This window comes from Physcomitrium patens, chromosome 25 (genome assembly GCF_059467195.1).
Source record: "Physcomitrium patens ecotype Gransden chromosome 25, ASM5946719v1, whole genome shotgun sequence".
NCBI classification, from domain to species: domain Eukaryota; kingdom Viridiplantae; phylum Streptophyta; class Bryopsida; order Funariales; family Funariaceae; genus Physcomitrium; species Physcomitrium patens.
The window spans coordinates 10,062,480-10,130,908 of NC_143434.1; the positions used below are offsets into that span (position 1 = coordinate 10,062,480).

Consider the following 68,429-nt stretch of genomic DNA (forward strand, 5'->3'; position numbering starts at 1 on the left):
ACTTCACATCCTGGCTGTTCGCATTTCTGCTGCATCAGCTGTTTCCACGGCGTTCGATGGAAACATCAAGCAACACAATGAGCTTTCTCCACATGAAGCAAAACTGCCATTCCCTGGAAGCACTTGTTTGCATGATGCTCACATTGTCAAGAAATCTATATATAAAAGTGAGAGTCAAGTACCGGATTTAGAGCCAGGTTTGAAGAACTCTAATTTCCGAGGCATAGGGCAATTAAGGACATACTAGGCAACATAATTTCTAGCGGTGCAAAATTAGAAATGCATAATTTTATACATTTCATCTCAAACCCTGAGAGATCCCTTTCTTGTCCATAATATATAATAGTTTTGAAAAATGTCTTGTTAGCCTTTGTAAGTAATACTTTGACAAAACGAAGGTTGACTTGGTGTGTTGTAAATGAACACCATACATGAATGTTGTTAATTTTAAATACATTTTTATTGCTACTATATATTTATATATAAACAGAATGTGTGTAACAAAAACATTTCAAGAATTTTTAAAATTTTAAAAGACACAAGTTTGTACTTTCAAATAGTTTTGTAAAATAAGTTAACCATAATTAATCGTAGATATTTGAAACTCAAAATATCTTTATTTAAATATTACTAATTATTCTTACATCATTGTGCATCTTATTCATTAATAAAAATATAATAATAAGACCTAAATATTCTTACATTGTGAATAAAAATTGTATATTCTATTTTATAAAACAGTATAAATAGATATTATATCATTTTTAAAGATAAATCAAACTTATTTACTTTTAATATAAAACTGGTGGTTTTGATTTTAAAACATATTTCAGTACTTTTTAAAACTATCTCTTTGTATTATTTTGCATGTTTTTCTCAATAATTTTTTTTATCCAATGTATTGATTTAATCGGTCATTAAAATTTTATATTTATTATTTAGGAAGGCCCAAAATGTAAATATTGATAACATATAAAATCCTTAATTTTATTCTAGTACATTTTTATGAACAGTTTCATGTTGTGCAAAGGTCATATTTATCATGGAAAACTCATATGATATCGAGGTAATTTCCCATGATAATTATGACCCGAAGAGCAACTCACGGTGTTAATAACTGAGTTTAAATAAACTAAACATGTTCTTAGTTCACGATTATGTGAAGCTTTGTTGATGCAACATACAAGTTAACCAATCCTGTGAAGAGTATTAAACTTTAGAATACGATAAATAAACGATTGGTAAATGATTGAAAATTTACAACATAAAAAACTGATTAAACATTGTATGTAGATGTGAAAATTCAATTGCATATGAAAATACACCCAGATGAAAGAAAACAAACACATCATGAGACATCAAAAGCATGTAATTAGTGTAAACAGATTACAGATATTTCACGAATATCGGAATAATAGGTCCCTACGTGCTCATCACTAAGCTAATCTGACTGTACAACACTAATTTACAAGGTTTCTAAATTGTAACAGAAGCAGCTTGTAATTTTAGAATTGTAAAATAAGGTTGTAGCAGATACCAGTACCAAGAAAGAAGACCATTAAAAATTGATTCGATAAAAATAGTATACCACCATTGAGGCCTTGTAGTCGGTCATAACACACTGAATAAGTATGCTAAAAGAGTATACTGAACGCTAAATATGCAACAGCATCACAGTTGCCTCTACACTAATATGCAGGAAAAAAATAAGACTTGCAGGTTGCAGAAACATTCCTTTCTCATGTTGAGACCACTACAATGAGGCGGCTATATAAAACTGGGTCACACATATCGTATTAGCATACAGGGAAGTGTCAGAACTTTTCCATGATAAATATGACCTTTGCACACCAGCAATTGACATAACTGGAAGGATGCGGACAGCTGCAGCCTTTAAATATACAGATGAGCACGTATCTAAACAAAAATTGCAATCAATCTATTGTTTCTCAGACAGAAGTAGGAGCCATTCCTGCATTGCCTTGTGTTACAAACCACGTTCATAAGAAGCCGATTGCACAATACATTTTACTCAACGTCACAGATCAAGAAGAAATTCAGGTCCACGTGATGATAATATAAGACATACAATTTTAGCTAAAAGTGCACACCAACCACAATTCAGGTCACAAATACTTCTCAAAGTATGCAGAAAGCTGAGACAGAAATCAAAAGTGGGATAGACCAATGTCAAAGAACCAAAGCCAGAATCCTCTAAATGCAGTGACTGTCAAAAGCGACGGTATGACGATGAATTTTGACAATGTAATGCTAAGAGAGAAAAAAAAAAAAAAAAAAAAAAAAAAAAAAAAAAAACACTCATAGCAAGCCAAGATCGGAATACCTAGATGTGCAAAGACGTCTCTAAGGAAACTTGCGAAGAAGTGGCACTGGGTAAGCCGGAAGGAGTGGCACCAGGATCCGAGGCAGCAGCGAGTCCTTGCAACAACTTGATAACCTCGGCAATATCATCTAGATAATACTTTGCCTTGCTTGGCTTTTGACCAACAGTGCACGCAAACACCTCAGCAAGTCCTGACCGGGCTGTTGCCGTAGCAATGCTCTCAAACATGTCTTCATCAGAGCGATCATCACCAACACAGAGAACAAAGTCCGGAGCAGCGCTTTTAAGAGCCATCATCGCCAGTAATTCTTCCACAACCACCCCTTTACTCACGCCCTGCTCGGCCCCACGTACGAAATTAGATTCGGTCAAGCTATAATTACACGTCATGCTAGAAACAGTCATGTGTAGAATTTTACCTGAGGCTTCACTTCCACAATGTGTGCCCCACTCTTAACAGTCACAGGTTGATTGGCAAGCACGCTCTCCAGATGATCCTGAAGTTCTTTCGCTTGCCACGAACCAAAATCAGGGTCAGCATCACGATGATGCCAAACCATGGCGCTCTCTTTCTGCTCGATGTAAGATCCATCGGTACTTTCTGTGTACTGCTGCATCACTGGTTCCACGATCTCCTTCCACTCCATGTGGTCGTTTTCATGGTCGTCAAAATCCTCCCTTTGATACCTGCAAGTCACCCATTCTTCGTCCCGATGCCACCTGCCAATACGGAAGTATGTAAAACATTTTTTTTGATAAAAGAACAATTGTGAAGAGAAAATTTTGAAAAGTAAAATGACAACAATGATACGGCCCCAGAAAACACCGAACTATTTAGGAACATTCAATAAGAGGTAACAAGCAAGTAGCTTTCGAAAAGATATACAGTACCTGTAGAAGAAGCCATGCTCAGCTGCAAGACCGAGTTCTTCACATGACGAAAAGCATTCATTCAAAATATCGCGAGGACGACCACTAACAATGACCACAAAGTTCTTGGGATCGTTGCAAAGTGTCTTCAACATAGCCAACACCTCTGGGGTGGGCATAGGATTGTTGATGGACGCTTGTGGTATCATGGTGCCATCGTAATCCAACAGAATGGCCCGGCTCATACTCTTCTTATATGCCGACACAATAAGGTCCGTTCGAAGTCTCCGGAAGTCTGGATCGAGAGCGACAACTCTAAAGCCCAATCCAAAACCAGTACCGTAGCACCTTCGTCGAGCATGGCCTTTACATGTGCGCTCGAGATCGGTCATGAAGCTACGTGCCCAATACGCCACGTCGTGTGTATTCACATATCGAAAATGCTTCTCGTGCCGCATGTGCTGTTCAATGTCTGGCAGAGTGATGGACATGTTCATGGCTTCTGCCAAAGCCTCTATATTCCATGGATTCACACGAATTGCCCCACTCAGAGATGGAGAGCAACCTATGAACTCCGACACAATGAGCATGCTCTTCTTTAAAGGGGCAGGGCCTGGACCATGGTCCACCACCGCATCCAAATCGGGGCTGCCTTCACGACACGCAATGTACTCATACGGAATGAGGTTCATGCCATCCCGCACAGCTGTCACGACACAACACTCTGCAATCGTGTAGTACGCAATTCGCTCATAAAATGGGACACTTCTCTGAAGTAATACAACCGGGGTGTACCCCTCGGCTTCGTTACCAAACTCATCGTTGATCCTCTGAGCGATGGTGTAAGCCTCATTCTGTAGGTCCTTAATGTCTCTTCCCCGGCCTCGTGCAGGGTTCGCAATCTGCACAAGCACCACCCTGTTCCGCAATTTCGGGTGCTGTCGCAGTAGCTGTTCAAGAGCAAGGAACTTCAGACCTATGCCCTTAAAGATATCCATGTCATCTACCCCAAGAAACACCGTTCGGTTTTTGTACTGTGTCCTAAGCTCCGATATTCGCCATTCCGTATCAGCAAGCGCCAACCCTGCGTTCAGCTGCTCCATGTGTATACCTACTGGCAGAATCTTGATTCCCACTGTTCTACCGTAGTACTCTAATCCAATGTAACCCCGTTTCGATTCATACTCTAACCCTAGCATTCGACTGCAACATGACAGAAAATGGCGGGCATAGTCGAAAGTGTGAAATCCAATAAGGTCAGCGTTCAAGAGAGCCCGAAGGATCTCGTCTCGCACAGGTAGCGTTCGGTAAATCTCTGACGAAGGGAATGGGCTGTGCAGGAAAAACCCAAGCCTTACTTTGTTGAACCTCTTCCTCAAAAACGTTGGCAACACCATGAGATGGTAGTCGTGGATCCACACATAGTCATCATCTGGGCTAATGACCTCCATGACCTTGTCAGCGAACACTTTGTTAACAGACACATATGCTTGCCAGAAAGATCTGTTGAAACGCCCCTCGTGCTCGGGGCTAAGGGGTAGCATGTAGTGGAATAGGGGCCATAGCATCTGCTTGCAGAAACCATGGTAGAAACGCGTCCGCACGTCCAAAGGTAAAAACGCAGGGACGCAATTAAAATTCTCAAGCAAGGTTGCCGCTACTTCATCCTGCTCGCTGTCGTCAACCTCCACCTTCAGGCAACCAATGTAAATTACCTCCATATCCTTAGGCAGCCCCGCCTTGAGCTGCAGCGCAAGCGAGTCCTCATCCCAAGTGAACGTCCAACCTTGCTTGTCGGGACCGCGTTTTGCTGTCAACGGCAGTATGTGACCCACGATCAACATTCTGTAGTCATTGTCATCCGACGCACCAGTGAAGCTCTCCACAAAATCCCCTCGCGAGTCTCTGACTGCGGGACCCTTGCTGTGGTAATCCCGGCTCTCCCCTTCCGCCATACACCCCCCCCCCCCTCCCAAAAAAAAAAAAAAAAAAAAAAAAAAAAAGGGTACCCTGCCTCCAACGCTCGACCTTCACGCCGCCAGCACAATCACACACCACGACGAGCTCCCCCCAACTTGTCCCACCTCCAACACTTCTACATCCCTACAACCCTCTCTCTCCCACATCACATAACTGCATTAAAACTCTCCACCACCGCCCGATCGACACCAACATCTCACAAACCCATCACGATCATCACTCCGTTTTGAGCTATCACCTTCATCACCACGCCGAAAAAGAAAACAAACCAAACCTAGTGAGAGCTTCACCAAACCATGAAACAGCTGGTATCCACTACACCCACTGCTCCGAAATGAAAGAATTTCAACCAAACGCGACCAAATCTTCCGTCACAAAACCAGAAAACCGCCCGCAATCTTCATCTGCAAAGTTCTTCGTCGTCACTCCCTCTCACAAAAACACTCCAAAACGACAAGTGAAAAATTAGGTGGGTGGGTGATTTCAGCCGTTGAAAGCTTCGCAAGAGAAGTAGTAGTAGTAGACAATGGCGCACGGGAAGAATCGGCACGTCCACTGATCTAGTTCCTCACCACAAGAGCCAAATCCGCACGGAATCAGGCCATCGGCAGCGCTGTCGGAAGCCCTGATGAGCACCCCCGGCTCCGCTTCCCTTCCCGTCCCCCCGTTCGGGAACCTTTTGGGAACACGGTCAGGTTCCCAAAAGTGCGTTCTCGTGGTTCCCGACAGCGGGCAGAATCTTTGCAGGCTTTTAGGCAGGTGAACGCGGTTCCCCGGAGCTTGGAACCACTAATCAATCAACCCCCCCCCCCCAACCCTCCCACCCCCCCCCGGTTTGATCAGCGTGCGGGTTTTAAAAAGGAGTTATTGCCGTGAGGCTCGGAATCGTCACCCTGCCACGTCGGCGTCCTCGGTCCCGCGCTTTCGCCTATCGCTTTGTGCCAGGTCACCCTCCTCAGCCCAGGCAGAACCTTCCTCGAGGGTGGCGATATTTTGGTTTCGGGTTTTGTCTTTGGTGCGTCAAAAATCCGTGGTTGTTTCAACTATAAACAATATTTATATTTATAGGTATTTATATTAATATATATATATATATATATAAATAAATTTGTATATGTGTACATGGATTTATGTGTGTGTATATATATGTATTGTTTTTTTATTGTGTTGGGAATGATTAAGGGGCTTTAAAGCTCTTTTCCTACCTTGTTATTAAAGAGAAGGAGTGCAATTGATGGTATTGGTGAAGGTACCCTTAGACCAGATACCAAGGATGACGAATGTTTATTTAATTGGTGTTTGTCCAAGTTAAAAATTTGGATTCACTTAAAAATCCTTTCTTTGTGTTTTGTTCATCTTGAGAGGGGGGGGGGGGGGGCAACGGAAATAAGAGTGATGAGCCCATGTGGAAAAAATATACAATAAACACAATACAATATAACAATATTTGGAAATCAATATACAAGATAGGGTGGTATGTCCACCACTAATTTGAACCTAAAACCTTTTCATATAGTTTTAGGTTCAAAACTTTATGCAAAGGGAGGGTTGTTTTTTCACTATGCATAATGTAGTCTTTGGTATTGGTTAGACTTAAAAAAGATCTTATCCTTGGTATAGGGTTTAGGGTAATGAAGTTAAGGCTAAACTGTTTAAAAAGTTTAATGACAAGAAGTTAAGGCTATACTCTATATTTAAATATTATCCCATTATTGTTAATTTGTGGAATAGTATACATCCATGGAATTAATTTTAGGACTAGTTTTGCTAAAGTTGTGGTTGATTGATTTCATTTCATTTTTTAAATGACAATCTTTTTGTAAGCATTAGCTTTAGATTTTAAATTATGTTATATTTAAATAATGTTAATAAAATAAAAATTGTATGCATACATTTTTTACATGAATAAAGATTTTTTTAATAAAAAAATAAAGTTAAAACCCAAAAACAAAAAGCTAATTTATGTCCAATTAGATTAGGCTTGTGAACTTTTTTTAATAAAATTTGACAATTCACCTATCATAATGACAACCACATTTTAGATGCCTATTTTAATTTTCAAGAAGAAATTTATCAAAATACTTATGATGTATTTTAAATATAAATTTTATTAAAAAATATAAGCTAATAGAATTGTTAAACTAGTAAATATAAAGAATATATTATTGTAAGTTGAGAAAGTAAAAATGAGCAAATAATAGCTCATGTAAAAACAAATGGCTATTAGTTTGTTATTGCAGTCATAATCAAAAATTAAAATTAAAAGATACCATCTAAAATAAGGTTGTTTTATAAAAAATTGAATATTACAGCTTATTTTAAGTTAAATATAGAATTTGGTATTTAATAAAGCATTGTTTGAAAAGTAATTTTTTTAATATGAAGTTAATATCAATATTTAGACTAACTTTTGGTTTCAAAATATGTTTTCAATAAATTTTATACATAGAATTTTTATTTCTTGAGAATGTATAAAAAATAAAATAAAATAAAATAAAAAACTTATTACAATATACCTATTCTTAGGGCTTACAATACTTTTATTGTATCTCTTATAAGCCTAAATTTATTGATAGAAATCAAGTATTATTAACATTAGTATTTACTTTTTTTTCTCCTTTTTATTGTATGTACAAATAAAGTTTTATTTGATTATGTCATCAATTATTCTTTGTATATTCATTAAAGATACTAAAATGTCAATACTATCCATGCTATCTTAATAAATAAAATAAAATAAAGATTTATTTTAATTGCCTTCTTCATAGAATATTATGAAATTTTAGTAAATGCAAATAACATCTACAAGTGTCATTAGATACACCAAGTGGCCAGAAAAACTCTTAAAAGAAGTTTTTTGTATTTTAAAAAATCATTGTAGAAGCACCTTATAACTAAGACACTTATCTATAAGTTTTATATTATTCAATAAGTTTTTGCACAACGTCTTTGTTGGCTAATATATATAAGGATCAAATTCAAGCTATCTTTAATCTTTTTAATTTATTTTTTATATTCCAATCTTAGTTCAAGACTTCTTATTCTTTTTTTACTTGCCAATAGCTATATTAAATCATTACTATCTAATTTTTGTTTTTATTTTGATGTTTATATAATGTATTCTTCTTTATTTACATTCATGTATATTAATTTTGTCTTTAAAACTTCTTTTAAATCCATTTTCTAAAATAATACAACAAAATAAAATAATATTAGAAGATTATAAGTATTATATACTAATATGTGTTTGTGAGGGAGGGAAAGTGAAACAGATTTCTATATATCAACTCAAAATACTTTTAAGTTTGTATCCTTAATAAAAAGATTATTACATTATTCATAATTTTCTTTTGTTGTTTGTCAACAAATTGTTATAAAAGTATTTATACATCTTTTTATTTTGAAAAAATATTTTTTAATTTTAATTTTAAATAACAAACTATATGATTTAATTTCATATGTATAAAATTACATTGTATGTTATGTAAACAATATATTTATTTTATATAGAAATAATAAATAAGTAATATTATTTTGAATATGTAATAGTACTTTGAATATGTAATAGTATTTTTAATAAGTGAAATTATTATATAGAAAGAAAACATGGGTAATAAGATCCCAAATCTTCAAATTTATTTTGTAATTAAAATTATTTATACATGAAACTTATAATTATATTTTGTATTGTATAGTGTTACAAAAGTTCAAAAAACAAAGATTATAATGGTATATTTTATTTGTTTTTAAATTATATTTTATCAAATAAATTATAAAGGTGTTCCTCTATTATTTTGACTGTAATAAGTATAAAAATGATAACAACATTACAGATGCTAGTAAGTCAATATCTACCATTTGATATATGATATTAAGATTGTCATAATCACAACAGTTGAAGGATGTATCGAGGATGTTGTTTTCCTATTTAAGCTAGTTATTTTTCTGACAAATCCACAATATAAAAAATTATCAATTCGTGGTTGTCTATTAGACATTACAAAATATTCATAAAAACTTAATTAAGATTCATAATGTTAAGAACATCTTAACAATGTAATATGGCTATATATATATATATATATATATATTTTATTTATTGTTCACTCAAATTTTATTTCAACATAGAATCTTTTATAATCTGTATATTGTTACAATTAATTATTTTGAGTAGAATGCTTTCTATAATATTATTTTGGATTAATTTGTTTAATTGAATTTTTTTAAATATACAATATCATAACTTGGAAATAAAAGACTGTGATTGATGCAATCAAGCACTATCACATATTACAATTTTTCCTATAGAATCACTTTTTGTTAGATTGTACAAGTAATGAAAATAATAATAATTTTAAAAAATAACTAAATTACTAAAACGTAGTTAAAAGTTGTACTGCTGTAGTTATAATAATTCTCTTTCCATTCCATAATTATATTTGCTCCTCCACAAGGCAACCTTGTTCACTAAACCCTCTGCAAAAACTATGGGTTTTGAGAAGATTCAGCAGCTTGTTGATCTCGCTTTTATTTTTTCTCTTTGCCGTTCAAATAGTTTGATTTTTTATTTATTTTTTCCTAAGTTTCCTTGTTTTTCTCCTTCCTTTGTTGCATTGTCTGTTTAGATTTATCTTCTCCTCTAATCACCCATTTTGCTTATGAACCCACCTCTGGTTTTTTCTTGTTTCTAATTTCTTTTGAGCAATAAATTCCAAATTTCCTTGCTTTGTACTTAGCTAAACTCTGCTCGGCTTCTATGTGTTTTTGTACCCTAGTTGAAACCCGGTAACATGGTATAAGCGTCCTATACCCGGATGCGGTGTTCCAGTTCATGCCCGGGACACATCTAATACCCGGCTAACACTGCACTTGTTTGATCCTGATTTGCTTTTGATATTCCCTTCAAGAATATTCAATCTATAAATATAAAATTATAAAATTATAAATATGAAAATATAAATCTATAAAGATTAAAAAATATACATAAAGATATTGAGAGTCTTTTTATCCATAGAATCTACCTCAGTAATAAGCAATTAAGATTTCATGGTTCTCCAAAAAGAATTCTTAGTAGTTTGGAAACATGTGGGAGTTAAGAAACCGGTTGCCTTTGTGAGAGAAATATCCAGAATGGTGTGAATGTTGTCTACTCAAGTAAACTTGATTGAGTTCATTTTCATTTGGGCAGTATTCAGAGAGACTCTGAGGCCATGTGAATCAAAAGTTGTTGTTGCTCATCAATCAAAGCGTCTTTCAAAGCTTTGAGTCATTTCTTACAATTTATGATCCCCTATGAAATACCTTAATTAATTGTAAAATGCCATGTAGAATGCTCTGATTTATTTGTAAAATGCCTTATGGAACATCTTATGAACTTTACAGAAGGCAAACTTTTTTGATGAAAAAGAAGATCCATCCATGCAACCATCAAGAACTACTACTTGAACCCTTAGAATTCCCCAATCAACTACAAAATGTAGTGATGAACTATAAAACTAGTTGTGAACCCCATAAAACATGAATCTCTTTGATGAAAACAAAGACCAATCCATGTGGTGAATGAAAGCCACCACTTGTCTCCTTGAGCGGTCTTTATATATAGATTATAAGCCTTTGAACTAATTTGTGTAAGGCAATGTTCATACTATGATCCTCATAATTAATTTGTTTCAATCCCTTCTTGCATTGTATATCTAACAACCACTTTGTATTACAAACAAAATTTAAATGACATTTCTGTAATTTTTTTTCATAATATTATAAAACTAAAAAAATATTTATAATATAATATCTAGTCCTTCTAAAAATTCACATATTTTTCTTTGTAATAATATTTTTGACCTTATATTTAAATAATCATTTTTCATTTCTTGATTTCATTTATGAAACTAATGACCTCAAAATATTTAATACAAGACTAACCATCCTTTTATTTAAATGATTTTGCTTCTTTTCTTCCAAGCAAAATTTTTAAGAAAGTTTTATTTAACACAACAAGTAAGAAAAAAATATTATTATGGACACTTACTACAACACATAGTCTAAAACATCTTTGTGAAAATTAATGCATTGTATTATGCTAATCCTTTCGAATGTTGTCATATATCGACATCTAATTGTCTTTTTAGATTACTCTTTGCTCTAAGCAATGGATCCTATCAAAAAAATTATATGCTTTGAATTCTAAGTTCCAACAATCATTTTAATTATTTATCTATTTGTATTAATGCCATCATCTCAAGATAAAAACAACAAAGAAGAAAATGTCTTATTAAAGACATTCATTTTTTTTTGTCTTGTCATCAATTTAATTAGCATGTAACATGGAATCATGATATAAGTTATTTTTTTAATTTATGGATTAATTAAGAGATATTAGATTATATTTAATATACTTAAAAATAATCTAACATCATAAATAAGTTTTGAACTTATAAATCACTAAACTATATTTTGGTTTATAAGTTTAATCTTTTATAATATTGCAATATTCGGTGCTAATAAATAAGAAATCATTCTAAAAAAGTAAAATTAAATAGAATATTTTGAATATAAAATTGGTCCCAATTAGGTTGTTTTCAAACTTCTAAGTAATGCTTGCACCTTAAAAGATTTGTAAATTAAGAATATGTCTTTTGACAATTTTTTAACACTCTAGTCTCAAGTTGAATAGCAAATTGATTTCTTTCAAAATCACTAATATTACCAATCCATTGTATTAATAATTGATATGTTTCACTAATAGAAGAGACTTTAAAAAATATTTAATACATCTATGACTATTTATTGGTCTTGTTTCCAAAATAAATATAATATTTATTTCTTAATAACTTGTATAAACGCTTGAATATATATAAAAGCATATATTTACAAAATAAAGAACTCAAACATAGTGGAAATTACAAGCTTCTAAGAATTTTTAAATTTTATTAATATTCTTACAATCCTTCATCCTTGAAATACCATTAATTCTTTGAAAGTTAAACAATTTTGTATAACTTAGAAAGATGATCAATTCTAAAATTAGACTTTACAAGAGATAAAGTTAAACTATTATATTAACTCTTTCCAAAATACAAGCATTATCTTTAATATGTCAGTTTACAAATATTCTGTACATATTCTAATTTATAGTCATGTCATTATTATTCTTATTTGAATCCTTCAAAGAAATGTAATTCTAAAAATATATAGTCATCTCAAATCTAATAGTAGCAATCTTTAAAAGTCCAAAAACTATTCGTTTAAATACATTAGAGAACTTCCAAATTAGTCAATATTTCTTGCATAAATTTACCTCATTGTAAGAAATTACTCCAACCTTTTCAAATCACAACTTCTAATCTTTATGTAGTGGGAGTTTTCATCTAACAATTTGGTTTCCATCTTAAAGGAAGTAATATACATTTAATTAAATCAACAAGCTAATTACTGGTAAGTTTAACTTTTTCAACTATAGCAATTCTGTCACATATTAGTAGATGAAAATAAATAATTAATTACTATCAATAACATGATAAACTTCTAATATCAAAATACATTAAAGATAAATACATTAAAATTATTTTACCTTAACAACATTAATTACAATTGATGAGTTTTTTAAATTTTTATTTAATATTTATTGTAATAACAATTACAAACAAAAATAAAAAATAACCCTAAATTAAAATAACTTCCTGATAAGTACTAACTGTCATATACTTTTAAAAAAATTTCTAACAATTCCTACAGCATCTTGCAAAGAATATGCTCTATTATTATCTTGAAAATGGACATTCTCATTAATCGCTATATGATTTTTTGTAGAAAAATTAGACAAAGTTGCAATTGTTAAGATATTTCAACCAATCAATTAGTCTGAAATATTCCTATTTATATTTTACAATTAACTGCACTCCTAATTTATAAAATTTCAAAATTTTAAATGAGGGGTTTTATACTCTAAAACTACAATTTACTTGAAATAATTTACAAATTCTATTTTTTGTCTCATTATCATACAATGTTCTATTTTCTTGTTAATTTAATTGGCTTGAGTTTTTAAAATAAAATTAAAATACATCTAGAAACATGAATACATGACTGATAAACTCGTGTGATATCAACAGAGAAGGATTCCAGAAATACACACACAGAAACATATTTAAATAGATATAAATTTAGGAGATATTGGTTTAATTTTTAAGAAATGTCTTTCAATAACTCAGAAGATGGGGAAAAAAAAAATAACAAAAAAAACACCAAAATAACAAAGAGAGTTATTAATACGTGGAATGTGACTTTGCGTTTTAATAGTTTGTAAATAACATTGTTTTTAGGATATTTACTATAAGTAAAAATTGATTATTGTGGAAATAGAATCATCATAGACAATTTCGAGGTCAGAATTTTTAAATTGTTAAAACAATATAGGCAGAAAAAATTGAGGAACAAGGCTTTTTTCAAGTTTATATTAAGTTAAAACCTTTTATTAACGTAAACCAATCACTAATAAATCCTACACTATTACAGAACCATGTAGATACGCATACAATTCTCAGATCTAACTACCCAAAAACATGACAATCACAAATTCCAGGTTACAGTATTTTCTTTTTATGAAATTGAAAATGAAAGTGTCTGAAGGTAGAATTAATTATAATTAAACAAGGAGCAAACGTTAAAGAGCAGCTCTGCAGTGGCAAAGAGTATGAACCCACTACGGAGACTGAAGAATCAAGCGCAACGTGACTACCTACATGTACTTTCATAGCCTAGAAATTACATCACTTTTATGACAAAACGTGCTTCCCGCAACCAAGTGGGGCTGCCAATGCTTGGCAGCACCTCGCTAACTACCAGAAAAGAACCTTGATCATCACTAGTACAGGCTGGAACAAACTTCTAAAAATTAGGTCACGCATGCTTTAACAACCAAGTCGCGTACATGTCGTGTCATAAGAAGTAGTCGGGCGTACGCCGGGTGACATCTGGTTCACCCCGTCTTGGAGCTGGTTCGAACTGCGACAAATCCAAACCACAAGCATCTAAGTTAGTCTATATTGAATCCGCATAATTCAAACACCCATCATCCGAAGAAAAATAACCAAGTATTATTCCAAGAGTGTTAAAAAAAAGCCAGAAATGTTACGACACATGTGTAAACAGAAACTCTTCGGTACGTGATGTATTGCTATCTGCTTATGAATAAGTACTTGGTGACCATCAAACTAACATGATGATATGTCTAATGTAGCAGTTTGGCTAAGAATATGCTATTCTGATGATTTCGTGCAAAGAATTAACCTGGATAAATGTGTGAGCCATGTTGTCGTGGACTTCTAGTATAGCGGCCATATTACCTGCAATATGATATGCCAACATAAATATATTGCTATATGAACTGCGTTATATATATATATATATATATATATATATATAGACATATTCACACGATATTTGATAAACCTTGAATACGGGAGACACTTGTCTGGCATTGCTCTGAAAGATACGGAAAACAAGCTAATACATGAAAATTTAACTTAATAAGAAGAAATGCCACCAAGAAAAGTCTTAACTAATTCGAATTACCAGACTACAGAATGAAGGAAACACTGAAAGTAAATACACCCAAAAGTAATTACATGACACAGATCCTCTCAGAACTTCAAGGTCACACGGTGGTAGAGGCTGTGCTAGACTCGGTTGCAACAAGGAGCAACAAAATGCCACTATTTGAAAAGATAAGAAACACAAACGGAAACCAGAGAAGGAGAAAGGCATTACCACAGCGATAGCAGTAATTAGGTGCGCTGAATATAGTGACCACCTTTTGTTCCTGAGTACATGAAAGGTAATATAAGATGCTAGCCATCACCAAACAGCCAGTGACATTTTCCAGCTTAAAAAATAGAAAGAAAAACCCATCCAAAGCAACATAAAAAGAGAAAGTGGGAATATATGTGAGAAACATACATGCCCCCAATTGTAACCCTCCATAACTAGTTGGTGAGCCCTTGCAACAAGCTTAAGATTGTTGTTGTGGTTAAACTGCTCCGAAATATCCTGCAAAAATTCAAGATAATAATATTCACTCATGCACACACACACACACACACACACATGCAGTGAGCTTTGCTTAAACACGAGATGGAACAAAAAACTTTAAAATAGTTACTAAAGGTGACTAATATGAACACAGTGAAGCACATATACCTGACCAAAAGTGTAGCCAGCACCACGAGGTGAAATGCCCCATCCACAACGGTCGTCAGGGTCGGACCATAACAGATCACACATCGGACCCTCATGTGGAACTTCTTGCACCCTATCCAGGTCACGAATGTGATCCAATGAATCTATGCTTGGCGACAACCCTCCATGCAAACAAAATATCTCTGACTCAACCTGTTGATAAAGTTTCAATCAACAAACCCACTTGGTAATCAACAATATTTACATACTAACCACTTTTGAAGCATACACTATTGAAATATACAGAACATCTTATCATACTGCATTCTTCAACGATGAGCCAGAAGAAACCTTACCAGGGCAGTCAAAGGAAAATAATCAAAAAGGTCCGTAAAAATCTTCCAAACGTTGGCATTTCCATACCTGAAAGCACATCATGTACTATCACTACAAAACGCCTCTCTGAACTGCTACAAAGCCAATTCAAAAAAGGAAAATACTAGGGGAAATACTGGAGTTGCCTAGCAGCATGGGAAGAACTACTCCATTTCACAAAGCAATAATGAGGGAAAATTTTAAAAATCCAAAAATCGCGTGCCTTGAATGAGGGAAATTATTCAAGTTAGATAAGGCAAATACGTAATCAAGTTCAACTCACTTTCGAAGACACTCGTCATAGAATCCGTACACTTGAGTAATCTGCTCCAAGCAACGTAAAAAATCATAAACACCATTAACTCTGGGCTACAATATCGAAAAAGAGTATTTTAAAACAACCTGAGGCAGAATTATGATTGCAAAAGACATAGTTATAAGTATGGAGCTTCTAATTCAAGCGGTTTTACCTGCCGACTCTCATGGTTTCCACGCAAGATGGTTATACGGTCTTGGTGCCGAACCTTCAATGCCACCAAAAGCTGTCACAGTCCAACACCCGAGTCATAGGTAGCCACGATTACATGCACTACCAACATGACCACAAAGTACAAAGCTTGTGAGGCAGAACATGGCGAAAACCAAGGGTGGCATACACTCGTAGTACATCAACTCCCTCTACAATACTCCATGTTAGTAGAGGTTAGTTCCGTATCAAAGCCCTCATCATTGACATACCAAGTACGAGGCATTGAACCCTGACTATATAATAAAAGAAATGGGATACTCACTGTAGCCGTCTCGACAGAGTAGTAACCTCGGTCAACGTAATCGCCCATGAATAAGTAGTTGGTATCTGGGCACTATCATAGGAAACAAACTCACTGTGGGCATCACATGCATTTCTTGCACCTCTGCTGCTGGACTAAATGTAATTGTACAATGTACTTGAATAAACAAAAGCATTTAACTAAAAGTGATCAAATGAAACACATCCAACAAGAGGAGGAATCGAGGGAAGAAAACCAGACCATTCCTCCGATCCGAAATAGCTCCGCAAGATCATGGAACTGGCCGTGTATGTCTCCGCATATAGTAACAGGGCACTTCACAGGCTGTTTCAACCCAACCAAGAGTCATAATGAACTGTTAGCTTGCTGAGGTAATTAGTCACCTTGCAATCTAAGCATCCTTCCATTAATCACCATAAAATTCAACTCTAAACCATGTCTTTGACTCCGCCCGTAATGAAAGGATGCGAGTAATTAGCAGGCTGAGCATAGCTACTTTGAAAAGCACAAACCTGAACATTGTTCTCTTCCATCAAGATCTCCTTCGCCTTCTCGCACAATGCTCTAACCTGGATTACAACTCTAACAACCCATCAGATATCCCAACTGAATGATTTTTATGTTCCTGCAATCTTCCAAGCATGCAAAGCACCAGTGAGGGAAGAGCTACTGGAAGTGGTAGGAATAAACCTGACATAGTTTTCAGAAGTTATTCAGACCTACCAAAATTTATCAATATCTGTCTTATAAACCAGAAAAAGTTCTACAGAATTAGAATCCAGCAATCACTGAAACAGTTGAATCTACAATACACTACATCTGAATATTTGACTCCCTATGCGGTACATTTGTTGCTTCAGATGACTCCAGCAACAACACCAGTCTCGAAGATAATCAACCCCTACATTTCTTCGCCCGAAAAATCACATGGGGAGGGACTACGCAAGTTGAGATTGAACAAATCATTCTGCGGAGATATCTGCTTGGTTAGGACGGGAATGTTAACCGGAACGTTAAAAGTGACCCTCATTGTGGGAAAACAAAGGGTCTCCCACGAGGACACACCCTTTTGAGGTGTACAGTCCTCCACAGGCGAAGCTCTTAAACCAGACATATGTACGCAAGCGCCCTGATCATCCAAGGCGTCACTTCCACCCAAGAAGCGACCACGCCACCCCAACTCAGAAAACAAAGTCCAGGAAGCATGCAAACAGACGTCCAAGCGCGACATTCGAAGCTGATCCACAACTTACCAACCGGCAATAGAAGACCTAACCCAAAATTCTAGCTGAAACGGATTCGCAACAACAGATGATGCAAGAGCAAGGTGGACGAACCTCAAGCTCGGGCAAAGGCTTGCATTGTATGAGCTGAGCAATCTGTGCGTCCAGCTGCCCGTGCACATTGGACGATACCGGAGGGACACTCATGTCGCCCCCCTAAGCTGCTCCACTCCACCGGGCGCACTCGTCCCTGACACCTCGATTGCGCAGATTCCGCACAAATGCTTCGAAACTCACACCGCTCCCGACCTTCCTCGACCGTATTCTATCACTAGGGTCACTGTGAAACCCACCTCGAAGGCATAAAAACGCAAGCGGAGCAATGTGAGAGCGCGAGAGTGCGAGAGAAACAGAGGAAGGAGAACAGATTCAACTCTCAGCTTTGGACACACTTCTTCTTCTGGCTTCAGGGTTGTTGCCTGGAGACGACGGCTTTGGCCCGCGCGGGCCGGGTCGGGCCGGGCCCGGGGGTTCCACATGGCGCCACGACCCAGCCCGTGTGAGTGTCACAGGACGCCGGGTTGCGCACGGGAACGGGTTCTCACCAGGCCCACCCGGCCCGTTCCTCCACGCATCTCGACATTCTCCAAGTTTGTAATTAATTTGTTCCTTTCTCATTATTGGGTTCTTTTTTATATAAATTGTGAAAATAATTCTTTGATATGAAAGGGAAAATTTTAAATTAAATAATATATATATTTCAAAAAATGATTTTTTAATTGGTTACTTGTTCGATTGTTGTGTAGGTTGCATACTTTTAAGTTGAATCTTATTTTTATGAATTGTTCAATTTTATGTGGAAACTAATAAAATCTTTATTAACTTTTTGAATTTTGATACTTTCCGTGAGAGTTTATCTTTTGATATTCTGAAATCAAATTTGATTTCTCAAAACTTAGGAGTAAAAAATAAATAAATAAATAAATAAAGGTATGTGTTTTAATAAATTAATCTATGCATGGTATTATAAATACATTCAGTCAATGACCAAGATTTTATTGTGTTTTATTTATTTATCTTTTGATTAGGCATGCTTTGTGTCCTAACTTTTGATTCTACTTTTGATTAGTCATGCTTTTTGGATTCTGATTCTACTATATTTTATTCTTAACTATCAAAGTTTGAAAAATATTTGTTACACAGCATGAAATTTTGATATTGAAATCCTTAAAAATAGTGTTCATTCTCTAATCAAATGGAACAGTGTTTGACAAGGCACAGACAAAACAGTTTGCCTAAATTACCTTTCGTATTGGATCATAAATTATTGCATAAAATTTTAAAATTAATTGTTAGAGTGGAAACAAAACCATCAAAAATAAAATTTTATTCTTGAAATGTGAATTATCTACAATTCGTGAATATAACTGTGTACCTTTGATAAATACTAGCATTAGAGGTCCTATGTTTGCTGTGGGAGTAATATGTGGAAAGGAAGCCAATAATGAACAACAATCTGCAATATAGTTGTCACAATGCAAACAATATAATTAAGAAATATTAACACGTATTTTTTCAATACACAAGAAATATGAGACACAAATCTCATGGTTAAGATTTGTGAATTGTTTCAAAACTTTGTATATGTGTAGGAAAATCCCGTGAGTTTTTTGAAGGAAAGATTAACAATAATAATTCAATTCACCGGACCCTTCAGAAATATCCATGGTACCTTTTCCTCATTTCCATCATCGCAATTGATGTGATATGTTATGATAGCAGAGTATTGTTAAGATTTCATTTAGTGTGCGGATGTGTTATTAGCAATGTTTTTTTTTTGATATGAAAGAGTAACCAACTGCATCCAGATTTGACAGGGTAAGGACATAGAAGTTGCAGTGACGTGAACACATACCATGACATTAATGCATTCAAGAATCCTTGCACTCATCAGACTCAAAAATTCTTTAAGCATTGGGTATTTGATTTATGATCACATACTCAAAAAACGAAAGTCAACCATGACAGGCACCAGATCAACGAAACTCGTCGTAGACTTGAAGTCCAACAAACTATAAAGGATCCAAAAGAGCAAAAAAAACACAAACTAAACACAAAACATACTACAAAGTAAGAATGGATATCATACAGGACAACAACTGATAAGGATATTGAAGGGCCCTGACAACGGGATCCTCATTACTTAGTACACACCAAATGCCTGTACAGAGTCATTCCATCAACACCACCAGCCGATCCTGACAAGAGCCCGGTTGAACGGCTACACTGGTAGATCCCACACCAGCCGAGTTATTCTCTGAAAAGAGTATCCAATCAATGACTATCATTATAGACGAACCGCTGGTCCGCCTTAACTCTAAATCGAAATTCCGCTGTCATCATAGCCCTGTAGTTGTACTGACTTGCTCTGCAATTGCTTCAATACATAGGAGACGTCTAGTGAAAATAATCGGCCACGTAAGGACTATTGACAGCAATGACACCCCAATCAGAGACTCGGCTACACCGCGATATCAGAAAAGCATGACCGCTCGACGAAATAAGAACACATCAAGTGATGATGTGGCGGTTCTGGCAACATCCAGGCTGCTAACACTCGGCAACATCATGCTAAACTGAGGAAAATCTACATAATTGAGTGCATGGAGGACAGATTATCCAAAATGGCCCTAAGCATACTTAAAAAACCAATGACCTCCGAAAGTCCGACTATAAGAAGTAGTCTGGTGTACGTCTCGTCACGTCTGGTTCGCCTCGTCTTGGGGCTGGTTCAAACTGTTCATTCAATCATGAAAAATAAGTCACGAGTCCGAAAATAGCATATTTGGATGCAGTCAGCAAGACACGCTGAATTAGAGAAAATTAACACCAATGAAAAAGATACTTCACAAAAATAAAACGTAGAAGAAAACTCCCGTTTTACTACCAAAACATTGCATTTAGTTCCATATTCCTCACTAAATGTTCATTTCATGGTGGAAATGTCTTTTCCAAAATTGCAGTCCTGTACACATGATTTTTTCGAGGTAGATGGGATTCGAGGGACGAACCTGAATGAAAGTGTGACCCATGTTGTCATCGACTTCCAAAATAGACGCCATGTTCCCTGCAAGCAATAAAAAACAATCGATCAAATTATATAACCCCAAACCAAATATAAATGCTTCCAAATATTACAAATAAATAATACGAAAAAAAGAAAGAGCAAGGAGCGTACCACAGCGGTAGCAATAGTTAGGTGCACTGAAAATGGTGACCACCTTGTGTTCCTGCTAACACAAAGCCAGAAGCACTTAGATGTATATCACAAGTGAACAACCACAATAACGTAAAAAATGATAACATGGGACTCAGCACCGGAAAAAAAAAAAAAAAAAAAAAAAAAAAAAAAAAAAAAAAAAAAAAAAAAAAAAAAAAAAACTTACATGTCCCCAATTGTAACCCTCCATAACTAATTGATGTGCCCTTGCGACCAACTTCAGATTGTTGTTGTGATTGAACTGCTCAGATATATCCTGCACGCAATTAAGAGTAGCATCAGCAACCACCACAAGATATGATAAGTTATATAACTGGTCCATCTTCGTCTGAATCTTGATTTAGTGAACCACTTGAGAACCATACAGGTACATTGGAAGAGGACAACCACCTGGCCGAATGTGTAGCCAGCACCACGGGGAGAAATGCCCCAACCACAACGGTCATCAGGGTCAGACCAAAGTAGATCACACATGGGGCCTTCATGTGGAACCTCTTGAACTCGGTCCAGATCACGGATGTGGTCCAAAGAGTCTATGCTTGGTGACAACCCTCCATGTAAACAAAATATCTCTGATTCTACCTGGAGAAAGAAATCCAGATCAGAGTCCACATCAATGATCGAAGCTCCATTGAAAACTCACCACTGATCTGCTTCTTCTGTTTTTTAGTTACATAACTGGCCAATAAACTGAACACTTCCGACTGTGCTAAGCAAATCATAACGAGATACTCCTAATCCCCAACTCCACACACAATACAAGAACTTGATGACCAGAGTAATGCGGACAGCCTGAAAGATAAAACGAGAACACCTGCCAGTTGGCACAAAGCGTAAAAGAACCTTACCAGTGCTGTCAGAGGAAAATAATCGAACAAATCAGTAAAGATCTTCCATACATTGGCATTTCCATACCTGCATGAATAACCAGGATAGAATGATTAGATTAGGTGGCCTCATGACAATACATATCATTAGTATGGTTCAGGTTGATATACTGATCAGATTGTTGGAAGATAATTGCAGATAATTTCAGTTAATTTAAAGATTTGTGCCGTTAATAGTTTGAGTCGCACAATCGTAATGAAATCACTCAAAAAAGAATTAGAATTTTTAGACTTACTTCCGAAGACATTCGTCATAGAAACCATATACCTGGGTGATCTGATATAAACACCATAAAATGACACATCAGGACCTCAATAAGGAAGAGCATTCTTTGATGGCCAAAGCCAACCAGAATGGCAACAGAAAATCCCACCACTACAGATAAGATGCTACGAAAGGTGTAACTCAAAAAGGATGAGAGTTCCGCCAGTGTCATGAATCCAAAAAATTACCTGCCGACTCTCATGGTTACCACGGAGAATGGTTATGCGATCAGGATATCGCACTTTTAAGGCCACCAGCAGCTGTCGGTTAAAAACAACGGTTAAAAATCTGCTGCTATCGTCGGAAGTTATATCCACAAAATGAAGACTCTAGCAGCGTACAACTGAAACGCAGCAGTGGAGTAACATTCGTTGATAATAGATGGAAGAATTCCTAAAAAGACTATCAAAGGGAAAATGGTCAAACTGTATGAGATAAAAACTTACTGTTGCGGTTTCAACTGAGTAATAGCCGCGATCCACATAATCCCCCATGAACAAGTAATTGGTATCTGGACACTATCACATAGCAACAAACTTCAATCAACACAAAAATCCTCTGAAAGATATCGAACAGGAAAAACAAGATTGTAAAATTCGAGAACACTCTTGAGCTTTTGAGAGCTTCCATAAATTAACAAACTTGCGGGCTACTAACAACAAGAGAATTATTGAGAACTGACCATTCCCCCGATTCGGAAGAGTTCAGCAAGATCATGGAATTGGCCATGAATATCACCACAAATTGTGACAGGGCACTTTACTGGCTGTTATCTCCCATCACCACCACAGAAAATTTCCAGAGTTTTGGGTCAGATACGCATCCTGAGCGTGCTGAACCATAGCGTGAATATAATATATAATTTAAAATAAGTAAATAATAATAATAATTTCAGGTGCGAACCATAGTTGATAGACCCCTTCAAATCTAAAGTTTCAACAGTACACTCAGCTAAATTTCAGATTCGATATGAGGACATACTCATCGCATCCTGCTGACCTAAGCGATCTCCACAATTATCTATTACTTCAAAAAAGTATTTCCTACTAATGGGCAGATTAAGAGTAATGAGAATGATTGATAGGAAGACAAGTACCTGAACATTGTTTTCCCGCATCAAAATTTCCTTTGCCTTCTCGCATAATCCTCTAACCTGCAAGACGGATCAAAAACTCAAACAGAATTCTCCGCATGACCAATTGCTCCACAAGTGTCTCTAGTCACTACCGAACCCTCTAAAGAACTACAGAAATTCAACACTACTATCTGAAATATTAAAATTAAGAATCCCTACATATGAACGTCTAGATCAGATATGGCCATGGCTGACTCAAAAACAGACTCTATATAGCATATTCTTTACATAAATAAATAAAAAATACGTGAATACTTTGATATACGAAGGGCAAAATCTCGGAACAGATACAGGTTACAAAAGATTGCAAATGAAGGACGACACGCACGTCAATAATCGTTTTAAAATATTGCTATTATTTTATTTTATTTTATTGTAAAACTATTCTGGTGAAATTGATATGGCCCAAATTTAGGTGTTGCATTGGCCTCTCCAGAATATGCTTCCATTTCTTTTAACATCAACCTGATAAAATGTTCTCGTTGACATGTGATCTTCGCCCTCGATGGGGGACAACTTACGAAAGGAAGAAAATCGCTCACTGTGTGTCACAAAATTCGAAACTATAGATTGACAAGTCACAAAACCAAGTTCGATTCAGCTATATCATAAAGTGCAAAGAGCGAGTCATCGAAGACAGTCACCGTCACGCACGACTTTCAGAAGCATAGGCTATGATCAGTCCCACTTAACACAAGAATGTACTCTCAGTAAAAAGAAATCGTAGCGTGAGCAAAGTTGAGTTATGTAACAAAATGAGACAATCTCCCAATATCCCCACCTACCATTTCAGGAAACCTATAGGTGACCCAGGAGGACTCGGCTGGTTGCGAATATCATCGAGCATGTCATGTCCAAATTGAAGAATCGCTATCGAGTAAATAGTACCACAAAGTTCAAAATTCTGCTATCTAGACAACCTGGGTCTAGGGACCAAACTAGCCGGCTTCAGTTGGCACATTCCATAAAGTCCCAAACCTCCCACTCATCTAGTTCTTTAGACACCCAAAACGTAAAATACGAGAACGAATGCGCTAAATGGCTCAAATATCCGCTCAAAAACTGGCAGAAGTTCCTTCCCGAGTAAAGGGGTAGTTTAAGACCCTATGTAGCTACCGTTGAACTAAGGCCGAACACTTCGAGACATCTACGCACAGCGAAGAATTAATAGGAAATAAATTCACCCTAGCGCATGCTCATTTCGCCATAACGTTTTGGTTAATGTAAACTCCATATACAACAAGTGTCCACCTACAAGTAAAAACTCAACCTTTGGCAGCCAAGGCATACCATCATCGAACTACAGTTCAAGATTCTCAACCTCCAACCATTCACCAGATTTACTCTTCAAATCAACAGAAAACTTAAACTCCTCCTGTCGCAACACGTGAGCCCAGTCGGCAGAAAAACGACTCCACAACTTCATCCGCTTAGGCAACAACAACAACAAACAACAACAGCAGCAACAACAACCAAGACGGAACACCGCTTCACGTACCTCAAGTTCGGATAAAGGTTTGCATTGTATGAGCTCAGCAATCTGTGCGTCCAGCTGACCGTTTGAGGATACCGCAGGCACACTCATGTCGTACTACCGCTTCCCTCCCTCCCTCCCCCCCCCCCCCCCAGACTATCGCACTCTCCGCGTCCCGCTCGGTTTTCTGGCTTAAAAATCGCTTCACCACCTTGCGAAACACAAACCTAAACTGCAACTGTAAAGCTACAACTCAGGTGCAACAGACGAGAAAAGAACGAGGAGAGGTAGTGAGAGGAAAAACAACGACGAGAAGAGCCAAGCAACCCTAGAGCATATCATAGTTCAAACGGGAGAAGGGGAGGAAGAAGAATAAGACGAAGACGAAGACGAAGTAAAGAGGAAAGAAGGCAAATTGGCGACAGGCCAGGCAGAAGTCTCCCTGAAACCACTCGGATGGACGGGACGGGACGGGCCGGGCCCGGAGACACAATCTCCCGCCCCTTCCCCGCCTCCCATCACCGGTGACCGGAGCCCGTGTTGACACAGTCAGGCCGCCAGCTAGGACTATTATGAATTCTCCAGCTGGACAGTCGACAACCCGCTTTTGGCATCGCTGGCTTCCCCTCGTAAGTCTATTCCTGTACATGTCTCTTCATTCTGAGTTCATGTACGTATTCCAATTTTATTATTTTTCTTTCATTTATTTTACTTTTTTGAGCGGATATTTGAGCCAATTAGCGCGTTCGTTCATGTATATTCACGTATGAATACTGAAAGAAAAAAAGTGTGTGGGCGTGTGTGTTTTTGTGTGCCAATGCTGAATTAGAATTTGGGTACTATAACTTTGCAATGTTCCCATTCCATTACTCTTTTAATCAATTTAATTTGCACACGATTCTCCATACAAGTCATGGTCATGTTCGCGGAATGTTGACTTTCTCTTAAAGTATAGGTAATTAGATAAACTAGGGAAAGTGTTTATATTGTTTTTGACATATATTTTTACTAAGTTTGAATTTTATTTGTGGGTTTCTGTTAATGTCTTGTCTTCATGTCTAATATGTGTTACAAAAATATATTGCTTAAGTTTCATCTTAATAGTTTACCTGTAAAATCTCAAAAATAACGTATAAAAAAATATTTAAAAATAAATAAATAGTGTGTTCATGAATTAAAATCCAAGAAATGGTATCCACTAAGTTAAGTGTTTTATGAATGATTGAATTCATAATGCAAATCATGATTTATTTTTAATGAAATGTTACGTTTCCTTGTTCACAATTTGCAGATTTATAACTTGTACTAAATACTAATATATTTTTAAACCAATGAATGCTAACGAAGTTTTTGTTTTTCAGTTTTTTCAAAAATTTAACTTTTAAAAGTTTATTGTAGATTTTGTTTTTGTTTGTTTATAAATGATTCATAAGTTATGTTTTTTAAAATTATATAATTTCATAATTTAAATAAAATATTTGGAAAAAAAAACAAGTTAATCAAGAAAAAATGAACACGTGATAAACAGCACATCATTTTGCTTTAAGACACAATCAATTTGGCTGAAATTGTTGAGCTGATTTGTAAAAAGCCAGTTATATTGAAAACAGTTGTTGAAGTTTTGCTGTAAGATCAAAAAATTTATATACGTATATTAAAAAATATTTTAAAATAGTGTGAAAGTATTTTTCAAAATTTACATAATAAATGCAAAAGTAATACACTTTTAAAAAAAATATAGTTATTGAAAAGTTACAAATTTTTTTCTTTTGATTATCTAACTATATTCAATTCAATAAATACATTTATTTGGTCTGATATCTCTCACGGTATGCTTTATGCAAGAACAATCGTGTGCCATCCAGAATTGAATCTCACAAATCATCCTTGTTCGAAATTACTTCTGATATCCACTCAAATCACAAAACGAAAAAACAATAAATGTAATTTACAAATCAAATTATCACCTAGTTCTTTAGAAAGAAACCTTGGTGTCTTTCTCAAAATCTACAAAAAAAAATTAAAATTAGAAAAAAAAAACAAAACAAAACCAACACACTTTAAAATCTCTGTTACATTGACCAAAACTATACAATGCAAAACTATACAATACAAAACATTTAAGTATCTGGATTTTATTTATTTAATTAATTATTTGAAATTTTAATATTAAACCTAGTTTATAAGCTATGAAGTTTTTGAATTAAAGTTTGAATGTTTCACTACACTCGCTCGCACATAAATCTCATAAAGGAAAACGAAAAAACTCAATTTTAGGCTTCCAGCCCATAAATATGAGAACGGATGAATAAGAAGAACCAAAAAATCATCCAAAATGGTTGTGACCAAACGTGTACAATACTGGGTTCGTTCCCATCTTCGTTCGTTCGTTCGTTCGTTCGTTCCTTCCATGTTTTCGTTCGTTTCAATATCTAATTTTCCGGTTATGCCATCGTCTCTTTGAGCTTTGCTTTCTTGGCACTTCCGTGTGTTGTTTACACTATTCCAGCTCTCTCCATCGCTGCGTCTCTCGATTCTCCATTCCCCTCTTTTACTTCGCTGCTGCATGCTCGATGTCTCTCGCCCTACCGTCCTTTGATTTTCTAAGTCGTTTTCGTAGGATTTGGTAAAATCTGCACACATTCTGTCACTCGACATGCAAGTTTCGTAATTCTTCTTGACTGTGTTGATCGGCAATCGCTGAGCCTTTGTGTTTGCGAAGACCGATCTACTTTCTGTGTAATTCAGTCACGACTGATGATGTAGGGACGGTGTGTGTATGTGTGTGTATTGCTCTCTCCTTCTCTTTCTCTCTCTCTATCTCTTCATTCCTTCCGGTTTAGAAGCTGCGGATATCCAGTTCTTCAGATTATTCGGGTTTACTTGCTTATTGGTTGTGCCGATTGGAGCCGGTCATCCTTCATCGTTAGTTTTCGGATTGATCGTGTCTTCTTAATGTAGTGTTTTACCGATGCGCAAGTTCCGTCAGTCCTTGTGGGTGACAAACGTCGAAAGCCTCAGATCATCTGTCCAACTTCTAGAAGGATTTGTTTTTGACGAATCGTGATCAGCTGTGTAGACATCGATAAAATGCGGACGTGTTAATCTCTGGTACGAATACCGTAGGATTACTGGTGGGATTGAAGTTGAAGAAACGGAGCGAATTCTAACTTCTTAGTGATGACTGGAGATTTTCCTGCAACTCTGGGTATGCCTGGTCCCTTGCAGTCCAAGCCTGAAGACTTAAGCCATCCTTGCCAAGAGCAGCTTCCTGAGCTGAAGTATTGTATCAACGATAATCCACCTTGGCGTACGTCCTACATTCATATCCTTTTGCTTTTGACGTCCCGTTTATGAGCAACTGTTAAGATACCGATTTTAGGACGAGTTTAACATGCGCACGTCAATGGATTCTCGTTAGAAATGAACGTAGTGATTGTGGTCATCCTCGTCATCTTGTCGAACCACACACATCAAATCATAATTGACCAGTTCAACAAAGCACCGTCTGCTTTTAGCAAAGTTTTGAATAGAACAGGAAGCTGAAGATTAAGGTTAAGTTTTTGAGTATTTCTACAAGGTTACGTACAACGCGCTGAACTTTAAAAGTCAAGGTTCTAAGTACAGCTTATATCCATCCCGTATCTCAAGATGTCTTTTAGCTTTCAATCGCAGAGCCAATATTCCTTGGTTTTTCTCATTTTGAGAATCACGAAACAATTAATGTGGTGAGAAAGCTGGGTTAAAACTGGTAGTATCCGCTTGATGCGTTAGTGCTCAAGGTAAGTGCACATCGAATTCAGTGGTAAATGGTCTCTCTTACAATGTTCGAGCATCATATATGAACTCATCGTCCAAATTTTATTTCTCACTCAAGATTTTACTGTAAGGAACATTCCTCGTCGTGGAATTGGAGGTCGATATGTTTTGACATGTTGGGCATGATTTTAGGAAAATTCACTGGTGCTGGATTGTCTAACTGCTGTTGGAGGAGTGGTTCTTATCAGTAAGTGTTGTCGAGTACAGAAACCGCCGACCTGCGATACTAACATAGTGCAGTGCAAGTCTAAGTGTGTGTAACAACATGGAGTAATTTCCTTCCTTTTGTGGTTGAGTGGAAGCCTGTGATTTCCAAGCATCAGTTTTCAAGCCTTCCATCATGTAAATGTCAAAGCACATCACTGCCACTATCTATGACTCAATAGTTGCATCTCTCACCTCCCGTGTGATCAAAGTAAGTGCCAAGGATTACTGCGTTAATTTCGCTCAATTTTCTTATAATTCTATATTTCTCAATAATTGTGTTTAATTACTATTTTCTTGCAACAGCGGAGGCTATTGCGCTTGGGTTCCAGCACTATCTGGTTATGCTTGGATCATCAATCATGATTCCTAGTATCCTGGTGCCCATGATGGGAGGAAATGATGTAAGAACTGAATGTTTATAAGTTCATGAGATCTTGATTAACTTTTGCATTCTTTTTCAGGTCACAGCTTGTATAGCGTTGAATGTAGGAAATTTGTAGCAGTTATGCTACCTTCATTTCCTCAACTTTAAAGATGTTTTGTAATCAGCTGGGGATGAAAAATTTGAGATGATTCTCTGATAGGTTTGGAAAATCTTCGCATACCATGAACTTTACAGGCAGACAGGTCCAGAGTTATTCAGACGATTTTGTTCGTCTCGGGTATCAACACACTTTTACAAACGACTTTTGGAACTCGTCTGCCCACTATTGTTGGCGGCTCCTTTGCCTTCATAATTCCTACAATCACGATTATCAACTCCGACAATCTTCTCAGTATTGATGACGACAATGAGGTTCTTTCTACACAAATCCTTCATACTACAGTGTCAATACTATCCATTGTTTATTGCTCCTAATTTCGTTCTAATTTAAGGAAAGTTTCTGCAAAATATGGGTATTGTTTTAAAAGTCTAATTTAATAAACGAGAAGTAGAACTTTCAAACGGGACCTGTATCTTCTTTATTAGTTTGTTCTTCTCTGCTTCAAGTGTCCTCGTTCTTATCAATTAAGAAATTTCTGTTGCACATGAACAGAGGTTCTTGCGTACAATGCGTGCTGTTCAAGGTGCAATAATAGCATCCTCAACTATCCAAATTGCTCTGGGCTTCAGTGGGTTGTGGGGGATCCTAGTTAGGTATCCAACTCGGCATTCCCTTTTAATTTTGATTGAATCGTTTGCTATAATAGTCCCCTCTCACATTTCTGAAATCCAAAGTCATCATCCTACTGTGCGCTAAATTTTGTCACAATTTAGTATATAAATTTACTAGGAATTTTTTTTGTTGCTTCGAACTGATCATGCTCGATGCAAGAGGAGAGGGTCAAGTTGTTAAAAAAAATTCTCTTCTTCAATCACCATAAAGTCAGCAATTTATTACTTTTCTTTACTTGAATTGCTAACTGTCGTCAAGTGTGTGCTGTCGACCTACAATCATTGGCATTTGGAAATTCTTGCAGGTTCTTAAGTCCAGTGTGCATCGCTCCCACTATAATCGCAGCGGGGTTGGGTCTCTACGAGTATGGCTTCCCAATGGTGCGTAGTTAACTCTTACACTGTTTCGGTTTTGTTTTCTACATATTCTGTTCTTAATTTATCAGTAACCCTTGGAACATATGTTAGCCCGGAATAATGTTTTATCTTTTCAATACTTCATCAGAAACAACTGAAAATGAGGAAGTTTTGATGATGGCTATCACGAAGGTCGATTTAAATCTTTTTGTTCATTTACTTACAAAAATCTAGGTATACAGATGTCAATTTCAGTTTTAGTATCTGATAACATAATAAAAAGCAATCCAATGGTGTGTGTGTGTGTGTGTGTTTCAACAGGTAGGCAAATGTGTAGAGATCGGCATTCCGCATTTACTTCTGGTTCTAATATTTTCTCAGGTAGCTTCACCTGGCTCTATTTCAGCAGTGTAAAGTTAAATTCATGCAGAATATGCCACGATCTTCTATATATGCTTGTACAGAAAATGTATTCTCTTTTGAATGTTTAGCAATTTTAAAATTCTTTATGTCCAGTTTTCTTATCAGAGATTTTTTTATTTTCTGTCTCTGAGACCTTTGTAGTTCTTCTGGAAATTGGGTGTACCTGACATTCTTTGATTTGAGCAACTCCTTCGGTGCAGTATTTGAAACATATTAGGTTTCGGCATCAGCCAATTTTTGAGCTCTTTCCAGTCATGATTGGCACAGCTATAACTTGGGCATATGCTCATCTCTTAACTATGAGTGGAGCATATGAACATGTTTCTCCAAAAGGAAAACTTCACTGCCGAACAGACCGAGCGCATATCATCGGATCAACTCCTTGGTACAAGTCATTTCCATTCTCTTATTTCCATTTTCAGCTATACATAATTTTTTATCATTGCATGAATAATTACAATCCAAGCCTGTGCTAGAAATTTGTAAGGCATGACTGATAGTACTTCTAACTTCCATTTATGGATCAATCATATATGTGTTACAATTTTGCAGTTATTGAATTAAGTAGAAGCAGAATTCTCAATCATGTAGAGAACGTTACTGAGAATTTCTCTATAATCACTTCATTAGGATCAGAATACCTTACCCTTTGCAATGGGGAGCTCCAACCTTTGATGCTGATCATGTATGTGGAATACTAGCAGGAGCTGTAGCAACCTTGATAGAGGTGACATCATAATACCAGACGAATTATAGATTTTTTGATAATTAAAATGTGTGAATTCTCAGTATCAAATTATTGTAATAAGTAAGGAAAGATCTGTCACATTCATAAATACGGTAATTTGGTTCAAAGAACACTTGTTTTGTGTGTCAAAACAGCTCGTGCTTCTTTGTGATTTCTCTGGATAATGTGGCAGTCAACAGGTCATTTTTATGTCATATCACGCTTATCCGGCGCCACACCACCTCCACCCTATGTTATCAGCCGTGGCATCGGTTGGGAGGTAAGCAATAATTCTGGAAAAGTATGCTGTGCTGTTTTTGAATGGGGATGAAATAACTTTCACACACATACACACACACAAAATGATACGACAGAAACTCAGTTTTTAGTATCAAAGTGAGTAACCGACATCAAGCTTGAATGATGTGAATATGCATTTCAATCCTTGTAGTGAATTGTGAAATGTGTACAGCCCATGTTTCTTAGATCGTAAGTCAATTTCAGTTTCCTATCTCACTGATGACTGATTTACACTCATATAGAATGGTTAACGATCCAACACGTTTGTCATTATTGCTTGACAGCATGGAGGTCTCGTTTAGGATCAAGGAATAGATCAAAACGGAATATTAGATTTATTGTGTCTTGAGGGTAGTCCACCAGTTAGGATTTATGATGTTTAATTATGGAATTGTAGTTACCCAAGTTAATTGATCTTCTTGCAGGGTTTAGGAATATTGATGGACGGAATGTTTGGAACTGCAGCAGGATCAACTACTTCTGCGTAAGTACAACAATAATAGCGGTACTTAAAATACCAGTTCTGGTACTAATCAACCATTGAAAGCTAGACCTTCAATTATCAGAAAAAAGCTGTGTCATGTCAGGAATTTAATAATTTTTTCTATACTTCTGATAGGGAGACAATCGGATTGATTGGATTGACGAAGGTTGGGAGTCGTCGAGTTGTGCAAATTTCTGCAGGATTCATGATATGTCTCTCTATTTTGGGTAGCCGCCAAACTTATTCAACTTTAAGATTGTTGATCTTTCAAGCCAGACATAAATACGTGAATGCTATCATTTAATTTCTTTTTTTTCCAACTTGATTATAACTTGCAATATGAATCTGCTACAATTTTTTTATGATTGGATTAAACGAAAGATAAACTTATATCGACCACACGAAAAAATTATACATTCAAGACTAAATGAATCAGTATGATCATTATCTGAAACAGGAAAATTTGGTGGCATCTTTGCATCTATACCCGTACCCATGGTGGGTGCAGTGTTTTGCATCATGTTTGCATATCTAGGTATTTCTTTTAGATCCTCAACTATTCGCCACTCCACCTTGTATATATATCGTTTTTAAGCTAAAGCCTTAAGCTTCTGCCTCTTGACCTGAATCCTTCCAGTATATTTGACTTGACCAGGAGCGGTTGGCATATCCAGTCTTCAATTTTGCAATATGAATCTGCAACGGAATATCTTTATTATTGGATTTTCAGTTTTTATGGCATTCTCAGTGCCACAATACTTCAAGCAATACACATTGACAGCCGGTCATGGTCCATCCCATTCACGTGCACATTGGGTATGTGAAGGCTTTCAAGGAAGGAGTTGAATGCTATTGATTCTGACTGCTGCTTATTGTTGTGCGTCATTTTCTTTCTAAACAGTTATTAGGCACACTTTATCTTTTGCTCCAATAGATTATTGAATTTTTAATTCCTGAAGTTCACAAATGTTCTAATAGTATGACCTAATTCCCAATAAATCTAATCTGAAGAAAATGATTATATTGTGGACAGTTCAACGATACTATCAACGTGCTGTTTTCTTCAAGCGCAGTTTTAGCAATGATGATTGCAACAACTCTCGACCAAACACTCAAGGCATCACGAAGGGACCGGGGTTTACTCTGGTGGGACAAATTCAGTACCTATGGTTCAGATCCTCGTAACCTTGAGTTTTACAAACTGCCCATGGGTCTCAATAAGTTCTTCCCTCCAACTTGACGCACAACTGTACTGTTTGAAGACCATCCATTTCTTTAAGCAAAGGTTCAAGTAAATAGGTTTCATAGAGGAAAATAATAGAATCGCATCTGTACCAAGTTGAGAAACTGAATGACTTAATCTAAGGAATAATTTGTAAGAGGTTCTCCTGATTGTTCATTCACTTGTTATTTGTATGAGCATTCAATCGACCTTAATGGATAAAATATGATTGCATTCATTAGAGATTACTTTATCTTACATGGGTGTTCTTTGACGTGAAAAGGTGACGATGTCTCCAAAATAGGTGACTAATACGCCTACTTGAATCGTGTTTTATTCAATTAACGCCCTGCTGAAAGCTGAGCATGTTAATCGTAAAGGTACCATGCCCAGGTCAGTCTAAATCCTCACCCAGTCGAAGGTACCACAATGCCATTGTACTCTATCTTCACCAGACCCATCAATCGACTGCAAGCATTCAAAATAGACGAACAAAGGTGAGACCTCCCTGAATGGTGTAGTATTGCTCAGAACTAGTGACTTTCGCATTAATATCAAGTTCCGATATACAATATCAACCACCCTACGCCTCCAGCTTCAAAACTTGAAAAGATTCCATGATCTTTCTCAAATCTTGCTGCTCTAAGTCGGCTACATTCTCAGGTACCTGAAGTCGCAATTGATATAACCTACTGTTCTCGACTCCCAATACAGACAGATAGCGTCGACTCCACTCAAGCTTTGCGACGCGATCTCCAGGCATCACAGCTAACTGATTGTTGTTGGCATATGAACTAGCTACCACCTGCTTATTCATGTAACAAAACAGTCGTATTAGACGTCATTCAACCTCTCGCTGTAATTCTTCATCTCTCTCCCACCTTAAGCAAGCATTTGTAATCGAACCCCCATCGTCCTAGCCCCTTAGTCATACTGCCCCTTCAATACATTTGCTGCAAAGCTATTCGACAACCTTATATCCACAAAATCTCTGAAGGTTTTGTGCGCCCTGACATTGACGTTTGGCGATCTCTAAGATTTGTAGACCAAGAGTTCGTATGACAGCTCGAGTTTACAGACTGTGTACAAGACAGCACTGGGCAGGGTTGTGGGCTTCTCCAATGTCTTGGAATTGACGAGAGGAGGAGAAAGAACATGACGCAGATTCGAAGGAGAGGATGGATAACGAGAGGACGCAAGTTGTGGAATGAGGGTTCACACTGATATAAAAAAAAAAAAAAAAAACAAAAAAAAAAAAAACAAATCTAGCCTCTGCAATATTCTCAAAAAAAACCAAGGTATGCTACACGCTCGCAATGACTACTCCCGATCTGGCGCATTCATGATTTCAAAACAAGGGGAGAACATTGAAATTCATAATGCACACCTCGACTTCGTAATAGAGCTTGCCGTCTCCGCCAACTCTGGACCTGGTGGCGGTGATATTTGCCTCTCGACGAACACCAATTCGGGTCGACATAAACTCCGTCAACTGCTGCTGCAAAACCTTCTTGGCGGCTTCCTCGGGAGGACCTAAATCCTCCACACTCTTGAATTTCGAGGAGGAAGGCGAGCTCATTTCCACCAAAACATTCTCGTCGAGGTTGACGGGGTCCCTGAAGAACACATCCGCCCCCGCTCCTCGCACTTGAATCCACCCCGAGGGGTAGCTGAATGCGTACCCATCCAATCTGTCCACATATTTCCGGTACGTGGGTATTTCTGCTCTCGCATCCAAGGCTTCAGTCCCACTTAACGACATGTAGCCCGCCAGCAGCCCACCGAGCACAGCTCGCCTTGACAGCCCCTCGGCACCATCCTCTTCCTTCTCCTCCAAGCCTCTACTGCTAGCTTCTATTACACCCCTGCCTAATTTCCTCACTTTACGTCTGCAACCCACGACATAATGAAGTGGCGAGAAGCCAATCAATGAAGAGGAAAACGCAGGCGACGGAGCAGCGGCGTGGATTCGACTATCCACAATTCCAACCCCGCCACTCAAAGCTCTTGCAGTCAGCGACATTGCCATGGATTGAGTGAAGCTCCAACAGACGGAGCTCATGCCATAGCCACAACAACCGCTCTCATTGTTGTGTGGCCGTGAAATTGTCTCTCAGTTCTGTCTGAGGACTGGCCTTAGTCGTGGACGAGACGCTCTGGGCTGAATAGTTTTCGAAGCTTGAGTGGATATGGCGGTTCGGCACCAAGCGCCGGAAATAGGTCACTTTCTGGCCATGGGATCAGTAACCTATTTCCGGATTCCTAGATAGCCACACGACATGTAGCATTCCAAATTGTTTCCACGCTTTCGATCCTCCGAGAGTTCAGTTTTTATCTACCTTTGCTCCAAAAAGTAGATATTAGCGCTAGAAGGAGGCCATCTTTTCATCACCATTCGCAGAGATTAGCAGGTTAGTGGGAGCTTTGGAGTGGTAAGATGATTTGCTGGCGGAACAAGCAAATTTGTTTGGCGAGTAAATTGTGTGATATTGGCCACTTAGGATTCCGGTGTGGAGAGGTTACAGAGGAAGGTCTTTACATGCTGTGGAATCCGTCGCGTTTGTTTGAGTGGCGCGTGCATTCGTTTCTTCTCCTTTCTGACAAAGTTGGAGTCATCTTGCACTAGGGTTTGGATTTCTTGCGTGCCTGGGCTGGATTTGTAGGTGTTAATTGTTGAGAGTGTAGTCGTGGAATTAGATCGCGTCGTGGGAATTCGGACGGGTGCCGGTTGCCTTGCGATGAAAGCCTAGCGTGGCTTCTTAGAAATTGAGGAGGTGGGGTCTTAATCGTTTGGATGGTTCAAGAATCTGGGGAAGGGGAAGGGAACGGGGGTGGAATTTATGGTTTGGACTTGGTGCTGGCGCTAGCAGAGGTGCAGGGAAGACAGAAATTAGCATCAAATATGGCGGATGTGTTGGAGGCGATGGGCTTTCCGAGAGAATGGTGTGAGCAAGCACTAAGGCGCAGCAGTGGGATTGAGCCGGCTGTGGAATTATTGTTGCAGTGGCCAGCAGATGGGGGTGCCCCTTCAACGGCAGAGGGTCCGTCTGCGTTGCCCTCGCCACTCTCTTCATCGCATCCTTCTGGTAGTGTGGCCGCTGATTCTACCGTCACCGACCCCGTGAGTCCAGCAGCGAGATTGGATGCGGTTGTCCCAGATGCAGGTGGCGATGACCAAATTCACGGTTCTAATTCGACAGAGCGCCTGAAGGTCATTCTGATTTCTAACTTATAACTTGTGTGCATTTTAACATATACCGCAAGGAATCTGTTGCTGGATGCCATCTTTCTTCTTTGGAAATGGACATACTTTACAATTTCATTTATTTTGAATTCGAAATCGATTTTTGGTGTGGTTCCTTGCTTCAACTGTTTTGATTCTGGTCTTGAGCATGGCATGTTTGCCGATCCTTGACAAGATTACTTGAGCAGTGTTGCTGCTACTATTTGAAGGCTGAATGGGGAATAAGAGATCGATACTCAGAAAAGAGCATGTTGCAGAGATTTCTTATGACTTCGACTTCCAGTTTGTTTCTCAAGTGATTTTGTGATCTTTTTTCAGGTTCATGATGAAGGGTTGGAGAAAGTGAAAGCTCGAAAATATATGGTGGATGGCAAAGTCAATGGTAGGTGGCACGGGCAGCTTGCTGCTGCACCGGCGTTGGCTTCTGGCTCAAATTCCGGTGATAAAGCGGACGCAGTTTCGGTCGAGCTTCATATTCGTTGCTCAGGGTATCCAACCATAAAAGGGACTTTCAGTGCAGGTATCTAGTGCTACATGATCGTATTTGGTTGTGTTTGAATGAAGTTAGATAGGTTGTAGGTAATGAGGCGTTCAGCCAAAATTCAAGCAGCTTCCTTCTCAGGTTGTAAATGAATTTCAGAAATATATTTGATTATTATTATTAGGTGCATTTCTATACGTGCGAAACCATAGCATGAATAGATGTCCAGGCATGCCTATGGTGTTGGTGGCTGTGGATGCTAGGTGCAACTCTGAAGGAGGTGCGAGACTTTTACCTCCAACAGTTGCAAAACCCGCAACTGCAGCAACCGGTGGGAACGCCATCAACCATGGTGACTAATCGTCAGTGTAGAAGGACATCTCGTTCTAGGGGCAATGCGGCAGTTGTATCTTCCGAGAGGTTTGTTAATTATCTGTTCTGGTCTTTTCACGATGTAATTAGCTTCGTGCTGGAAGAACAATGAAGTTCTGATCAAAATAATATTTAATCTTCTTTCTAAAATTTGGCTGAGCCATGACGTGCCATGTATAAGACACTGGCAATGGCTAATGAGCTCCTTAATGCAGCAATGATGCTTTAGGTGGCATAGACCTTCTAAGATTGGACGTGTTACAGATGTTGCTCTTGTGTTCAACCACTTACGGACTTAAGCATCTTGTGTTGAGAGGCTGCTGTATCTTTTTTAGAGGCACGTTGGAATACTTAACTCTCACTTTATCAGGTTCTTTTGTGATTCTTGTTGATCAAGTGGTGTTGGGTTGGATATTGGATGGTCTGGACAGGGTTTCCCATAGATCAAGAAAAACTTCAAGATATGCTGATCCATCTTCAAGCGCAACCACCTCTTGCGACCTTGCTACAAAGAATTTGTACTTCTTGATTCCTTTTCCCCGAATAGTGTTTGATACAGGTTCGACTCTGCCCCAGGTTACCTTTCGGTTCTAGCCTTTTGGTGTTACCACTTTGATTGACTAGAAAGAGCAGGTCCCGTAGCGGCACATTCGCTAGCAGCTGGTTTTTGGAGATGGTGCTGTTGTGATGATTGTTGATTGTATGGTTGCAGAAGCGTTGATGGAGACAACGTTGAGCGATGCAAACCTTTTTCCTCGAGGAATTCTTACTGCACAGTTCAAAACTAAAGAGGACTCTTCAACATCAGAGCACTTTAACAATCCGCATGAATTTAGTGAACCTTCTGGAAAGGGTGTGCAATCCTGGCATGCACATGTGCCCGCTTCCCAACTCCTGCGAGATAATAATGTCTCTCGACGTGTTGAGGACGTGGTAATGCGGGAACGTCGACTAGAAGCAACTCCAGAGAGACATGGCATTGGGCAAGGCTCTGAAAGAGCGACCAGTGGAACTGTAGATGTCGGTATTGCAGCGACGTCTATGTCAGCACCAGCAGTTCTACCTTCGGTGGCAGCTGCCTCCATTTCTGTAGCCCGCAGTAAGGAGAGAAACTTGGAGGTGGATGGTGAGCGTGTTCGGCATCGTGAGCTAGCTTTGCAAGCAGCGGCTAAGAGAATGACGGAAGCAGCCCAGATGTTTCGAGAGGGTTTTATGCCTGATGAAGAACTTGCAGGAGACATTTGCACACCATCAGATTTACAACCAGTACCAACAATCACTAGCAATGATGAAGCAAGATCTATTCCTGGGAATCAAGACTGCAAAGGCAAGCAAGTTGCAGATTGTGGTACAAGTCAACCAGCTGAGGTGCGGGTGCAGGATATAGGAAGCAACATTGTTGGTTTGAGAGGGCGGATCCCTCGAACACGCTCGCCTCTGCCGTCTCCCTCCGCCTCTCGGCCGGAAAAGTTGCAGCGCATCGACGAAACAAGAAGCAATAGCTCTGCTGGGGAGAATGGCTCATCCTTTTCTGCAAGGTACATACTTGTTGTGCCATGCCGAGTAAAGCCTTAACTTAGTTGTCTTCATGGTTCCGATGCTGGAAATGTCCACTCAAGTGTCATTTTGTTCATGTTTCGTGGCTCTTTGTACCATAGGTTATGTGTTGGCAGTTTATGGTTTTAGGATGCCTTGAAAGCTCCTCTCAGTTTGTGTGAATGTAATAGAATCGGTAATTTTGTTTGAGAGCTGCAAAGTCACTTTTTCGTATTCTATTCGCTGGCAGTGGACATACTATAGATTGTGCTGGTCGAAGAGGGGAAGTTCAAGAAACATCGCCGTCTGAAAGGTTGCATATAGGATCCCCTGGCAGTGGAAGTTCTGCTGTTAGTGAGCTAAAAATACGGCTGGAAGATGGGAGTGTTCTTCAGCACACATTTCCTGCGTGTAAGTGGTGAACGATCATTTCTTCCCTGCGTGATTATAGCTGAAGCTTGCGCATCTGGCGAATTCTTGAGTTAAGTATCACGTCTTAATGATTCGGTTGTTTTTGTGTTAACACAGATACCACCCTACTGTCTGTTTGCGAGTTCGCTATTCCAGGAAGATTTTCAACAGCTGAACATGGGCTTGTATGTATTATTATAGGATCTGAAATCCCTTTCCTCCACTTTCTCTTGATCAACTCGCAGAATGATTTTGGCACCGTTCTTTATTTGTTTGACTCTAGTAAGGTAGTTTTTATTTTTATTTTTATTACTATAGCAATAGTATCATTAAATTTGAAGTTCTTGTTTTTATTTGCGTGCAGATACTTCCGATTACAGGGTCTCAATTTTTCGAAGGAGAAGGTTTGAACTCAACTTTGCAACAAGGTACAGCTTTCACCGATTTAGAGCTTGTAAGGTCTTGGAATCAGTAGTCGTTTGATGATTTCATCATTTGAAGGTGTCTCAGTGTGCAAAGTATTGGTGGGCTGCGCAGTGGGACTTGTCCCTCGCGGCGTGGTACACTTACAGAATTTGACAAGCAGGGGCTTAGTGACTCGAGGCAGGCGTCGGACACGACGTGTAATGAGATATCACCAGAGAGACAATGGACCCGAGCCTGAATTAGAACAGTTATGGCAAGACTTTAGCCGCCACATGAACACCAACCTTACTTACGAAGAGTTGGTTGAGCTCGAAGACAGCATAGGTCGAGGTAGTCTCACTGCATCTTGAAAGATACTTCGGGAAAGTGATGGAGCTGTTGGAAATGCACGTGTTTGCCGTGAAACTTGGTTTATTGGCGAGTTTGTGTTTATTCTTAGGCAATTTTTTTTGTCTCCACACCTTCCTTTTCAGTGCTTAACGAACTACAACACTGACAATCAACTCTGCAGTATCTGAAGTATTTGATGCACCTTTCTTAGCAGCAGTTGCATCTAATGAAGTAAGAATGCTAGATGAACTGTGTCTAGGTGAGGTCATCTGAGATTTAGACTTATAAACTGACTTCACGAGTTCTTGCTCGTAACAGTGAACGTTGGAGTGCCGGAGGCAACAATAGCGGAATTGCCTACACACACCGTTTCTCGAAGTGCTGGAGATATTTGTATCGTGTGCTTGTCAGAGATGGTAGAAGGTGAGGAAGTTATGGTGCTACCGTGCGTTCATACTTTCCACCCTGCTTGCATACGTCAATGGCTGCTGCAGTCCACTTGCTGCCCAACATGCAAATACTACATCTCGTAGTTAGTGTAGGGATAATGAACGTAGAAGTTGCACTTGGGAATACAGAGTACTACGAGAAGGACATTGATATGCAAATAGATTTTGGTGAAAAGTGCCACAGTTAACCGGAAGCATTGTAAAGAATTCTTGAAAGAAAGTGAAATTGGCATGTAGAAAGAACCCCCTCCTTTCCGGAGGCGTGTTTGTGAAAATTTGTCCTGGTGTTTCTCAAACGGCAGTTTCTTGTTACTTTCATAATTCTTTCTTCGAAGATGGAAAGTTTTTATAGTGTAGAATAGACGACATTGAAGGACGTTAATTTCCCTTCTTGTATTGCAAGAATGTAGAGGTTGTTGAGGGGGATGGATTATGATAGGTTAGGGTCTTACCATGAGAGCCTGAATTTAGAGTTGGATGAAACCAGTTCATCTTGAGACACTGGGAGGTATGTTAGTTCTGTAATTTCACTGTGGCTCTTTAAAGCGGATCATGTTGTCTTCATGATAATATGACACCCAGCTAGTGCAGTTTTGTGTAAACAACTCGACTGCGGGCCGACAGAATATTTGACCAACTACCCACGCAGCATGGCTGTGCTGTCTATCTTAACAATCAGGAGAACGTGATATAAATTGGCTCTCCTGGAATTCTCTCATCCATTTACACTCAGTTGCCTTGAAAGCTGTTTATTATTACCTCCTCCATTTCTCTTGCAAGTGCTACATCTTTCAGCATCGAGTCCATGGTCTATTTCAAGACGAGGTGAATCACAACAACCTGTGAATTTGCTCAACTTGGAGTTGGATGAAGAACAAGGGTGACTACTAGGGAACCGTCCAGCAGTCTGCAGACTTGTTACAAGACCTCGAAGACGAAAACCGCCCCGTCGGTTAATGTTGCGCCCGACGATGGTAAGCCTGTGCTTCGACTGTGGAATGCAGTTGGCATGAGCTTCCCAAGCGAATTCGCGCCTCTCGATTATCACGTTTGTGGCATCAGACGGTGATCTCTAATGCCCTAGTGTCTTCAACAAAGAAATATCTGAACATAGTAGAAGTTTTACAGATTCACAGCCGCGTACAGCGAGCTTGAGTCATAAAGCCAGTTTGTAAACTTGAGGATTAATGTTCAATTGTGGATTTCCACACTTAGAAACAGATGAAATAAAGTGTAGTATTTCTATTTCGACACGTCTAATCAATTTGCTTGCAAACAACTTCTTTGGCTTTTCTCTTGGGATATTTTTCTTTCATTAACGTTCTAGTTAATGTACGCTAGTGGAGACATTCCCATCACTAGTTGTTTCTTCGTAGGTAATCTTCAACGACTTGGTTTCTAAAGCAAATTATGCCTTGAGCAATAAACTCATGCATCAATATCCCTTATCCTGTGTGTGAAAAGCATCAATATGTTCCATAAATTGGAGAGGAATCTTAACTGATTGACTTCCACTAAGGGTATGTATGTAAGTGTGTATGTGTATTTTGCACACATACTTTTATTGTAAAATTGAAAAAGTCATCGAGCTAATTATTGGATTTGTGCTTTTTTCATTTCTGAATTTAGATAAGAAACCCATGTTTCATCAAATGCCTTCAACTCCATCTTGGATATGTCTTGATTAAATCAACAGAGTCTTCAGATAAGTTCAATGAAGAGATGCCAAGACCATGGGGTAGAAATGAGGGAAGGGAGATGCACCCGAGAACCGATTTTGGTCATGTCCTTCCAATTGTTGATCGAGACAGCATGAATGCTTCCTCGACATTTGGCCAAACTTCCATTCCGCTTGCAAACGAAGCCAATTGCACAATCGTGTTAAAACGAAGCCAATAACACGAGATTTGCATCCTCCCTAGCTGGGATGCACACCCCCTCCGAACAACAGTGCGGCTTATTTTCAACGACAAACAGAGGGAATCATGTATAACGAATTACTAATTCGTGTTTTGCCATTGTTCAAAACCCTAATCCCACATCTTAGCTACGATGAACAGACAAAAGATCTTAAGGGTATAGAGAACATGCTAAAGACAATGGATAGTCTTAGTAGAATGTTGGATGGATGTATTCATCAAAGGATAGAAGTTATCCATTAGGGCAGCAGCCACCATCTATAAGTAATAAGTGTTGGAAGTGTGGAATATTTTATTCCATACTCATTTTGTGTGCAACCTTGTTGATGCTAAGTATTAAGACTTCATAGTGTTTGTTCTTCAATAGGTTATGGGCCGACTTACCTTTAGTTGTGAGTTTTGAAGTTCTATTAAGTCTTACTTGTTGTAAGGAGTAGATCTTTTGGTAGTTGTTGATGTTAGGATTTGGTATCATCTTATTCCATTGTTGCATCTACTTCTTGATGTAATTTTGTTCTTATTTGTTGTTAAGTGCATTAATAGTTTTGGAGGTTATTAGATATCTTAGAATATTTTTTTTAAAACACTAGTATTATATTTCTTTGTTGATTCACATCAATTGTGATTTAATATTGTGGTTTTATGTGGTAAACTTTTCTTGAGATTCTCTTATAGTGATAAAAAGTGTTTTATAAGATTAAAAGTATTTTATGAAAGAAGAGAGGTAATTGAGGAGTGGCAAAGCTTAAAAAAGAGGTTTAGATAGAATATAAGATTTCTAAGAAGTCCTATAAATAAAGTTGATAGTGATTAAAGAGTGTTATTATTAATTCACTTACAAAGTGGGCATTTTGGGTTTCTAATGAAGCGATAGTTTTTTTTTGATTTTGAGAGTTCTTTTTTTATCTTGAAAAAAGAGTACAAATGTTGTGAAAAGAAGACTTTTGGCAATAATTGCATCAAATTTAGTTGATTCCAATTTTTTACATGTAATTGCTTGCAATGGATTAAGAAAAGCATAGAAGACTCTTTGCAACATCTATAAGAGTAGAAATCTTGCTAACATTCTATGGACAAGGAAGAAGTTCTTAACAGTAAGAATGGAAGAAGAAGATGACCTCATGACTTATGTGAATAAGATAAAAGTACTTGCAAACTAATTAGCAATTATTGACAAGCCAATTGATAATAAGGACATTGTATTGATATTGCTCATGAGCCTTTTGGAATCCTATAACTTCCTCATTTTGGCATTGGAGTCTATCAATATGAAAGATCTCATTATGAATTATGTCACATCAAGACTTGCCTATGAAGTAATCAAGAGGAAAAAAAGAGAGCTCCAAAATGATGATTTGGATCTATTTTTAAGACAAGACAAAAGTAGTTATTTTTACCAATGTGATAATTCAAAAAGTAACATAAAAAATTACTATATTTGTAAAAAATTAGATACTTATGAAGAAATTCTAATAACTAAAGTTTAATTGAGAGACAATGGTATAGTACAAGCCATTGAAATTGAATCCATTGTCGTAGAAATTGTTGTGAAGGGCCAAATGAAGAAGATCAAATTAAAATAAGTCTTATATGTGCCAAAGATTAAAAAAAAAAAAAATTTGGTGAATAAACTTATATCACCTAGTTGTAAAATTCAATTTAATAAGAATAGATGTTTTATAAAGAAATTTAATAGAAAACATGTTGCCAAAGGCCTTAGAGATAGCAATCTCTACTTCATCAATTGTAAGAAGTTGGATGGAATAGAAATGGCAGCATTTGCTGATTTTCTATAAGATCAAGACAAGTTTGAAATTTGGCATCAATGACTTGGTCATTTGAATGCCAAAAGCATAAAAGAATTTTAATCCATAGTAAGTGGCTTGAATCTTGGTCAATTCGACTACAATGCCTTGACACTTGCTTGTAAAGATTGTATACAAGACAAATAATAAAGGGGTTCATTTCCAAGAGGAGTTGCAACAAGTGCAAGCAAATTATTGGAGATTGTGTATTTTGATGTTTATAGATCAATGAAGACACCATCAATTAGAGGAGTAAGGTACTTTATTATATTTATTGATGATTTTTCAAGAATAGTGTGGATTTATATCTTTAAGGCCAAGAGTGAATATTTCTCAAGATTTAAGGAGTTTAAGGCTCTTGTAGAAAAACAATGTGAAAGCAAGCTCAAAATATTACATATGGATAATGGAAGTAAGTACATATCAAAATATTTTGATGAATTTTTGAAGATTCAAGGTGTTGAAAGACAATCTTCTATTTTCTATACTCTACAACAAAATGGAATTGCTAAAAGAGTAAATTGCAGTATTGTAAAGATGATAAGAAATATGCTTTATGCACAAAATCCTTGACATGAGTATTTGGTAGAAGCAATGATAAATGTAATGCATATAAAGAATAGGTGCCCAACAAGTGCATTCACATCAATGACTCTAGAAAAAGCTTTGAATGGGAAGAAACCTTGTATTTTATACATGAGGATTTTTGGATACATTTCATATGCAAATGTACTAGATTATACGAGGTCCAAAATTGATGCAAAGGGTAAAAAATATGTATTTGTTGGATATTAAAAAGGTATTAAGACATATAAGCTTATGTATTTAAAAACCAAGAAGATCATCAAGAATTGTAATATTGAGTTTTAGAACATAAGAGTACTTATGAACACTTGGAAATGTGCCAAAGTGGGAATAATGATATGTTTATGGACACATCTTTAATTTCAACAAAAGAAAAAGAAAGAAATGATGACATTAATGATGGTAGAATAAAGATGAAGAGCTAAAGAAGGTAGACCATAATGTACCTATAATTGCTAAAACCAACAATAAAAATAATGAAGATATTGAAGATGATGATGAGTATCAATCTTTGAATGTGAAGAAAGAAGTTTTAAGAGAGAAGAAGCTTACAAGAAACTTTGGAGTGAAAGAAGGTGAAGCTTCATGAAGTGGAAGGAGATATCTTTTGAGAGATAGAAAACAACTTGGTGCATAATAAAAGAACCACATCTTTTGTCAAGTAAGTAAAGAACATGCCAATATTGTATTCTTTGCTCATCCATTGAGTTTGTGTGATGCAATGAAGTCTATGGATACTATGAAGTGAGAGAATGCTATGGAAGAAGAGTACAAATCACTCATGGACAATGAAATATAGAAATTGATCTTTAATTCTTTGTAAGTAGGTGTTTAGAACCAAAAGAGATGCAATAGGCAATGTTGTGAGATACAAATCTAGATTGATTGCCAAAAGCTATTTACAAGTTGCTGGTATTGATTTTAATGAGACATTTAATCCCAAGGCCAAATTCACCACAATTAGAATCATTGTTGCAATTGGGGCAATAATAAACTTTGAAATGCATCAAATGGATGTGAAGATGGTTTTCTTAAATAAAAATCTAAAAGAAAATCTCTATATGGATGAACTTCAAGAATTTGTAGAAGAAAGGAAACAACATCTTATTTGCAAGTTAAAAAAAGTCTTGCATAGACTCAAATAATTACCAAAGATATGGTACCAATACATTTATATATTCTTTATAAATGAGGGATTTGGAAGGAGTAAATCTAATCATTTCTTATATGTGATACAATAAAATGAGTTCATATTGATTGTCATCTTTTATATTGATGATTGGATCATTTTAACTAATACTATAAAGATGATGGATTGGTTGAAGGCAAAATTAAAAATGGAGTATGAGATGAGTGATTTGAAAAAACTTCCCTATTGTTTAGAAGTGGAGTTTGTAAGAGATTGTGCTAAGAATACCATTACAATGAACCAAAGCAAGTATATTAAAGAAGTATTAAAACAATTTAATATGAAAGAATGTAAGCTTATTAGAATACTTTTGGAGGCTAATTTGAAGTTGATAAAGTTTATGGATGAAGAATATGTTAAAGTTGAAGGTCAAATGTAAGGTGTTCTATACAAAGCAATAATGAATTCACTTATGTATACAATGGTTGGCACAACGGTGGATCTTGCATATGAAATGAATGTTATGAACTAATACATATCAAAAGTTGAACCAATATATTAAGCAACCATCAAAAAAATCATGAGATACTTAAAAGGTACTTTATATTTCAAATTGTGCCTTGGAGGTGATAACATTAATTTGCATGGTTATTGTGATGTGGATTGAGTTAGAGATACAAATGATAGACGTTCAATAATGAAATATGTATTCATTGATGGAATAGGAGCTATATTATGGAATTACAAATGATAACTCACAATTACAAGATCAATAATGGAGGCAAAGTACATGACAGCAAGTCATGACATAATGGAGGCAAAGTACCTAATAGTAAATTATGGTATAACGAAGGCAATATGGTTGAGACAACTTTTAGAGGATATTGGAGTAGTACAAATGGAAGTAACTTCAATAGAGTGTGACAATTAAGAATATCTTATATTTACAAAGAATCCAAAGCATCGTTCAAGGACCAAGTATATTGACATTTAACATCACTTCATAAGAGAGAATATTGAAATGAGAGTAATTGATATAAAGTATTGTAGAACAATAGATATGCTTGTTGATTTGTTGACAAAGGTACTAGTAAAGGATTGACATTACATGTTGACAAAGGCATTAGGATTGAAAGCTTTTGACCAATAGCAAAGTGAGAGTATTAAAATATATAATTAAATGTGAAAGTAAAATAAATAACATTAAATAAGATATTACTTTAAGTAAATTGCTATTGGTTAAAGAGTTGACTCTAAATATATAAGAAGGCCAAAAGATAAAGTAGATGAATGAACAAAGGATCTTAAGAATATAAAGAATATACTAAAAGTAATAGATAGTCTCAATAGAATGTTAGATGGATGTATTCATAAAAAGATAGAAGTTGTCCATTAGGACAACAATCACCACCTATAAGTAACGAATGTCGGAAGTGAGAGATATCTTACTTCATATTCTCTTTGTGTGCAACCTTGTTTATATTAAGTGTTGTGACTTCATAGTGCTTGTCTTTCAATATATACTTTATTTTGGTTAAATATACTTATATGTAAAATAAATAAATCTAAATTATAGGTAGATAGATAGATAATTAGTTAATTAACACAAAATCAATGATAATATACGAATACAATCAATGTTACTTTTGTACTTATATATATTTTTTTGTTATTTATATATATATATATATATATATATATATAACTTTGGATTTTTATTTTTTATAATTTTGAATTTTATTAAATAATAATAGCTAATATCTTTTTAAAGAAGTTTTAATTCTTTTATATTTCATGTATGAAAAAATCTCTTTAAATACATTCACATGTAAGGACCACCAAGAATCAATTGGTGTGCATTGGATATTTGGGCAGAGAAATATTTAAAATTAATGTGTATTTGTATAAAAAAATTGGCCATGTCTAAAATCATTTAGCATGCTTAAGTTGGTTCTAAGAATAATATAGTTAAATTAGATAAATAATACAAGAGATAAACTAGAGCATGATTTGCCATTGAAGTTTAAAGCTTAGATCTTTAAATTAAAATAAACCATTTTTGTTGCACTAAAGAGTTGTTTTAATACATGCTTATTTTTTTAAAATGTACAAGGTTTTTGGTAAAGAAGGATTTTGCTTGTTTTATTCAAACTTGGAATAATGCATATATACAAAGCCTTTCTTTAGATTGTATCTCCTATAAATAATAAGTTTTTAGAAGCTGTTAACATTTATCTACAAATTGAGTTTCAAAACACTTTTGAAAAAATAGTAGATTATAAATATATTATAGTCATCACATGTATGTTTTTCACATTGTTGGTCTTCTTTTGTTATTTAACTATACTTCTATCTTTGTATCAACTTTTAGATAGCACTTCTATGAATGTTTTATTTTCTAAAATACGTATTTTAAAATAATCATTAAAATTTAGTAATCAGTTTTTTTTAATTTTTTTAAAATTTAAAAGTTAAGTTCTAAAACTTAAAGTCCCTTGATTCTTCCATTGATTAATGTATTTTTTAAAAACATGTGCATATCCACCAAATTTTCATTTAGCATATGTAAGAAGTTTGGATTTTATTTAATTATTTTGATAATTGTCAATAATTTTATCAATAATATACTTGTCAAGGATTTTTTTTTTCTTCATATATATATATATATATATATATAAAAGATACCATCTTTTATCTAACCTTTGATTTTTTTTCAAAATCATGTCATTGAATTTGTTTTTGGAATGGCTGGTGGTATGTGCCTTTGGCACATCCAAGTTTCAGTCAATCCATAAATTAACTTATTTTTGTCTTGGTGTCCCATATTCAATGATTGATCATGCTGCCTTATCTAAATGAGCACACTTTTCTGTTTTTAGAATTTCATAACTGATAATAGTACACAATAGCATGTATCATTTTACAATCATTTTTCAACTTGTATCTATTTTTGGATCACTTAACAGCATAGTAATTACAATAACAATAAAAAAGTAAGGGACAAGGAAGAGGAAATTAAAGAAAACAAACACTTTAGTCTTTTGATATTATGACAAGCAACATTTGAAAATGTATTATTCTTCCAAAGATTTCCATCTCTTTTCTTTTCACATATGTCCTCTTAATTTTAAAAAATTGTGTAGGGAAAATATGTATCTCACTGAACCTCAGTCATTTCACGTTCTCATTCATTCACTTTTCACATTGTTTATATATATATATATATTTTTTTCATGCTTACTAGTTACATTCTATTATTAGAGGAATATCAATCTTTATCATTTGTATATATATCAAGAATTAAATCAATCTATTCTTACAATTATTTTGAATGATTAATATCAATAGAGGTGAAGGTTGCATATTGTTATAGGAAGAAGATTTGCAAGGATAACATTTTTTTATATATTAAAGTGTGATTAAAGAAAAAAAAATTGTGCACAATAAGAAAAAAGATTGATAGCACGAATTACCCCTATTTACAAATTACTTTAAATTGTTAGTGTAGTAATGTGCAATCATGTCTATTCAATATTTTGCATGATAAAATATTTTAGTCAGTTTTATTTATTTATTATGTTTAATAAAAAATAATTTGTTCCAAAATTTTCATATATTATAAAGATTTAAAATAAAAAATATTAATAATGATATTAAAAATTGACTTGTGTTAGAATTAATGGAAACCATTTGGATAGCCATCTCTCATTGATCAAAAGTTTACTTATTGCTTCATTTTTGATGAAAACAATAAGATGCACATCAAATTAAGGATGATTTTTGTCTCTTCTCGTTCATGCCCTTGGTTTATTGAGTTGTTTTATATAAGAAACTAGTATAAATCTGTATTGTTGGGTACTACAATCTCTAGCATATCCATCCATTTCCTTGTTCTTCCATGCTCCTTTGTTTCCATATTCCCTCCTTTCCATATTCCCATGTTCCTTGCAGTCCCCTCGTTCCCTTCTTTATGGCCAATCACAAGACTTCTTTGTCTCTTTGTGTTATACCCAAGTCTTATATGAGAAACGTATCTATACATACACACATACATATAAATACATGTGTTTAGATATTATCTTTCTCTAGGTTGGTTGTTTTTTTGTTTATTTATTTTAATCAAGATGTTTCGTTCCATCTGATTTCTTTGTAGAAAACCCATCCCATGCACCACCTCCTCACGTGTCCTTCTGGCGATACCCACCGTCGTCGTTGTCCATTCTCGTCGTTCTTTCGTCCGACGTCGTCCATAGGCATGCATCATCGTCGCCGTCGTCGTGGGTGGGCGATGAAGGGGGGAGCAAGTGCGGAGGTGGGAAGGTAGGTAGGCAGGTAGGTAGGTGGGTGGGTGAGGCAGGGAGGGAGAGTGTGTGCGGAGGGAGGGGTGGGAATTCGTGTGGATGGGCAGGGTCGCGTGGGTCCCCAAATTCGCAGTGAGCGCGCTGTCGAAGCCCCGGAATAGCCCAAGCATTCATGACGCGACGCGAGAGAGTGGACACGAGACGATGCAACGCAGTGGAACAACACAGGGCGGCAACACTATGGCGGAGCAGGAGGAGCAGCAGGACGGAGAGAGGAGTGGAAGAAGACGGAGGAGGAGGGGGCAGGCACGACGACGACGACGATGGAGGATGGAGGGAGAGGGATAGGCACCGCACTTCCAGGAGTGAACTCCGCGCTTCTTGAGCCCAGATGCTTCGTCGCACGGTGAAGAGTCGCAGGACATCCCCGAACCATACCTGTCTGGGAAATCGGAACGCTGGCCCCCGCATATTCATGAACTGGCCCCCTTTGGCCTTCGACTTTTTTGTCTGCCGTGGCAATTGGGGCTGCGTCGTCGCCTTGTTGGAAGCACAACGAGCGGGGCCGGAGGAGGCTCACCATCGCCATGGCTTCAACTTCCCCCCTCTGCGTCGTTGTCTCCTTTGCCTTTCTGACAGGGAATAAAATGAAAAGAAAAGAGAAAGAAAAACAAAGCAACAATGCAGAACATAGCCAAGCCAAGCCACACCAGCAAGGCACGGCACGGCACGGCAAGGCATCGGAGCTTCCTCACCATTCCACTCTGTTTCCCATTGGTGGCAGGTCACTCTCACTCCCCGCCCCCACCATTTCCCCGTCTCGAGCGCCTTTCCTTCCACATTCCACGCTGCTCGAGGCGGGTGTGCCTCTCCGCCACACTGAGGCACAGTTGTGGTACATTTTGTGACCGCGGGGAGGATTGCGCGGCGGTGGTGGAGTCATGTAGTTTGAAGTTCTTGCACTGCATTGGAAGTTTAGTAAGTGGTGAAAGGTTTTCAAGCCTTTGGTGAGACCTTGGTGGTGCAATCCGAAGGGGCTGGTGTGGGTGAGGTGTAGTGAGCCGTGGAGGAGGTTGCTATTCAGCTCGCAGGGGTGCAGGAGCTGGAGGGTGGGAGCTGAAATCTTGGGCGTGTTGCTGATGCTGGTGGGTGATGGCATTTTGGGGGTTGGAAGGAATAAAGATGTGCATGGTTTCGAGGTCTCGAGTGGCACGAGAGCATTGATAGGGCTGAATCCGCCGAATGTATTTTAGGAATGGAAATGACAGGTGCAGGACGAGGGTAGTAAGGCGCTCCACTCTGTGTGGATGAAACCATGGGATGTGTTAACTGCAAGAGTTCGAGGGCACAGCGGCGAGGGGCCAAGCAGCAGCATCACGAGCAGCAGCATCAGCAGCAGGCGGTCTTGCCCGCTGTGAACGACACCGAGGATGTTTTCACCTCTGAAAGTGACGAAGATGTCTTTGGAGATGGCTTGGGAATGAAAATGTGCTTGCCTGGGCGTGACAGTAAGTCGAACTCTCGTTCAGGAACTCCCAAGCTTCGGTCGGAGGCGAACACTCCACATCTGAAGTCTGAAGCTGGCACTCCAAAGTGGGGCAGCAAATACATTCCTGGGCTGCCAAAGCCGTCGTCAAAGTCAGGGACGCCCAGGACTAGGTCAGACATTGGAACTCCAAAGCTGAAAACGGATGCCTACTCCTCACCCAGTGTGAAACCTGAAGGTGAGGGATCAAAGGTTGGTTCCCCTTACGAGCTTGGCTCCAGCCGAAGAAACACCCACAGTTCACCCCATTTCTTGGAGTCTCTCGATCTTGACCTTGGAATTTCTCGTCTCTCTCGAATAGCCGACCAGTATCTTCCTGCCAGTGGTTCTCGGGTTGTAAGAGTTCCAGATGGCGACTATGAGCTGCGATTCTCATACTTGACGCAACGGGGCTACTATCCAGAAGCGCTTGACAAGGCGAATCAGGACAGTTTCTGCGCCCACACAGTATTTGGTGAGAACCCGGACGACCATTTCTTTGGAGTGTTTGATGGCCATGGTGAGTTTGGGACACAGTGCTCCCAGTTTGTGAAAAGAAACTTGTGTGAAAATTTGTTACACAACCGACACTACCTCACTGACCCTGTACAAGCATATCACGAGGCATTTTTAACCACCAACATACAACTGCATCGCGACAGTGTGGATGACGCTATGAGTGGCACGACGGCTGTAACAGTGCTAGTGAGAGGTCGGACGATGTATGTGGCCAATGTGGGCGATTCACGAGCTGTAATTGCAGAGAGAAGAGGCAAGAATCTCGTGGCCGTCGATCTTTCCACTGACCAGACTCCCTTTCGGGATGATGAATGCGCGCGGGTCAAGGCTTGTGGTGCTCGGATTATGACCCTCGACCAGTTGGAAGGGTTAAAGAATCCTGATGTTAGGTGTTGGGGTGGGGAGGATGACGACGACGGTGATCCTCCACGGTTGTGGGTGCAAAATGGCATGTATCCAGGAACAGCTTTCACACGAAGTTTAGGCGACTCTGCTGCGGAGGAAATTGGCGTTATTGCAGTGCCGGAGGTCCTCGTCGTCGACCTCACGCCGCAGCACCCATTCTTTGTCGTAGCCAGTGATGGTGTATTCGAGTTTATAAACAGCCAAACTGTTGTTGACATGGTGCGAGCAGCTTCCTTACTATTCTCTGATGCAGTAATATTGCCTGTTTTGCGAAAAGCTTCAGAACTCGTCGTGGTCTGGCAGTTTTTGCGACATGACTGATTGTTGGATTTGATGTATGTGGAATATTCTCATGAGAGCATAGTTTTTGAAAATTGGTTCTTCCTGTGTCGGGTGCATCAACTCGATCGTTACAAGACAGGCGATGTTAGGGGCCATTCTGTTAGTTTTTCCAACCTCGATCTCAAAATGGTGGTGAATCCATTGAACAATTTGCTTCTTAATCCTCAGCATGGAGTTGAATTTACATGTGGTATGTCCTTTCCACAGAAATAATGGTGCCGCCAACTTGTGATTCCTGTGAATAACCTAGTTCGAGAGCAGTGCCTCTTTAAATATGCTATTTGGGAGGCGCTAGTCTTAAAGACAGACAGTTACTGCGGCAGGGGTGCGATGCACTGTATTGAGCCACTTCCACTTTTTCACTTGTTGAAACAGGTTGCCAAGTGCAGCGATCCAAAGGAAGCTTGTGCAGCAATCGTGGCAGAATCATATCGGCTGTGGCTCCAATACGAAACTCGCACTGACGATATCACAATCATTGTTGTACACATTCAAAACCTCGATGACGTATGTCTCTTTCTTGAACCCTTATTGCCAGCCATTTATGTAAAATGTGAGTGTTGTAATGGGTGCAGTATTCAGTCTCTGTATTTTGTTTCATTCTTTTGGCCATCTTTCTAATTTTTACGTACACAACAGTGATGTTGATATCTTGAAAGGCCTGGACTGATTAGTACGGATTACGCTATGGTAGGGTAGTCCTTCGAGCCCATTTACTTTTGATAACTGTGTCAGTGATGATACTAGACTTGCAGTTGTGTACATTGCTCATGTAGTCCATTGGACTCTCTGTAATCAGGATCACATTGCAATGGAGTCATATTACAGAGATTCACCCGTACGGCCACTTAAGTCACCTGGAGTCAAGTCTCCTGGCCGAGTTTCTAGAGATGCATTCAAGGGCAATCGGCCCGTTCGCAGTGATTTTTCAAGGGCACGAGCTCGTGCTATTGAAGCTTCTTTGGATCTAGGCGAACCGTGGTTGCCCTCGACCAATCCTCGTGTAAAAACTCCAGAAGAAGAGGTATTTCCTACCTTACTATTAATCTTTATGAAAGATTATGCAATACAACGATGTCAGTTGCGAATACTTCTTTCAGAGTTGTAGGGGTTGTAGGGGTTGTCTTGGTGAAGGAGATGTCATCCTAGATTTCGCTAGTTCTTGAAGCATTTTAGGATCAGGTCATCATTTCATTTTCATCCAAAATGTTCCAATTTGGGGTTGGGCCTTATTCTTGGTGTCAGTTCCGAATCGAACATGTAGGAATATTCATCCGTGTTATGGAAGGCACATTTAGTGAGTAAGGTTGTGTAGAATATTTCTTTAGGAGGCAAAGCGAATTTGCTTATATACTTCGATTCTGAATGCAGGCACAAATTAAGCAGGCACTTCAGGGAAACTTCTTATTTGAAGGATTGACAGAGAAGCAACGGCAGACGCTCATTAGTTGCATGGATTCGGTGGAAGTTAATGCCGGCGATATTATAATACGGCAGGTAATGATCTTCACACGATTCTCAAGCATTAAAATGTTTACTCTGGTAAAATCTTACTACTGATTATTTTCATTATTCTTACCTGGTGGGCGGGTCGTGTCCTTCAGGGTTTTGAGAGCGACCTATTCTACATTGTAGAATCTGGTGAATTTGAAGCTTCATTTTCTCAGGTTCACAACGAGCACTCCTTCGTTAGTGTGTTGCTTGTTTCAGTCTGAACACCTTCTTGTGGGACGGATGACATATTAAGGGAAATACACAAATCGCATTTTTATAAATATTGCATCAGGCATCATACCAAGGTGGCTGGCTGGTGACGTGAACATAAACACAGTATAACTCAGTATGAAATGTTCATGTTAGGTTTTTTCCGATTCTCACATCGTGGACACTAAGATGCCAGATATTGTTATGTATCCCAGACTGGAACTGGTTCTGCTCAAGACCCGGGGAAGGTTGTTCATCTGTATACTGCGGACTCAAATCCCTGCTTTGGAGAGCTTGCACTTCTGTAACTTTCATATCCCTAGTCTCTCGCAAGCAGAAATTTTTAACCTTGTATCCCTACTGACTCTTAGATGAGGGCACACCTATTGTCCAGAATTTCTGATCTAGAAACTCTTGTTTAATTTCTCGGCGTAATTCTGCAGTTCTAATTTAGCAGATTGAACATTATCTGTAGCCCAGCACGATAACAATCAACTTGATTGTAAATGAGCCCTGTGGATCCTTAACTGAAATTAAAATCTTAAATACCTCGAAAATGTTGATCACCAAGGATATTCCTCACAGTACGACGGAACATGCATGTAGTGACACACAGTTCAGGCGATTGTAGTTGAAAAATTCGCAGCCAGACTAGTTTGTGATCCCGAATAAGCAGTTTCGAGTACTTTACTTCGAGTATATCACCAAATCAAGTACCTGTATTTAGTAACCCTGACCGCATTAAGGTTTGTCGTTTTTCAGGTATAATAAACCAGGTCAGGCAACGGTGCGGGCAGCAACAAACGGTAGTCTGTGGGTTCTGGAGCGTGAAGCCTTTCGAGGAGCCCTCTTGATGCAATACATGCAACGACCGCTGCTGATGATCTTACGATCCTTGGAGATCTTTTCTAAGTTGTCTTTGTCACATCTGCAGAGTTTGTCTGAAGCCTTGACTGAAGTCACGTTTCAGGCAGGTCAAGTCATCGTGGAGAAGGTGAGTGCTTTTAGGTTTAGTTCTTTCGTGGCTTCAGGCATAACCGCAAATATTGGTTCTCTCGAACTCGTTTTGCATCAATGTCATTTAAGCTGCTCTTCTTTAGTGAAACAGTATGGTTGTTACTCCTGTAGTGGGTGTGGAAACAATCAGATTCAGCAATCTTCTTTCGTCACGAGAATGGTTAAACCTAATTAATTGCTATGCTCTTGCCTGTGACTATCATAGGATCAGAAGATTGATGCACTCTATATTACCAACCGAGGCGATGTGGATATAATCTACCATGATGGTGAGAATAATGATGCTGCGGAGTTTCAGTTGCCCAGGGCAAGCTTAGAGTGGACTGGAGAAAGATGTGCTTTTATTGACCGCGGTGATAACGATCCGCAAGATCCACCCCGAGTGAAGTTTTTCGGTGATTGGGTGCTTACAAATATGCCCGCAAAACCCATCACTGTAGTAGCTACCACTGATGTGGAATGTTGGTGTATTACTCAGCAAGCGTTTGAAAATGCCGTTGGTCCTCTAAGTTTAATCCTCAAGGAAGATGAAAGGTAAGCGTGTCGTCCCCACCAGTTTTGCGATCGATTTGTGATGAGGGTTTTTGTGTACTTGCGTTTAGTTGGTCTTGCATGATATCATTAATCTTCTTATACAACTAGCTTTCTTGAATAAACTGGATTATGTGGTTTTGGCAGGTATATGGAGAAAATGTCCCAGGTCCGTAGACTCCAACTTGCGGAGGTGGATGCATATGCTTTTAAGAGGATTACGCTGAAGGATCTGGTGTGTTCTTTGACCCTATTGACAAATGATTTAATTAGTGTGTGTTGTTTGAGATAATAGTAACTGTTAGTTTAGCACATGTTCGTTGAGTTACTATAGTATATCAGCAGAGCTTGACACAGAGTTTCATCTTCTGAAAAATCATAGCGTTAACTTCAATGATCGGACTCTCGGCATTTCCTCGCTTTTTTGCGACCTGATTCCGCATTGTAAAGATAGAATGAAAGAGGATATGCGCTAACAAAATCAGTGCCTTTCTCAGGACTGGCAGGAAACTGTATATTCAACCGATTGTTGCGAAGTTGGAGTGGTTTTTTGCAGAAAATCAGGTGGGATTTTAAAGATAACAACCAATGTAGAAGTCTTATACTTCGTTATTGTCTTGTTACAAAAATGTTTCATGTGACACCGGTTCTCATATCTCCATTGCTCTTTCTTGAGAACTCTCAACTAGTGTGAGAAGTGATTGAATCCTTCAAGTATCTTTCACTCTTCACTTCGATTTACATTTTTTTTTATCAAGAAAATTAAGTAAATATTAATAGGTGCAATTTCTCGGTCGAAACATGATATTGGCCAAGCATATGGGAGCTTAAGCACATGAGCTAAACATGCTAGGAATGAATATAATACTGTATGTCCACAAACCACAGGTTCACTTCATGTATTGTTTTCACAATCATTGGACGCTGAATGAATGCAGATGACATCGTAAGCATGAAGAGGTACCAAAGACGGAAGGTTCAGAGACTTGGTCGGGAAGGCCAAGTCCTACTGGAGAGATCTCTTTTTAAGCAGCTTAGGCCATCTCCATTTGTGCCGCATCTCTTGGCCACTCCCATCGACAGCGATAGTGTGGCGCTTGTTTTGAATTGTGTGTTAGCTGGACCTCTAGATCTTCTTCTGCGTTCACCTCTGGACGAGAACTCAGCTCGCTATCTAGTGGCTAATGTGGTATTGGCCATCGAGCTTCTGCATAAGGTGCATGGGATTTCTTTGTTACTTAGATGACCCTCATTAAGCCATTGGTCTTGCGTGATGTTGATGCAATCCTTTCTAAGGTATGTCATAGACAGTCTGAAGATACAATTGCACAGATAAATATTTGAAGAACTATCCCATTTCTTCATTTCCAACTTTTTAGTTGTTAGGTGAATCCATCTTCGCTTTCATAGATAACTCTTTGTTGTTGACAGCTTACCATGTTCTAATATATGGGAGTGCAGGATGGTGTCGTTTACCGTGGCATATCACCTGATGTTCTTGTGATTGACCGGAAAGGCCGTCTTCAGGTAGGCTTGTCACGACATGTCGGTTCTAGTGTGGCTTATGTCTGGTTTGTGGTGCATCTTCCTGTTGGTGATGAATTATCTCTCTGCAGTGAACTGTTTGAACATATTAAAGCCTTATTTACGTAGGGATGATGGGGGTAAGTGACTCATGAGGCTTTGTGGTTGCAGCTGATTGATTTTCGATTCTCAAAGAAAATGTCCGATGAGCGCACTTTCACTGTTTGCGGCATGGCTGATTTCTTAGCACCTGAGGTTATTCAAGGACTAGGCCATGGCTTGGCTTCTGACTGGTGCTTCACTTGGTGCCTTGTGACTAATCATTTTCTTATCACCACAGGCTGTCGGATTTCATTGGTCAACTTTCAAAAATTTGTAATCCACAAACTTGATTCTAAGTAGTTTTTTTTAGGCTTTATTGTGTTGTATATTAAATTATGATTGGGATGTTATTACTTGAGGCGTATGTACATGAGGAGGGCATTCTATAAAACGATACGATTCCATGTACTAAGTGAGAGCCTACAAAAATCGCAGGTGGGCTGTGGGTGTGCTGATGTACTTCATGTTACAAACGGAGCTTCCATTTGGGTCATGGCGAGACAATGAGCTGGACGTTTTCGGAAGGATAGCTCATCGACAGCTTACGTTTCCTTCAAGTTTTAGCGCCGAAGCGACTGACCTTATTGACAAGGTAGCACTCGTATATTCGTTCCTTTTGTATCAAATTGCATCATTTGGATTTATTTGAGGTCAGTTCATGGACCTGTGTTATTATAGTTTTCTATTGAACCTAATCACGACAAGGGGTGATGTGCTCGCATCCAAAACAGCTGCTTGTAGTGGATCCAACCAAAAGGTTGGGCTGTGACAGTCACGGAGCGCTTGCTATAAAGGGGCATCCCTGGTTCCGGGGAGTCAACTGGGATAAGCTCCTTGACTGCAGTGTTGAGGTCCCTTCAGAGATCATGACCCGCCTTCAGCTGGCCATCGACTTCCTTCCCGTGGACGATAGCTACCAAGTATTTGATCTTCAACCAGATGAAGATGATCCACCTTGGCTTGATGGCTGGTGATGGCTTCGTAGCTCGCAGAGCCGTGTTCAAGCTTCGATGTCACAGAAAGTGCATTGATACAACAGAAAGTGTACTTCGAAGTGTTCCATGAACGGATACCGTAGCGCTTGGGATCTTTCGGTCCTTACAAATCATGACTCTATGTGAGGTTCGAAAGTTGTGGCATTCAAAGTTGCTGGTACAGAACTCCAAGCAGAATATAAAAGCCAGCTGTGTAGGTGAGATGTTACCTTGGTTCGAGCTCACACTCGTGTTGTTTAGCGCGAGTGGCTAATGAATGTACGAAACCACGATGTTCTCTGCAAGTCTCAAAAAGTAACCAATTTCTAGTTCAGGTATGTGAGCCCTTCCATTTACTTATTTAGGAAATTGGGCTGCTGCTCCACAGTATGCGAATATGGTTTTGCTGTGGTAGCGGTCTTGCTCGAAATGTGGTGACAGTTGGTGATTACAGGCTATTCTCTCCGTTAAGAAACATGACGCAATCTTTTGTTTTTGAGATTGAGGTTTGATGGACGAATCCTTACATTTTGTTTTGGACAGAAATATCAATGACTTGAAAGTCATTCTGGCTCATCGACACACAAGTGTTGTGTGTGTGTGTATGTGGTCTTGTAGACGGAAGTGCTCAACTTATGCGTGTATGATTTTCTACATGTGCAGGCAAAATGATGCCTAGTAGATCCACGATGTTTTTAGAAACCTTTTACAACACTACGAGAGTTGAGCAGCCGCACTCGTGGACCATAAACGTGTCCCACCATCATGGAACTGTCGAGGGGTTTATGAATTCTTTTACCAGTTGTTTTTCTAAATATGACAGGACTTCAGCATTCTCGTCCCTCTCACGTCTTTTTGGGCTCAGGACTCTCCGATTCTCCGCCGTCTTGCCTTAAATCTTGCTGTTCATTTAGCTGCCTCTGTTGCATGAGGTGCAATAGAAGCTTGGTTGGTGACTTCAAATGAATCTCTGGTTCTAATCTCAGTTGTGCGTTATCTGGTGACAATTCCATCACACTTCGCCTGCATCATGTGGTCCCTGGGTGGTGTTGGATTTTTCTTTTTTATATCTAGTAGTTAGGCATGCAAGGAACCTGAGATACGATCACTGAAATCTCTCACAGTTTTCCTGGAATTGTCACCAAACTGGATAATGACTAACAATTTAATTGCCTAACAAAGAATATCTTGTTTTTGGGGGGATAATATTGACTATCCGTAGACTTTCAACAGTAACCTTAATACTGTTTTGGTGGTGGATAAAGCAACTTACAGTTGAATGCTGTTCCGATTGGTCCTACTCTTAGTGAAGTAAAATATATGGTTTAAAATAGTTTAAAGCTTATGTCATGCGAATTGAATTTACTGTTGACCAATATAAAATATGTGATAATGAGGCACCGACCATGAACATCTTTATTGAAGCCTGTCAGTGGAGTGGATAACATTGAAAATCAGTAAGTTCATGATTTGAGGTTCAAGGTGCCCATCGAAAAGAAACAGCCTATTTCTGTAGTAACTTGATTATGTGCATTTCTGTAGTAATTGATTAACATAATTTACTACCTCAAGTAAAAAAGCTCCGATGTACCCTACAGCTTTTCGTCGTAAAGATTGCAAGATTACTGATATATCCAGTCCCATGGCAATTTAACCGCGAAAGTTGTAAACCTTAACCGTCAAAGGTATTTCTTTATTTGAGAGGGAGAACACGGTGACTACGTCTCAGAAGATGGAAACCCCTTCGCAAATAGCCATGAGCAGAGGCTCAGATGGTACACTCATGTTCACAAAGCAACGTGTACGAACGTTCCCAACCTTTTGGTCTGAAGAGCGTCACAAGAAATATACTCCCAAATTCCCAACCAAAAAGAGAGGCGAAAAAGCTTTGCACATTGATATGACTTGTGGAAAACATGAACTTGTTCACCCCGCTCCAAGCTAAACGGCAACCTAAGAAAAATTTCTGGTAAATAAGCTCTTATCATCACAAATCAGAGTGCGGTTACTAGTTCGATGTGTCGAAAACGTTAGGTTACAAATTCTCCCTCTATTCTACACACAACATGGCATATAGCCACTAGCTGGATCTCTTTGTGACATCTTCTGACCTGCAATGCAGCATCCACTGGTTACATTTTCAAATTCTATGAGTCAAAGTTGGAAATAACACACAAACTGCGAGTGGTTGCAGTGGCATGAATGTTCCAGTAGAATAGCACTTCTTTAGGGCAGTTTCAGTCCATGCATCTATTCGTCGTGGATTGTCAAAACAAGCCAATCACAAATGTGTAGGCACGGACCATGCAGTGAGAAGCACAACACTACCAATGCAGCTGATTATATATGAATAAAGCTTTTATCATTCAGTGGTAACGGGTCATGGCAGTCGCACCTTTTCAAGTGGTCCAAAATCAGAAGCCTGGGCCCTGGGGGAATCTGTACGTCTCTCAACGAACTGCACAAACAACACCGCAAAAAATCGACTAATATAAGACTCAAGTATCTATAGATGAAGCACTGATTGTGAGGAAAATCACTGTTCCACATCATGCATCTTCATACCTAATAACTTCACTTCAGGCCGGAAGAATAATAGAAGCGATTACAATACGGAGCAGTAACAGACCTGTCATTTAAAAGATGAAGAGTCGAGTCCGTGAGCATGCCCTTCTTGAAATTCTTTTCGTACTTTTGCAAACTAAGCTTTTCCAGCATGCTCTTAGATCGCATATAGTCTTTGTCCTCAGTAGGAGTCTTGGCAAACTTTTTACCCAGCTGTAGTGCAGCAAAATATGAATTTATTAATCACTATCACCTTCCGTCGCTTTTTGCTCCCAGATGATAAACTAACGCTTAGTTCGGCAGCTGAAGCAAATTTAGAAAGAGATATCTGCGGATCGTTCCTTATCGACAGTCGGATGATGACGAAAACCAAACAACTAAATAATTGTTTCTTACTAAAACTCTAACCAACGTTACAAAGATAATTAACCTCGCGCAACAGGTACAATTTATTACCTGAAATAAGCCCCCTTGAACCAGGGCAAAGAAAAACCCAGTGGTGAGTGCATTGCCGAGCACGTTGGGGCCGCCCATTCCGCTCACTGCTGAAAACACTGCACCTGAACCAAATGCGGCCACAGCACTGCACTCCAGAGACAATACACCAGTACACACTTTCTTGTCACGACTTAATTAGATTTCAAACGACCCCTCAATCGAATCAACTCGATGCTGCCTGTCTATGTACATAGCTTCCAAAAATACAGACATGTGGAGGATCAAGTGACCGCGACATAAATATTACCTTGTTTGAAGATCTTCTTTACCACCACGTGCTCGCTTCATGGCGCAGGTAATACCTGCATTTACACCGGTCATCACAGCGAAATTCCGTGCTTGCGTCAAGGGTCCACCTGCAAAAGCCTGCCAAATAATACCACGAACCCTCTTAAATTCTCATAATTTACACTCTTTCGGCGCACGTTTCACTCATGGTTTGGATGTGAAATACTACTTATTCACTAACGTTGAACTTAAAATACAGGCATGTGGGATAGTTCAACTTAATAAATAAATAAACACCAAACGTTGTATGAATTAAATTGCAACATATTCACGAGTATCTAACCGAAATTCATTCACAAAAGAATTCGCAAACAAAACAACAACTGTACAATTCACGTGAAGATGTCCAAAATGCGGGTAAAAACCTTATCATGCAACTAAAGCTCAAAGGACCAATACTCGCCAGAAATTCCAAGCGTGCCGCTTAGCACTTGATTCAATCATTTCGCCACTTCCTCATCGCAATCAAACAGCATCAAATTCACAAACCCTATCCCGTGAAAACCTACCTTGGCTTGCTGAAGCGAAGCAGCAGCCTCGGGGTTGAGTCCGGGCGGAGGAGTGGGCATGGTGGAGGCAACATCCGAACTGAATGTGCCCATGAGCGCACCGATAGCGCCACCTTGAACGGCGCTCCCGGCTGTGACCAACACCACCTCCACGGCAGCGGGCTGCTTCTTCAGCCACACCTTGAGGTCACTGTCCAGCTTCTTCACCTTGAGCTGGATCATCTGAATGGGATTTCCATCCGCCTTGTTGGTGGCCTGCATCATTGCTTCTCCTTCGAAACCCCGAACTCTTCCTACAGGTTAACAATGCCGGAGCACCACGATGCACAAGCTTGGCAAAACCACAAAACCTTTAGCGAGGATGGCTCCGAACAAATAACAAACCCCCGCTTGGCTCGGGGGTTGAAGGTGCTCAACCCTAACGCCGGTTCTCAATCCACTCCATGCCCCGCAGCCGCTTCCAGTTCCCGTGACTATACGACGGGTTTCACGTGGCGTCAGTTGATACCTGGGACAGCTCACTGGAACATTCGGGTCTATCCATTGGCTCATTAACAATCGAAGGACGACAAAATCCCAAGAATTCTTTTCAGCTGGAATCTGTTTCCAAATATAGATAGACTAGAGATTTATGAGTTAAAACAAAAATATTTGAAATTCATTGACATGAACGATGAAGGCTTCATTCTTACCTCCATATATATTATATAATTAAAGAATTACATTATAATGTTCTATAGGTCATCTATCACATATCCAACTTGCAAGACATTTGTCTAACTTATAAGATAATTTTCCTACATGTATGCCATATGGCCAACTTATTCTACAAGTGGTCAACATATGCAATATATAGTCAACTTATTGACTAAGTTTTCAACCTATCAATTACACATAAATATTTATAAAGTCAATATTCTATTTACAAAGCTTTTAAGAAGCTTCTCTACAAGATATTATGAAATTTAATTATGTTTAATTTTATTTAATTTTATTATTTTTTAAATTATTAATGCCAACATTGATGTTTGTGATGTTACCTTTCTTTTAAGGAACAAGTTCTACAAGGAATGGTGATTATATGATGAGGAAGTCCAAATTGCAATAAATCATGGTATCTATATATTTCAATATTTTTTCTTTTTAAAGATATTTGATAAGTCCTTATAACTATCAAAAGTATTCTATACTAAAGTAGAAAGACTACCATATTATTTGATCATTGTTGAAACTTTCATAACTTCTTTTAAATAGAAGAATTTCTTCCATTTATATTTTTTATTTTGATGGATGTTTTTGATGAAAATCATCAATTTTTTTATTATATTTGCAAGATCATAGATATTTTTCATGTGCATTCATTAATATCATATATGTGCCAATGTACAAGATATTCTAACCTACTTTGGCATTGCTTTGAGTTCTAGACTTCTTCTACCTCAAACTCTTGATTGTTGTCTATTTTTATAAAAGAAGATGATATTTGTCTTTTTTTTAGTATATCCAATGTCTTGAGTGGTTCAAAAAAAGATACATATAATACAAGATTGGTCTTTATAGATTTTTGTAAGTATAATCAATATGTAATTATATTTATTTTTTATTAATAAATAATAATTTAAGATTACAATAATTTAACTTGCTATAAGAAAAAAATAGTTTTAATATTATAATAAAATAATTATATCTTATTGCTAATGTAGAATTGAGATTGTTCTTTACAATAGACATATGCATTGATCTTTTGTTATTCTTGAGCTTCACTTATTTGTACCTTTATTATTGCATGTGGCTATAATAAATAATTTATCAAATCTTTTGCAACAAGATTATCAACTTTTGAGAAGTCAAAAGTATCAAGTTATAAATGATAATCATAATTAGCATATAAAAGTGATTATTAAGTAGAAGAATTTACCATGTTATTATTTGCAAACTTTATCAATGGCAAAAGAATTATCCAACTATCTTGATAGCAATTGAAAATATTTTTCAAATATTATTTCAATTCTTGATTCAATCACTTTATTTTTCTATTAATTTGAAGATAAAAGATCAAAGATAATTTTATATCCACCTTTAGTATCTTAAAAATAATTCTTTAAAATCTAGATTAAATCCTTCTATGTAATATAATATTCTTTAAGAATCCATAATAGCAATAAATATTATCAAAAAAGAATCTAGTTGTTTTTTATTTATAATAATTTTAGTACATAATACAAAGTGTATCATTGTAGTAATGTAATTGAATATCACATATATAAAATCATAAGAACTTAAGATTAAAAGATCCATGATAAAATCTATAGAAACAAATAATCATAGTTGTTGTGCTATAGATAGTAGTTAAAAAAGTATGTAAGGTCATTGGCAAGGAGTTTTTTATTTAAAAACAAATACCACATAAATATATAAAATCTTAAATTACCTTCCATATTTGATGCTACTAAAAATCTTTTGAGACTAATTTCAATGTCTTATTATATCCAAAATATTTTTTAGTTAAAAAATTGTATCATTCTTTGAGAGTACATAGTTGTATATTAATTTTTAGAATATATAAGTATCTCTAAAAATAAGAAAATATAATATTATTTATAATTTAAACTTATAAGTATTAAAAGATTTAAAAGAATTATTCTTAATACTATGTATAAGAAAATTTAAAGACATATTTGATTAAATATAATTAAAAATCATTAAATCAACAACCAATATTAATTTCATTGTTTAAAGATAAAATTTCTTTGGCTTCAAAAGAATTTTTTCTTACCAATAAAAAAATATATCTTTTTTTTTGATATAAGATGCAAATGCTTGAAAAAGATATTTGACAAACCTTATTGTTTTTATTGCTAATATGTGATATTGAATACAAATCTTGGCATAGAAATGTTTTAACTAACTTGACTATGATTTAAAATATGAGCTTTAATAAAATATTTGAGATTTTTATGATTTATATAAATTTTTATAAAATTAGAAGCGACTTTTAAATAATAGCACCATTCTTAAAATAAATCTATAATTACAAGATATTCTTTATTGAAGATTTAATAATTAATTTTGGATGTTAAAATATTTTTTTAAATAGAAAGCTACAAATTATAGTATATCACTTATTCTCATGTATAACAATACCACATTCAAGATGAAGTTTGATACAACTATATCCATAAAAAATGCCTTGAAAAAATCAACACAATAAAAAATTAATATTATAATTAAAATTATCTTCAAAACTTCAAATATCATTTTTTTATTCCACTCAAATTTGTCTTTACAAGTCAAGTATGTAAGTGAAGTTACAACTTAAATAATGTTCTTGATAAAAATCTAATAATAATTGATAATTCTCCAAAAAAAAATAGAAGTCTTTTATTATTCTTAAAATTTTTCTATCTATAATAGTCTAAACTTTCTTAGAATCTATTGTAATGCCATCATTTGAGATAATATATCCTAAAAAATCAACTTAAGTTGTATAAAATACACACTTTTTTTTATCTTGGGATATAATTCTATATTCTTAAGATTCTGTAATACACAACATATATAAAGTCTATATTATTAGAATAGATTAAATTTTTTTCTAAATACCAAATAAAAAAATCATATAAAAATTCTAAAAAAATATTATTTATTAGATATTAAAAATCAAGTGTTGCATTTTTGAGTCGAATAGTCATGAAATTATATTCAAAATGACAATACCTACTTTGAAATATAATCTTCTATTTATTTCTTTTTTTAAAGCATACCAAGTTGTATTTTTTTTTTCATAGATTTATTTTGATATAGATCTTTGTATGATTTAATTGATTAAAAATTTATAATATCAAATGTAGAAGGTACCTATTATTGATAGTTTTCTTATTGAATCTTCAATAATATACACATATCCATGGTGATCTATCTTTTTTCTTTACAAATAAGATAGAAGCTCCTATTAGGAATTTTGAATAATATAGAATTATACTTAGGTTATCCACAATAGAAGCACAATCTTTCTTAATAATGTCAAGTCTTTTTTTGCTCAATGAGAGGTTTAAAACTTGTTGCATTAATTTGCATTGATTTTGATCTAGATAAATAAGTTCCTAAAAACTTAGGAGTTGTTTTTATGACTTAATTTGCTTCTCTCCAATTAAGTATTTATTCTTAATGCCTTTCAATGAATTGATTTTTGCATATAGTGACTTCAATAATAAATTATTCAAATGAATTATTTATAGCATTCTTAATAATAAATCTTTGATATAATCATTTAATGTGCATAAAAATTGGTTAATAAAGACTTTATTATTTAAATCCATGTTGAAAGAAAGGATTTAGAATTTGACAACATAGTTGGTAGTTAATTAAGAGTCCTATCATAAAAGCAAGAGTTTTATTTTTGCTATTTTTTTAAAATTATTCTTATTAAATGTGATTTTTAATAATTCTAAGAATAAATTTAGATTATATAGATATTATAAATTATTTTTTATGAAAGATGCAAATCAAGAAAGATAAGTCTCAAATAAATTTATACTTTTAAATCTAATGTTGTTGTGTGGTGACATGAATATAAGGTGAAAGAGAAAAGAAATGATCCTATTATAGAAGAGTTTAAATAAAAATACTTTAATAAATTATCTTAAAAATATAGATAATAGACAAGGAGGTAGTAAAAATTAATAAATGTTAATACTGCATTTTTAAAAAAGACACTTCTACTTACTTTGTAAAGGCATAAGTGAGCCAAATCAAAGTAGATAAGATAAATAATTAATATATGTATTTTTAGGAATAAATTAAGAATAGGTTTTAGCAAAAATTACCTCAAAATATAAAGAATTGATGTCTAGAGAGGATTGGTTGTGAACTAAGGTCAAAATCAGACCCTAAGATACAAAACCATGTACCTATGATAACTCCACAATTTTTTGGTTGATCAAAGAGTGAGATTTAAGAGTAGACTTGTAAGAGGGTTTTTGAAAGTTTATTTCATATGATTTGAAGGCATATTAATGTCTTGAAGGCTTTTCAAAGTGAGAGATGTATTCAATAGATTTAGATTTTAAGAAATAAAAAGACATTCACAAATTTGAAGATTTTGTATTTTTTGTATCATATTTATAATTTTTTTTTTTTTTATTTTGTAATTATATTTTTCTTGAATGTGTTTGAAGAATTTGATATTAATTGACTAATTAGATTGACAATTATAAGAATTTTTGTAGATTATGGTCTTGAATAATTGAAATTTAAGGTTAGTAAGGATTTTTTTAAATTTCACAATATCTACTAATTTGATTGAAGTAAAAAATGGTAAGAAGAATCTAGATTTAGAAACCTAAATATAAACTAATTTATGAAGTAATTTAACTATTCAATAAGGAGAAATGCTTTTGAAAGATCAACATCTAACATTTGAGAGGTTTTGAGAGCTTTTCTT

The 68,429-nt window shown here is 37.1% G+C and overlaps 8 protein-coding genes and 1 long non-coding RNA gene across 15 annotated transcripts; 4 read left to right on the forward strand and 5 right to left on the reverse strand.

Annotated features, from left to right (window-relative positions):
• Positions 1 to 1,351: 1,351 nt before the first annotated feature.
• On the reverse strand, positions 1,352 to 5,181 carry LOC112277164 (alpha,alpha-trehalose-phosphate synthase [UDP-forming] 5). Its single transcript, XM_024509205.3, has 4 exons — positions 3,236 to 5,181; positions 2,764 to 3,064; positions 2,345 to 2,680; positions 1,352 to 1,981 (listed from the first exon to the last, which is right to left on the reverse strand). Exons 1-3 carry the CDS (start codon positions 5,167 to 5,169, stop codon positions 2,345 to 2,347), a joined length of 2,571 nt encoding a protein of 856 aa, XP_024364973.1. The 5' UTR covers positions 5,170 to 5,181; the 3' UTR covers positions 1,352 to 1,981.
• Positions 5,182 to 13,813: 8,632 nt separating this feature from the next.
• On the reverse strand, positions 13,814 to 18,194 carry LOC112277143 (serine/threonine-protein phosphatase PP2A-2 catalytic subunit). Its single transcript, XM_024509160.3, has 12 exons — positions 17,874 to 18,194; positions 17,049 to 17,105; positions 16,777 to 16,860; positions 16,537 to 16,608; positions 16,216 to 16,287; positions 16,029 to 16,069; positions 15,727 to 15,793; positions 15,392 to 15,583; positions 15,152 to 15,241; positions 14,963 to 15,014; positions 14,483 to 14,538; positions 13,814 to 14,197 (listed from the first exon to the last, which is right to left on the reverse strand). Exons 1-12 carry the CDS (start codon positions 17,964 to 17,966, stop codon positions 14,132 to 14,134), a joined length of 942 nt encoding a protein of 313 aa, XP_024364928.1. The 5' UTR covers positions 17,967 to 18,194; the 3' UTR covers positions 13,814 to 14,131.
• A 924-nt stretch (positions 18,195 to 19,118) lies between these two features.
• Positions 19,119 to 20,245, forward strand: LOC149986304 (uncharacterized). The gene is made up of 2 exons (XR_016500814.1): positions 19,119 to 19,487; positions 19,788 to 20,245. It is a non-coding gene; the product is annotated as an uncharacterized LOC149986304 (long non-coding RNA).
• On the reverse strand, positions 19,923 to 25,201 carry LOC112277397 (serine/threonine-protein phosphatase PP2A catalytic subunit). The gene is made up of 12 exons (XM_024509618.3): positions 24,825 to 25,201; positions 23,288 to 23,344; positions 22,874 to 22,957; positions 22,638 to 22,709; positions 22,380 to 22,451; positions 22,163 to 22,203; positions 21,888 to 21,954; positions 21,430 to 21,621; positions 21,206 to 21,295; positions 20,998 to 21,049; positions 20,831 to 20,886; positions 19,923 to 20,555 (listed from the first exon to the last, which is right to left on the reverse strand). Exons 1-12 carry the CDS (start codon positions 24,909 to 24,911, stop codon positions 20,490 to 20,492), a joined length of 936 nt encoding a protein of 311 aa, XP_024365386.1. The 5' UTR covers positions 24,912 to 25,201; the 3' UTR covers positions 19,923 to 20,489.
• A 2,066-nt stretch (positions 25,202 to 27,267) lies between these two features.
• On the forward strand, positions 27,268 to 33,652 carry LOC112277396 (nucleobase-ascorbate transporter 2). Of its 3 annotated transcripts, none has more exons than XM_090247311.1 (15): positions 27,269 to 28,110; positions 28,827 to 29,034; positions 29,130 to 29,227; positions 29,446 to 29,622; positions 29,864 to 29,964; positions 30,288 to 30,363; positions 30,661 to 30,720; positions 30,963 to 31,147; positions 31,393 to 31,489; positions 31,683 to 31,769; positions 32,215 to 32,273; positions 32,409 to 32,500; positions 32,731 to 32,808; positions 32,929 to 33,089; positions 33,307 to 33,652. In XM_090247311.1, the coding sequence occupies exons 3-15, from the start codon at positions 29,168 to 29,170 to the stop codon at positions 33,511 to 33,513; spliced, it is 1,440 nt and encodes a 479-aa protein (XP_090103437.1). In that variant the 5' UTR covers positions 27,269 to 28,110; positions 28,827 to 29,034; positions 29,130 to 29,167; the 3' UTR covers positions 33,514 to 33,652. The 3 variants fall into 3 exon arrangements, with proteins under 3 accessions (XP_024365383.1, XP_090103437.1, XP_090103438.1); XM_090247312.1 differs by having other exon boundaries at positions 28,827 to 28,961; XM_024509615.3 differs by lacking the exon at positions 28,827 to 29,034 and having other exon boundaries at positions 27,268 to 28,110.
• A 366-nt stretch (positions 33,653 to 34,018) lies between these two features.
• Positions 34,019 to 35,645, reverse strand: LOC112277399 (psbP domain-containing protein 1, chloroplastic). The gene is made up of 2 exons (XM_024509620.3): positions 34,883 to 35,645; positions 34,019 to 34,300 (listed from the first exon to the last, which is right to left on the reverse strand). Exons 1-2 carry the CDS (start codon positions 35,555 to 35,557, stop codon positions 34,079 to 34,081), a joined length of 897 nt encoding a protein of 298 aa, XP_024365388.1. The 5' UTR covers positions 35,558 to 35,645; the 3' UTR covers positions 34,019 to 34,078.
• A 144-nt stretch (positions 35,646 to 35,789) lies between these two features.
• On the forward strand, positions 35,790 to 41,019 carry LOC112277395 (uncharacterized). The gene is made up of 10 exons (XM_024509614.3): positions 35,790 to 36,706; positions 37,058 to 37,259; positions 37,484 to 37,640; positions 38,024 to 38,151; positions 38,305 to 39,130; positions 39,379 to 39,539; positions 39,657 to 39,724; positions 39,904 to 39,967; positions 40,077 to 40,295; positions 40,614 to 41,019. Exons 1-10 carry the CDS (start codon positions 36,290 to 36,292, stop codon positions 40,826 to 40,828), a joined length of 2,457 nt encoding a protein of 818 aa, XP_024365382.1. The 5' UTR covers positions 35,790 to 36,289; the 3' UTR covers positions 40,829 to 41,019.
• A 10,184-nt stretch (positions 41,020 to 51,203) lies between these two features.
• LOC112277248 (protein phosphatase 2C and cyclic nucleotide-binding/kinase domain-containing protein) lies at positions 51,204 to 60,143 on the forward strand. 4 transcript variants are annotated; one of them, XR_016500954.1, is made up of 17 exons: positions 52,055 to 52,483; positions 52,671 to 53,151; positions 53,650 to 53,781; positions 54,074 to 54,298; positions 54,646 to 54,771; positions 54,879 to 54,941; positions 55,194 to 55,282; positions 55,741 to 55,972; positions 56,201 to 56,529; positions 56,674 to 56,761; positions 57,024 to 57,090; positions 57,465 to 57,742; positions 57,988 to 58,053; positions 58,222 to 58,343; positions 58,588 to 58,744; positions 58,884 to 59,461; positions 59,790 to 60,143. XR_016500954.1 is itself a non-coding variant. In XM_090247632.1 (15 exons), exons 1-15 carry the CDS (start codon positions 51,799 to 51,801, stop codon positions 59,124 to 59,126), a joined length of 3,570 nt encoding a protein of 1,189 aa, XP_090103758.1. In that variant the 5' UTR covers positions 51,524 to 51,798; the 3' UTR covers positions 59,127 to 59,959. The 4 variants fall into 4 exon arrangements, 1 of the variants encoding a protein (XP_090103758.1); XR_016500952.1 differs by having other exon boundaries at positions 51,204 to 53,151; XR_016500953.1 differs by having other exon boundaries at positions 51,558 to 53,151; positions 58,222 to 58,425; positions 59,790 to 59,959.
• An 841-nt stretch (positions 60,144 to 60,984) lies between these two features.
• LOC112277249 (chloroplastic import inner membrane translocase subunit HP30-2) lies at positions 60,985 to 63,319 on the reverse strand. 2 transcript variants are annotated; one of them, XM_024509371.3, is made up of 6 exons: positions 62,987 to 63,319; positions 62,437 to 62,555; positions 62,148 to 62,274; positions 61,756 to 61,904; positions 61,522 to 61,584; positions 60,985 to 61,237 (listed from the first exon to the last, which is right to left on the reverse strand). In XM_024509371.3, exons 1-6 carry the CDS (start codon positions 63,248 to 63,250, stop codon positions 61,207 to 61,209), a joined length of 753 nt encoding a protein of 250 aa, XP_024365139.1. In that variant the 5' UTR covers positions 63,251 to 63,319; the 3' UTR covers positions 60,985 to 61,206. The 2 variants fall into 2 exon arrangements, with proteins under 2 accessions (XP_024365139.1, XP_024365138.1); XM_024509370.3 differs by having other exon boundaries at positions 60,985 to 61,254.
• Positions 63,320 to 68,429: the final 5,110 nt, after the last annotated feature.

What these genes read in the sequence shown, in the direction of transcription:
- LOC112277143 (XM_024509160.3), bottom strand. Translation starts at nt 17,966, where the DNA reads ATGAGTGTCCCTCCGGTATCGTCCAATGTGCACGGGCAGCTGGACGCA. An exon ending in ATTTTCCTTTGACTGCCCTG is followed by an intron (nt 15,584 to 15,726) that starts GTAAGGTTTCTT and finishes CTTTATCAACAG; the next exon opens with GTTGAGTCAGAGATATTTTG. An exon ending in TAATTACTGCTATCGCTGTG is followed by an intron (nt 14,539 to 14,962) that starts GTAATGCCTTTC and finishes ATCATATTGCAG; the next exon opens with GTAATATGGCCGCTATACTA.
- LOC112277395 (XM_024509614.3), top strand. Translation starts at nt 36,290, where the DNA reads ATGGTTCAAGAATCTGGGGAAGGGGAAGGGAACGGGGGTGGAATTTAT. An exon ending in ATTCGACAGAGCGCCTGAAG is followed by an intron (nt 36,707 to 37,057) that starts GTCATTCTGATT and finishes ATCTTTTTTCAG; the next exon opens with GTTCATGATGAAGGGTTGGA. An exon ending in CGAAGACAGCATAGGTCGAG is followed by an intron (nt 40,296 to 40,613) that starts GTAGTCTCACTG and finishes TGCTCGTAACAG; the next exon opens with TGAACGTTGGAGTGCCGGAG.
- LOC112277248 (XM_090247632.1), top strand. Translation starts at nt 51,799, where the DNA reads ATGGGATGTGTTAACTGCAAGAGTTCGAGGGCACAGCGGCGAGGGGCC. An exon ending in TAAAAACTCCAGAAGAAGAG is followed by an intron (nt 54,299 to 54,645) that starts GTATTTCCTACC and finishes TTCTGAATGCAG; the next exon opens with GCACAAATTAAGCAGGCACT. An exon ending in CCATCGAGCTTCTGCATAAG is followed by an intron (nt 57,743 to 57,987) that starts GTGCATGGGATT and finishes ATGGGAGTGCAG; the next exon opens with GATGGTGTCGTTTACCGTGG.
- LOC112277397 (XM_024509618.3), bottom strand. Translation starts at nt 24,911, where the DNA reads ATGAGTGTGCCTGCGGTATCCTCAAACGGTCAGCTGGACGCACAGATT. An exon ending in TATGACGAATGTCTTCGGAA is followed by an intron (nt 21,955 to 22,162) that starts GTAAGTCTAAAA and finishes TTATTCATGCAG; the next exon opens with GTATGGAAATGCCAATGTAT. An exon ending in TGGGTCACACTTTCATTCAG is followed by an intron (nt 20,556 to 20,830) that starts GTTCGTCCCTCG and finishes TTGAATGAACAG; the next exon opens with TTTGAACCAGCCCCAAGACG.
- LOC112277164 (XM_024509205.3), bottom strand. Translation starts at nt 5,169, where the DNA reads ATGGCGGAAGGGGAGAGCCGGGATTACCACAGCAAGGGTCCCGCAGTC. An exon ending in GAGCATGGCTTCTTCTACAG is followed by an intron (nt 3,065 to 3,235) that starts GTACTGTATATC and finishes CCGTATTGGCAG; the next exon opens with GTGGCATCGGGACGAAGAAT. An exon ending in TTGTGGAAGTGAAGCCTCAG is followed by an intron (nt 2,681 to 2,763) that starts GTAAAATTCTAC and finishes GGGGCCGAGCAG; the next exon opens with GGCGTGAGTAAAGGGGTGGT.
- LOC112277249 (XM_024509370.3), bottom strand. Translation starts at nt 63,250, where the DNA reads ATGATGCAGGCCACCAACAAGGCGGATGGAAATCCCATTCAGATGATC. An exon ending in AAAGAAGATCTTCAAACAAG is followed by an intron (nt 62,275 to 62,436) that starts GTAATATTTATG and finishes TCTGGAGTGCAG; the next exon opens with TGCTGTGGCCGCATTTGGTT. An exon ending in TTCAAGGGGGCTTATTTCAG is followed by an intron (nt 61,905 to 62,147) that starts GTAATAAATTGT and finishes GCTGCACTACAG; the next exon opens with CTGGGTAAAAAGTTTGCCAA.
- LOC112277396 (XM_024509615.3), top strand. Translation starts at nt 27,981, where the DNA reads ATGACTGGAGATTTTCCTGCAACTCTGGGTATGCCTGGTCCCTTGCAG. An exon ending in GATATGTCTCTCTATTTTGG is followed by an intron (nt 32,501 to 32,730) that starts GTAGCCGCCAAA and finishes TATCTGAAACAG; the next exon opens with GAAAATTTGGTGGCATCTTT. An exon ending in CATCATGTTTGCATATCTAG is followed by an intron (nt 32,809 to 32,928) that starts GTATTTCTTTTA and finishes TGACTTGACCAG; the next exon opens with GAGCGGTTGGCATATCCAGT.
- LOC112277399 (XM_024509620.3), bottom strand. Translation starts at nt 35,557, where the DNA reads ATGAGCTCCGTCTGTTGGAGCTTCACTCAATCCATGGCAATGTCGCTG. An exon ending in AGCTCTATTACGAAGTCGAG is followed by an intron (nt 34,301 to 34,882) that starts GTGTGCATTATG and finishes ATGAATAAGCAG; the next exon opens with GTGGTAGCTAGTTCATATGC.